Source organism: Hordeum vulgare, chromosome 6H (genome assembly GCF_904849725.1).
Source record: "Hordeum vulgare subsp. vulgare chromosome 6H, MorexV3_pseudomolecules_assembly, whole genome shotgun sequence".
Classification (NCBI taxonomy): Eukaryota; Viridiplantae; Streptophyta; class Magnoliopsida; order Poales; family Poaceae; genus Hordeum; species Hordeum vulgare.
This window is the reverse complement of record NC_058523.1, coordinates 44,637,602-44,709,690: the sequence shown is the minus strand read 5'-3', so window position 1 is coordinate 44,709,690 and position 72,089 is coordinate 44,637,602. Positions and strand designations below refer to the sequence as shown.

General features: G+C 43.1%; 2 protein-coding genes across 2 annotated transcripts; one reads left to right on the top strand and one right to left on the bottom strand.

Moving 5' to 3' along the window:
* Positions 1-16,343: 16,343 nt before the first annotated feature.
* Positions 16,344-20,084, top strand: LOC123405042 (EEF1A lysine methyltransferase 4-like). The gene is made up of 7 exons (XM_045098903.1): positions 16,344-16,554; positions 17,317-17,430; positions 17,509-17,577; positions 17,677-17,695; positions 17,775-17,828; positions 17,939-17,969; positions 20,055-20,084. Exons 1-7 carry the CDS (start codon positions 16,344-16,346, stop codon positions 20,082-20,084), a joined length of 528 nt encoding a protein of 175 aa, XP_044954838.1.
* A 33,008-nt stretch (positions 20,085-53,092) lies between these two features.
* On the bottom strand, positions 53,093-55,164 carry LOC123405041. Its single transcript, XM_045098902.1, is given in 5 exon segments — positions 53,093-53,097; positions 53,825-53,900; positions 54,694-54,926; positions 54,929-55,062; positions 55,139-55,164. Coding segments are annotated over 5 exon segments (474 nt in total).
* Positions 55,165-72,089: the final 16,925 nt, after the last annotated feature.

The window sequence follows — 72,089 nt, the reverse complement described above, 5'->3', positions numbered from 1 at the left end:
ACTAGTGATGTCTCTCTCCCAAAAGACGATAAACAACTATGCTGTGTAAAAAAATTACAACTGGGCAAATGACAGAATTGTAAACGCACCGCAATGCTAATCATGCTACTAGAAAGTTAGAGGCTCAAAAGTAATGGGCAGTACACCAAGACAAGTAGACCGTTTATCAATCAACATCTACTCTCTAATCATCCACCTTGAGATATCTATCTAGAACATCTCGCTGGTATTAAGTTGCGAGCCCCACCAAAAGTGTAAACTCAAAGCAACAGACAACTGCATTAACGAACTTTGCGTAAGGTAAACAATCCTTGCAACTGTGGTCACAAGCACCGTTGTTTTCTCCCTGATGGCAAGAGCACATCCCCTAGACTCATGTTTCTGTCACTCAAGCTAGACATCAGGGGGCATGAACCCACAATCATGCATCACGTTCCCTCTTGGAGTTACAATCTTCTACTCGGCCAAAGCAATAAAAAGCAACGGAGAACATGCATGAATTACTCAAGAACATAATATAAAAGGAGAACCAAATATATAACTGATCCGAATCTGAACATAATCTCATAATCCATCGGATCCCAGCAAACTCAGCATAGCAACAGCAGGTAAATTACATAGATGCCTTGATCATGTAGGGCAGCTCACAAGGACTAAGCATTGAAGCACAAGATTGGAGAGAAGACATCACATCGCTAATGGTCATCGACTCATGGTCCAAGGAGGAATACTCACGACACATTCGGGAAGCGTTCATGGTGGTGGAGAAGCACCCGGAGGCCAATCCTCCCTCTGGTAGGGTGCCGGGAAGAGGTCTTCTCGCGCTCCCGATCTCGGAAGTGCTACGGGGGGGGGGGGTGCAGAAATTCGCGATTCTGGATATATCTTTAGGGTTTTCCGTCCTAGGGGTAAATATAGGCCAAAGGAGGGCTCCAGGGGGTGGACCAGCCGCCCAGGCGACCTGGTGGCACGGCCAGGAGGGGCCCGCGCCAGGTAGCCGCCTGGGTGAGGCCTGGCTCCCCTCTGGCCCACCTTGGTGGTTCGTGAATCTTCCGTCATGCTGATTTTATATATTTTTCTCGGGATTTTTGGGGCTCTGAAAATTGGGGTAAAGTCCGTGCAATTAGAAGACATCAGCAGACAGAAACTGGCACTCGGTGCACTGAGTTAGTAGGTTAGTCCAAATATGTGTAAAAAGGTATAAAAGTGTAGCAAAACATATACCACCAAAAGAGCATGGAACAAACATAAATTATAGATACGTTTGAGACGTATCAATATGCCTCTGGATTGTCTTGCCTCAACTTCTCCATATTCTGCTCAAATACAGTAGGTGTGGTGGATTTTGCAAAAATCCAGAGTTGTTGCGTGATAGTTTCTCCCTTGTGGACTGCATGGAGGTTTTGGTACAAGTGTCTAACACAAAACCTATGCTCAGAGTCATGAAAATTCTCCTGCACTTGATGATGCCCTTCTGCTTATCACTCATAATAGTGAATGTGCTGGTGTTCATAATTTCAGATCATGCTTTAATGTAGACAAGAACCAAGCCCATGATGCATGGTACTCTATTTCCACCACTGCCATTGCAATTGGATATATAGAATCATTCCCATCTACACCTACTAAAGTAAGTAGTTGCCCACCATATTTTGTCTTTATAAAAGTACCATCAAGACATATAATGGGCTTGCAACCCTTTAACCACCCTATCTTGCATGTTGCAAGACTGAAGTAGCATGTGCTAAACAATCCATTTTCTAGGTTTAGATAGAAAGAAGATCCCGGGTTGCTTGTTCTCAATTCGTGTGCATACTTCCAAAGAAGTGTATATTGCTTCACCTCATTCCCATGCACCACAACAAATGTTGCTTTCCTAGCTCTCCCAAGTTTATGCCTGCTTACTTCCATGTGTTATTTCTTCCTCACTTTCCTTACAAATGTAGACAAATACATCTTGTCATTGTCCCTGAACATCTCCACATATTTTTTTGGCTAGAAAAGGGGTTGTAAGTTCTTTCACATCCCATACTTTCTCACAATTATGCTCTCCAACAAATGTTTTCTACAAGAAAAGATTGAGCCATGTTATTTTCCACAGCTACAAGTTTCCAAGGGCAACCCTCTATACATACTGCGTCAAACCTCTGTTTGTTATTTTTTTCTTGATCTCCACTGTGTTCTTAACTACATAATGTGCTACTACCTTTCTCAACAACTCCACTGAATCAAAAACCACACCTAGTTTGAATTAAGGATTTTCCATGTCAACTAGTGGGGTAAATGTTTTGAACCTGTATATGGGTTTCTTTTTCTTTTTCTTCTTCTTGTACTCCTCATCATCAGAGCCACTCTTGTGCATCTTCTCACAATTATCTTTTTCTGGTAGCTACAGTTCCTCATAAGTGACATCATATGCGCCTGGAACTTGTCTGTACTTAGCTCCTACTTTCTTCCCCTTCTCAACCAATCCATCCTGCACAACATCATCTACATTTTTATCATACAAATCATCATCTCCATCCACTGCATAATCATTGTCATACCATGTTGGATCAGCCTCTGAATCACATTCCCATTCCTCTTCTGCATCTGATGACTTGTCTGAACTTTCTGCATCCTGGACATTACATGCATCTGGTATTTTCATAGAATTTTTAGCACTCTGTGCACTAGCTTTGTTGCTCTCTGATTTCAAATGTCTCATTTTCTCCTTGCTTATAGGTCTAAGTATTACTGGAGGCAATTCAGGCCCAACCCTATAAGCAGTGTCATCTTCCTCCTCCAATTTTTTCATCTTTGTTTTTTCACATGTTTCACAAACAAAATAAGAACCTTTGAATTAACAAAAGCTTCTGCCATCTTCAAATAATCCACCTCAAAATCAATTGGCACCATTTCTGCAACTATTTTACAAGGTGGGCACCAGAAAGCAATATCCAACTCACTAGGTGGGTATTTCTACTGACACAACATATAGTCAATCATATCATTGCGGAAAGTGTTCCTATCAAGGTTATCAAACAATGATACTTTTTCATCCAAATATGCCAAATTAATTCCTTTTCCCATGAATAACTCACCATGATGCATCTCTATACTAAACTTTACTGAATCCGAACCTACATTGCAAAAATCATGATAAATTAACCCTAGCTATTAGGGCAGGGGATGGGGAGGAGATAGAGAACTAACTGTAGATTGGTCAGCCCCCTCTTCTGTCCCCTCTTCTCTCCTCAACTTAGACAACATCTCTGTCGCCTCCCCCGGTACACTTGCCGCCGACAAGCTCGATGCACCCGCACCGCTACCGCCACTCGCCTCCCCCATAGAAAAAGCAGAGAAAAGATGATCAACTAAGGGATGGACGTCCCCAAGTGATTAGCACAGGGACCACGGACTTCTGTGCAAAGAAACAACCCCACCGTGCACCTCGCGTGACCGCGAATAGATAAAACCGGGCGGCAGACCGGTCCAGGTGACGATTGTGATCTAGATGCACCCGCAACGCAATCTCTGTGATGGGTTTTTCCGGTTTGCAAGTAGTGTGACTTAAGTGCACCCGCAAAACAAGTTCTCAGACTGCCAGCGCCTTTTACTCAGACTCACATCTTCTTCAAAGTCCCAGTTTGGAAATGAAGCCTCGAGCACGTCTTCAGTGGACCTAGGTTTTGATTCAGCTTGTCTTGATATGTATGCTGGGTTTGATTTTCACCGTGTACTGCCTATTGGATTATTGAATTACTAATCGATTATGGGAATTACGTGCATACATCACAATATGCATCGCCATGTTGGCGGCGATATTATTTTATTCCATTTTCACTTTCCCCTGCTCCATAGTGAGATTAGTCGTGTTTCCAGAGAACCATTTTCATGCTTCGTACTTTGCACACTTTTGTTTGACCATGGTGTATCCTCAACTTGTTCTTAGCTTAGGTTTCTTTTGCAATGTTGAAGTATATATTCAGATATATAGCAACTGATATTGTAGTATCTAAGTTTAAATCTGTTCAGTGTATTGTTATATAAATTGATAACTACGTTGATTTCATCTCTTTGTACACTATCTTTTATGCATGCTCACACAACTCCCAATTTGGTTTTATGAAATTTGTTAGCGTGTCACAAATTTTTGCACCCATCTTTGGTGCAAACATGCTATTTTGCATTTTTCAAATTTCTATGCTTCCAATAAGTATCATATATGTTGTTGTACTAACAAATTTTTCTTCAAAGCACCATGCTTTCTAGGTCTCACATGTGTTTTTCTTATGTAATGATACAATGCGACACCACAACTGTGCTCCTTGATTTAGTATTTTTCTTCGAGAGCATATATGGACTTTCGAATTCGAATTAGCCCACTTCGTATTTTTCTCATTTTATGCAAAGGATGCATGTCGTGATGAATGTGAATATCCTCTAGATGGATGGATGGAGTAGTAATGTATATATTCACTCTGGAGGTCATGATACGAAGTGCTTGCATATTTATTTTAGGTTGAAGATCCTCTCCTCGCACTCTCTCCATGGTTGTATGCATTTATGTAAGTTTATGATTCTATTATTTATGTTTTTCATGCTCCTTCCATTATATACTCTCGTGCTTCCTAACAAAATTAAGCCAGACAGGTTTTCCAAGCCATCTGCTAGTTGATGTAATTCTATGCTACCATGCGACTTCATAATTTCTTCTAAAATGTCAGTTTTTTTTCATTTGACCATACATATGTTTTCCATATTTTTTCATCAAACATACCTGTGCTTCTACGCTACCAACCAAACCTGTTATTGCCTTCATACATAATCTTGTTTATGCTTCAAGCCGATTGCTAGTAATTTGGTTGCTCTTATGGTGAACTTATGTTGGAAATATGCCCTAGAGGCAATAATAAATTGGTTATTATTATATTTCCTTGTTCATGATAATCGTTTATTATCCATGCTAGAATTGTACCGACTGAAAACTCAAATACATGTGTGGATACATAGACAACACACTGTACCTAGTGAGCCTCTAGTTGACTAGCTCGTTGATCAAAGATGGTCAAGGTTTCCTGGTCATAGACAAGTGTTGTCACTTGATAACAGGGTCACATCGTTAGGAGAATGATGTGATGGACAAGACCCAAACTACGAACATAGCATATGATCGTGTCAGTTTATTGCTACTGTCTTCTGCATGTCAATGTATTTGTTCCTATGACCATGAGATCATGCAACTCCCGGACACCGAAGGAATACCTTGTGTGTATCAAACATCGCAACGTAACTGGGTGACTATAAAGGTGCTCTGCAGGTATCTCCGAAGGTGTCTGTTGGGTTGGCGTGAATCAAGACTGGGATTTGTCATTCCGTATGATGGAGATGTATCTCGGGGCCCACTCGGTAATACAACATCACAATAAGCCTTGGAAGCAATGTGACTAAGGAGTTAGTCAGGGGATCTTGTGTTACGTAATGAGTAAAGAGACTTGCCGATAACAATATTGAACTATGTATGGAGATACCGATGATCGAATCTCGGGCAAGTAACATACCGATGGACAAAGGGAACAACATACGAGATTAACTGAATCCTTGACATAGAGGTTCAACCGATAAAGATCTTCGTAGAATATGTAGGAGGCAATATGTGCATCTAGGTCCCGCTATTGGTTATTGACCAGAGAGTGTCTCAGGTCATGTCTACATAGTTCTCGAACCGGCAGGGTCTGCACACCTAAGGTTCGGTGACGTTTCGGTATTATTGAATTATGTGTGTTTGGTAACCAGAAGTTGTTCGGAGTCCCGGATGAGATCCCAGACGTCACGAGGTGCTTCGGAATGGTCCGGAGGTAAAAATTGTACATAGGGAAGTTGCATTTGGCTTTCGGAAAGTTTACGGGCATTACCGGTAAAGTACCGGGAGTGACGAATAGGTTCCGTAGTTTTACCGGGAGGTGCCACCCGCCCGGGAGAGAACCTAATAGGGTGCACCCGTTCTTAGTGGGCTGGTGCGACCAGCCCAAGATTGCCTATTTTGTCCAAGGAGCAAAGAGGGAAAAATCCCAAAAGGGACAAGAGGAATATTCCAAGTGGGAGGAGTTCTACTTGGAGTAGGATTGGAGTAGGAGTCCTCCACCTCCAATTTCGGCCAAACCTTGAGGGTTTGAGGCTGCTCCTCCCCTCCCTCCCTCATATATATACTAGAGAAATTAGAGGCAGCCCTAACCCTAATTAGCCACGTGCTGCCTTCTCTCTCTAGACCGATTTCTCCTCTAGATTAGTTCCGCAGCGCTTGGCAAAGCGCTACTGGATTGTCCACCACCACCACCACGCCGTCGTGTTGGAGAACTCATCTACCTCTCCGCCCCTCTTGCTAGATCAAGAAGGAGGGGATCGTCTTCGAGTTGTACGTGTGCTGAACGCGGAGGAGCCGTCCGTTCGACACTAGATCGGGATGGATCGTGATTGGATCGCCGGACGGTTCGTGATAAGATCGCAGGACGGGCCGTGATTTGGATCGCAAAGATGTTCCACTACATCAACCACGTTATATACGCTTCCGCTTAGCGATCTACAAGTGTATGTAGATTCACTCTCACCTCTCGTAGATGATCATCACCATGGATAGGTATTTCCACTACACTAAAATAGACATTAAGTAACACAATCATGTAACACATTAAAAATGATCATCACCATGGATAGGTATTTAACCAAGCATGAGCAAATGAGGTGACCTTGTGCATTAGACTTCGATGTCGGGTCCATTTTCTTTTCTTTTTTGGGCACCTATACTGGGCTGACATTAAAAAGCCTCATATTGTTCATGCAAAATATAGTATCATGATCATTCAATGCTAATATTCATAATATAGCTTCATTCCAAAGTAGTTTTAAAGACTTCAATATACCTAACAAGCGGAATGTTGCGTATGATACTATTCGGAGTATTGATCCAAGAACTAAGGCTGGTGGTATTGATTTAGGTGCTGAATTTTCCCTTATGTGCATTGATCAACCTGTTCTTGATAATGAGGAGTTGATAAGGGAAGTTTCTGATTGCAAGACAATTGATGATACTTTCTCTTCAGGATACTTGATTGCCAGGCCTTTAGTTGTTTGTAAGTTAAAATCTTCTCTTCTACATTTTGAAAATATATTCGTGCATATTTAGTCACATATATATATCTAAGGTGCATTTTTTACAGATTCAAGAGAAGGACAATTGAGTTGCAGCCGAATTCTTGGATCAAGAAGCAAATAAAATTTGAAGATTTAAGCTACCAATTATAGTCACAGTTTTACCTTGATAGACTGAAAATGTAATGGCATCCAGAATATCTTTTTCTTTGTTCCAATTGATGCACCTACTATGTTGTACTATTCTCCATATTTGTGTTTTCTATCCTCAAAAATATATGAATGGTATATTTGTTGTAATGCATATGTATCATACACACTTGTATATTTGTAATAAGTATCTTCATAATTTGAATTTATGTATGCCTTGTGCTTCAAGTTTTATATTATTTTGATGCTCCAAATAATAATAATATGATTAACTATTAGCATAATTACATTTAATTTCTTAAATAAAATTATATTTCATAGATTGGGTATCAAATTTTATGGTTAATAATAAAAATATACTAATTATGTTACCCTATTGATATATTAGTGTTACCAACGGTGTTACTATATTTACAAAATTTGTTACTAGAGAATTTGATTAACTACAAATTATAGTGTTACGATATTTGGATATTATGTTACTAGTTGTGTTTTGATGCTAAAAATATATGTTATAATTTGTGTTACTGTAGTTACAAAAACATGTTACCATCAATGTTCTATGTCTATGAACACATGCTACTATGATGTTACTGTAATTACAAAAATGTGTTACGAGTGTGTTTGGTAACACACAATACACATGTTACTAGCACCAGTAGAAAAGGGCCTTTAGCCCCGGTTCGGTTGGGCCATTAGTCCCGGTTCGCGAACCGGGGCTAATCAAACGGGACTAATGCTAGACCCGGTTCGGCCCCGAACCGGGGCTTATGGCCTTCCACGTGGCAGGGCTGGGAGCGAGGGGGCGGGGAGGGGTATTAGTCCCGGTTCGTATTACGAACCGGGGCTATTTCTTCGCTCTTTTTTTTCAGCAATTTTTGAGTTTAGGGTTTTGCACTTAATTGGATGGGGCTATTTTGCTGCCCCCTATTTTCCCATTTGTTTGTTTTGGACATTTATTAATTTTTGATTTGCACTAAATTAAATTGTACATACACAGCAATAAAGGAACAACTATATTGCACACCGTCACGAATATATTACACCATCTCATCCGTCGTGCTTTGTCGAACGTACTTACAAAATATAGACACGATTTACATGCACATATATGCATCTTTTTTACGCTATATCATTTCATATCTTTTCCATCGAATGGCAATAGTATCCTCCCTTGGGATTTAGGACCTCTGCATCAAAGAATCCGGCAATTTCCTATTGAATTGCTTGTACACGTTCCTGTGGTAGAAGACCCTTCCACAACCGTTCAATCTAATTTAAAGAATGGGTCAATATATATATCAATGAAACCAAACACAATTCACGGTAATAAAATAAAGGTGTGACTATTGTTTATCGTACTTTGATTGTTTTGATGTCCCGGGTTTTGCCCTTGTCATGGGTCGTGTAGCGAATGAACTCGCAAACATAGTATCCACATAAATTGTTCCCGTGTTCCTGCCTCAAGCACTTTACGAGAACAGAGTTCAATCACCTCGAGCCCTGGCGGTGAACCGTTTCCAAGCCTGCCAAGAAAAGGAAATGAATAAAGGAGTTCTATATTAATTCCTTTCCTATCAGGAAATGAACGAGAAGTTGCCGATATAGTGCCATAATGATTGAAATTACCTCTGGAGGCATTCCTACATGTTCGTCCATTCAGCGAGGGGTGTGCGTTTCGGGTCCATGACTATTACTTGTCCATCGTCAGGTACAATGATTACCAAAAAAGTGGAACCTGCGTGCGCATAATGAGTCAATTATACGTACACTTATAATAACATCGAGTAAGCGAAAATAGAATGTGTGTATAGTAATGCTACCTCTTGAGCTTGCGTTGGTTTTTCCCTTGAAGAGGAAAGGGTGATGCAACACAGCAGCAGTAAGTATTTCCCTCAGTTTGAGAACCAAGGTATCACTCCAGTAGGAGTATCAAGGCATGTCTCCAAAGTACCTGTGCAAAAACAAACAAACTTGCACCCAACGCTATAAAGGGGTTGTCAATCCCTTCACGATTAAATGCAAGGTGAGATCTGAAGGCGGAAAGTGCAACAAAGTGAAAGTGTAGAGCTGAAAATATGAAGTGAAGTAGACCCGGGGGCCATAGTGTTCACTAGAGTCTTCTCTCATGATAGAAAATATTACGGTGGATGAACGAATTACTGCTGAGCAATTGATATAATCGTGGAAAGTCATGATGATATCTAAGGCAATGATCATATATATAGGCATCACGTCCGAGACAAGTAGACCGATATAGTCTGCATCTACTACTATTACTCCACACATCGACCGCTATCCAGCATGCGTCTGTGTATTCAGTTCATAACAAACATAGTAACGCCTTAAGCAAGATGACATGATGTAGAGGGATAAATTCATGCAATAGATATAAACCCCATCTTTTTACCCTTGATGGCAACAACATGATGCGTGCCTCGCTCCCCTCATGTCACTGGGTGAGGACACCGCACGGAATGAACCCAAAACCAAGCACTTCTCCCATTGCAAGAATTATAGATCAAGTTGGCCAAACGAAACCCACAACTCGAACAGAATTACAAGGATACGAAATCATGCATATAAGAGATCAGAGGAGACTCAAATAATATTCATAGATAATCTGATCATAAATCCACAATTCATCGGATCTCGACAAACACACCGCAAAAGAAGATTACATTGGATAGATCTCCATGAAGATCATGGAGAACTTTGTATTGAAGATCCAAGAGAGAGAAGAAGCCATCTAGCTACTAGCTATGGACCCGAAGGTCTGTGGTGAACTACTCATGCATCATCGGAGAGGCAATGGTGTTGATGAAGAAGCCCTCCGTGTCCGAATCCCCCTCCAACAGGGCACCCGAACGTGCCCTAGATGGGATCTTGCGGAGACAGAAGCTTGCGGCGGCGGGAAAGTATTTTCGTGGCTCTCTCTCGTGGTTTCATATTTTTAGGGAATTTATAGGCGGAAGAAGTAGGGCAAAGGAGCCACGAGGGGCCCACAAGCCTGGTAGGCGTGACCCCCCAGGCCGCGGCTAGGGGGCTTGTGTCCTCCTCCGGGATCCTTTGCCTTGGTTCTCAAGTTCCCTGTGTATCTTTTGTTACGAAAAAATCATTCCGAAGATTTTATTCCGTTTGCACTCCGTTTAATATTCTTCTCTGAAAAGGGTGAAAAACACGGAAAAAACAGGAACTGGCACTTGGCACTGAGTTAATAGGTTAGTCCCAAAAAAGATATAAAATGCATATAAAACATCCAAAGTTGACAAGATAATAGCATGGAACCATCAAAAATTATAGATACGTTGGAGACGTATCAAGTAACACTCACTTGAAGTTGTAAGGAAATAGTATTTCCCTTTTGGTATTGCAAAAGCTTAACCGTTGTACCAAATTATTCTCTGTCTTGCGAGGATTCATTTCGACACTTTGGTGATGATTGTAGTATGGGTCAATGAACCCAATGTCATAGGTTTGTCCTCTTTTGCATTCAAGAATCTTCATTCTGCAAATTAATATAGTGATGGGTAAGATTATATATGCAAGAACGAGCTGAGTAAGACTTAATGACATAAATTAATAATACTTACAAACAATAGGCAGTGATGATAGATTTGTCGAGGGCGTTTTATTTGTATAACTGAAATAATTCGTCGAATTCAATCATAATCACGCCTCGTCCAGTCCCGAAATGCTTGTCTTCATATGCAACGTAGATCCAGTTTTTCTGTTTATCACATGCTTGGATGTACGAGTCATGCAATCTTCGAATTTTTGTTGGTAGCTCGTTGGCTAACTCATGTTTGACCAGAGGATGCTCGTACCACTACGTGTATTCTACGTTAGTGAATACCTCCAAATGGTTTAAGTACTCATCAATAGAAATGCCTTGAGCCTTGGCCGGTTCTCCGTATTGTGCAAGAAATTCCGGATCGGTGTCACCTGTTTCATCATTCCTCTGCTGGACGGCAGATCCGCTCGAGCACACATTTGTATCGGAATACACTTTGAGCGAGGGGCACGATTGGTTTTTCTGTTGTTCGAGTTGGGCAACTGATTTCCCGCTGGACGTACTACTCTTCAACCGCTGCTTTTTGTTTGAGCGGAGTTGATAATAGAGTGTTCATAGTCTGCTGGCAACGGTGGTGGGGGATCTGTAAGGTTTTTCCAGCATTTTCACGCACGCGGCGTGATCTCCTGGGGTGGACGGGTACTCTGGCTCTTTCGTTTTATTCTTGTTAGGCACATGAGCCTTCCACTGTTCATGATGGGCGACTGCCCTCTTAATATTGTCCTCTCCAGTATAGTCCCAAGGTCTCTTCACCATATTCTTATGAGGTACTTTTGGGAGGGGCGACAACTTACGTTTTGGTGATCGGATCCCCTTTCTGCCGCCACTACTAGCGGGGGTATGTTTCCGCTTTTTGCTCTGATCCTGAGTGGATGGAGACGGCTAACGGGGTGGTGGAGACGGTTGACGGGGCGGTGGAGACGGCTGACGGGGCGGTGGAGACGGCTGATGCGGCGGTGGAGACGGATGTGTTGGAGAATGGTGAGGCGACAAAGACGACGGCTGCGCTGGAGATTGGTGAGGCGGCAAAGATGACGGTTGAACTAGAGACTGGTGAGGTGGAGGCGAAGAAGGATTGCTATTATGAGGAGTCAGTGGCCTTGGCGTCCAATTTGGAAGGAAGATGTCCTCCTTTGGCCATACAACGGTTTGTTTCTTGACTTCTTCAAGCTGAGTAAAATCCCTATCTTCACCTACAGGGCGGTCGAGCTTCAACTCCTCATAATCTTTCATCACTTCATTCACCGCGACGACAGCGTACCCTTGTGGAACCGGAGAGCAATGCCAAGTTGGATTACGTCCACTTGGTATGGCCATGCCGACCGCCACCATCAACCTTAAGTTAGCAAGTTTCACCTTTAGCTGATAAGGTGTGCTCTCTGTGATATCATCCACTTGGTAGCGACGAGGAGGATCCGTCGTCAGTGCATCATCACCCTCATCCTGGAGCTGCATGGAAGCGACACTGCTTTTCTGATTCGATGTAGCTTCTATCATGAGCCGCTGAGATTGGCCGCTACCTTGTTGTCTGTCGATTTGATCCTGCTGCAGCCTCTTTACTGCTTCTTCTAGATTATGCAGCCGGTCTGCCTCAGCCGTTTTATCACGTGCCTCCTTTTCCTTTCTCCTATGATGGCTTCTATCAGGAAATTTCTTCCTTTTCTCGGAGAACGCAAGAATCCACGGCGGGGAGCCTGGTAAGCCTCGTGCTCGCCCTTTGTGTTCCTTATTCCCAAGGGCGCGTGTGAGCTCGTCGTTCTCTCTATCGGGTAAGAACCGTCCCTCTTCAACATCCTGTACTGCACGTCTAATCTCCTCAGTAGGTAGGGGATTATCTTTGTGTCTTTTGCTATATATTGCCTTCCCTTCTGCGTCCAACAAGACCCCATGCCCGCAAAACCAGTTTATTGCCCGTTCGAGCCATTTTACGGGCTGTGGAGTGATATTTTTGTCCAGAAATGATGCCTCAAGTGCTTCCCACTTAGCCATCTTAGTGTCGTAGCCACCAGGGCCCATAATATGGTGGTACTTCTTCTTACCTTCATTCATCCTATTTGTTGCAGACTTTTTCATGGCGTCCTCCGATTTCTTGTACGCCACAAATTCGGCCCAGTAGTCTTTAATCTTCTCATAGCCATGATCGAAATCTAGAGTCTTATCTTTCAAGATAAAATCCCGATGCAATCTTCTTTTCCAGCCCCCGAATAGATCGGCCATCTTCTTAAGAGTCCACTCCTTGACTTTTTTCTCTAGGGCCTCTTTTCGCCTATTCATTTCCTCCTCATTTGGCTCCTCCTCATCTGGATCCATCTCTGGTGCCGGCAGAGTGAAATGAAGCATGAGCTTTCTCCAAAGGTTTTCTTTGGCTCCTGTGCCAACATATGAGACTCCTTCCTCCCTTGACTTAATCCATTCTCGAGTGGTGATAGGGATGTGGTCCCTAACAACAACTTCGCATGCCTTCACAAACTTACGCTTTACATCTGTGGGAGCATTTGGTTGCCCAACATTTGAGACTGTTTCGGTCCTGTATCTCTCACTGTCATCCAGTTTCTTGGTTGGGCGTCCTTTCGTCCGTACTGAAGATTTTCTCGATCTGGAGGACTAAAAGAAAGAGCGTATGTATATAGACAACAGAGGAATAATTTTTATATATGCACCTCGTCGGAGCGGTCGGCTTCTCCCTCATTGGCTTCTTCCTCATTGGAGCCGCCGATTCCTCCCTTGCCGAGGCGTGGGCGTCTACCTCACCGGAGCTTCTACCTTGTGAGTTGAGAGACTCATCTCCCTCACCGGACTCGTTCAGAAACTGATTGGTGACATCGACATCGCGAACTAAAATATCATCCCCGCGGATGACACCATGCATCACGTCTTCCTGATATTCGTCTCTACCGTGTATTGGATCCATAGTATCTACAAATTAATTAAACATAAAAAACTAAATTAACTAACAACTAAAACTATATGCATCGAATAATGCACTTAATTGATGCATCATCAAATAATCCACTTAATATTATCGAATATATAATCTGGAATACATAAATAATTATACATCTCTCAACTACAGTAATACATAGAATAATATATAACTGATCAGTCAACAAAGAGCCGTCGTACTATTGAGGCACGGGCGGTGGACACCCAAAGAGCAGGGACCATCACCGGATCATAGCTCGGGTGAGATCCCTGAAGAACCTCCCAGGTCCTGTCGAACGTGGCATCCAACGCCTCCATGTAGCAAGGGACGTGCTCGTCCTCCTCCCTGACACAACGACGTACATCCTCCTCGGGGGGCGGCAACCTCTGCACCCTCAGTGGCCCCCGCGACCACCACCAAAGAAGCTCCGGCTCGACGACGGGAGCCTCGTTCCTCACCAAGCTGCGCGCCTCGGAAAGTTACTCCTCACAGTGCCAGCCCGACGGAGCACATTCCCTCACACGCTGGCGCCTATCAAGCAGGTGGCCGCCACTAAGTCGACGACGAGGATGCTGGTCGGGCATCGTATGTCCTACTATTTAAATTTCTACTGTTTAATAAACTACAAACGGAGCAAAACGCGTGAACCTATACTGTAAAACATGTCTAACGGATTCTCTTAACCTTTAGTTGCAAATACATAACACTATGAATACTTAATTAACTAAACAAGTAAAACAAATAAAACATAAAACAACTAAATTAACTAAACAACTAAAACAACTAAATTAACAATATGAATACTTAATTAACTATAAACAACTATAACAACTAAATTAACTAAACAACTAAAACAACAAAATTAACAATATGAATACTTAATTAACTAAACAACTAAAACATAAAACAACAATTTTCTTAACACAATTTCCATAACACAATGTGTGTGTGTGTCCGTGTACGTGTGTGTGTGTGTGTGTATCTGTGGACGTCTGTGTGTGTGTGTGTTTGTGGCACCGGCGGGGCTCCAACGTCGGAGATGGACGGGGCGGCGGGGCTCTGATAACCACAAGTATAAGGGATCACAACAGTTTTCGAGGGTAGAGTATTCAACCCAAATTTATTGATTCGACTCAAGGGGAAGCCAAAGAATATTCTCAAGTATTAGCAGTTGAGTTGTCAATTCAACCACACCTGAATGATTTAGTATCTGCAGCAAAGTATCAGTAGCAAGGTAGTATGATAGCAGCAGTAGCAACAGTAAACAGTAGGAGCAAAGTAACAACAGTAATGGCAAAGTAACGTACACTACAAGAAAAATGCTCAATTATGACCAAAAACAATGACGGTGGTTTAATTGGTCATTGATCCATGACCAAAATTCTAAAATTAGTCATGGCAAGTCTAAGAGGGTCCAAAGCCCATAATGTTATGACCTTTTGTGTCCATTAGGTCATGATACTATTTGCATAAATTGGTCATTAAGGCCCTGTTTGGTAACAAAGTAGTAAAAAAACTAAAGTATTAAAAACTACAGTAATTTTATCTATAGGTAGAAAATACCATGGTTTTAATATAACAACATTTTATACAGTATTGACAATGCAGAGAACCTGTTTGGTTACCCCACATATTGTTGTAAAATTTACCAGCTAGCCGTTGATGGTGCATGCATTTGTAGCTAGCTAGCTAGCCGTTGCTAGCGGTCAATGCGTATATGGAGCTACGTAGCTGGCTAGATCTTGCCCGTAGCGTGCATAGAACAGAACCATCCACAAGCAGACTCCACTTTGCATGTTAAGCAGAAGGACACCCACAACATGGTATCAGCGAGCTAGCATAGACGGAGTGATTTCGCCTTCTTCGGCATCACCGTCGGGACACGTCGAAGCTGCACGTGGAGGTGTCGAAATACCTCTCTGTCATCGATCGAGTACACATGATGAAGACAACGACGTCCCACCCCTTCTTTTCACCTTCTCTGTTTTTTAAAAAGAGGTCTGGGGTTCTTTTTGTTTATGTAGAGAAAAAACCACAGTTTTTCCAATACTGCAGTTTTAAAATCACAATTCTTATAGGCAACCAAACACCTCATTGTAAATAAAACTATGATAATCTCAAAAACTGCAGTATTCTAAAAATACTTCAAAAATTCTTTGTTATCAAACAGGGCCTAAGTGCTACCGATTGAAAAAAGAAGAAGAGAAAAAGTGATAGAAGTGTGTTGGATGAGGGGAGGATTTTAAAGCGTTGGATGTAGAAGGAGTGGATGGACAGGATTTGTTTGAGGGAAGTGATCCGTGGCCTCCCATGTGATAGGCTGGCCTCGCATAGGATGGCGAGGATCTGCTCTCTTTCCCCCACGACCACATCTCTCTTGCGATCCCCATCTCTCTCTCGCCCACGACCTATGGCGGCCGATCCTCCCCTCGGCCCAGATCCACCTCCGCCTCCCTCGACCCGCTCGCTCGCTCGCCCGCGCCCCCCACAGTCCCCGGGCGATGTCGTCGTCGTCGCTGCCGCTGTCGCCTCACGGGGCGGAGGAGGAGGGGGACACAAGGAGCGATGGCACCGGGAGCGGCAGCGGCGCGGTGCTACGCGGAGGAGGAGGGGGACACCAGGAGCGACGGCACCAGGAGCTACGGGGAGGCGCGCTATGTGGAGGAGGGCGGCGCGTCCTACGGCTGGTACCAGCGCTACGCCGCGCTACGCCCCTTCGTTTGCCGATTGGTGCCTCCGGCCTCCCGCCTCCTCATGATCGGCTGCGGCTCCGTGCGTACGTCCTCCCCCTTCGCCTCTTCCTCTCTCCTCTCATGAAATAGGTGCTTGATTGTGATTTGTGAAGGGCTGGGGGTGATTGGCACGGACCAGCGAGCGAGTGATCTTTTGGATTAGCTGCTTGCACACAGCACAGTCACCGTGTGTTGGGGTCGAAATTGCTGTCACGGCAATGGTTTATGGATAGCTCCTCGGCTAGGTGGTGATTTAGCTCCAGTGCTTCCTGTATCTGTTCTGTATATAACGACATGGCAATCAGATAATGCCATTCTATCAGTCCACATGCTGACATATATCACTTCCAATAATCTGATAATTATACTCTAGATGAGGTAATGTGCTATGCTGCTACAGTTTGGCAATGTGTGCGTTGACAGGGTTGTGATGTTGATGCCACACAAAAGCAGTCATTGCGAACTGGCATGGCCAAATGGGGTAAGGACAGTAATATGGAAGCACACATCTGAAACCAGCACAACTCTGTTTGATAATAATCCAAACAAAAACCAACCTTGATCTGACTTGTTCCCGAGTAACCCAAAGTTGCTCTGGGAAGTAGTATTATGGTGCAGGCCATCAATACTGCATCGACACGTTAAACACATGACAACACATCAGATTTTCACTACTTGTGTTTTGCACCCTCGATGGGCTGTTCTGGTATTCTGGATAGAATTTAGGATGCGCTTCTAAACCTAGGCTCGATGATTACGCTCCCTGTGCTAATTTAAATTTTCTACCCATGCTCTGCTGTTTGCAGTTATGTCAGAGGATATGGTTGCTGATGGCTACATGGAGATAATAAACATTGACATTTCTTTGGTTTTAATTGAGATGATGAGAAAGAAGTACTTCGATCTTCCACAGCTACAATGTATCCTTAAATATTTTAAATTCCCTCTTTGTTCGGGAAGTGAAATCTAGTGTCTGTTGAATTCCTTATGAGCTGTAGACATGCAAATGGATGTTAGGGATATGAGTAAATTCTCTGAGGAATCATTTGATTGTGCAATCGTTAAAGGTGTGAGTTTCTTCATGCTACAGTGGCTTTCTAATAAGTATCTAGTCTATTGACACACTTTGCTTAATGCCGCTTGTTCTTTTTGTGCATTTCTTGAAGGTACTTTGGACTCTTTGATGGGAAGTAGTAACATTTGGTCATTGTGTCTTTTGATTATTTTGGTACTTCTTCAACATCGCGGTCTTGTTACTTCCACAGTGTGGTGTGGAGGCTCCTCTCAGCGCAGCGCAGATGGTTCTAGAAGTGGATAGGTTCTTAATACTTTGACCCCATTGAAGCATCACTTACAGTCTCATGTGCACCAATATATTGTTAAGTTCAGTATTCCTGCATTCTTATGAGTGGTATGTTCTGATTGTAGGCTACTCAAACCAGGGGGAGTCTTTATGTTGGTACGCAGTTTGAATAAGTTTCTACATAGTGCACCCTTAATATGTCATTTCCTGCCACTGATTATAATGATCAATTTTTGTTTCTGAACTGCTAGATAACCATCACTTCCTCCCACTACGGTTTCTGTGGTGGGGTGGACCTTGTCGCCGGCGACTCCCCCCGCGCCAGCGATGTCCTCTTCTTCTCCTACTATGGCGTAGGTAAGCCACCTGCTTCCTTTCCTGTGCTTTCTCTTCTGCTCTATGTGGTGTCCGTAGCAATCGTGCTACTGTAAGTTGTATGCTGGCCATTGACGCCATGGATATTTTTAGGTTGGCACTACAATAAAAAGAACCTATAGGGACGTCAAATTTCATAAGTACAAACATTTTATTTCATCTCTAGGCAATGGTAGAGGCGTCTTAGTAAAACGTCCCTCGAGCGTCTCCGCATGGACCGTCTCAAAAAAATTAGCCACGCTATGTAAGCGTGTGTACATGGTATGAGACGCTTTATAAGGCCGCTCAAAATCGTGTCTATGTAGATCGAGGTGTTCTGCTAGACATGCTTATTTAGCATCTCTAATTACATGTACTCCTTTCATTTGCATCTCAAGAAACACAAATGTGCTTCCGTATTACGATAAATTAACAAAAAATATGTTACCCTGCTACCACAAATCAAAAAACAGGTAGAAATTTGTAACTTTTGCATTGAAAAATAAATTATATTACTCGCATTGATAGTTTAGATTGAACTATACTTTCATATACAACAATGCAACACATCAATGCATAAGAAATTACTAATTTTAACTATCTAAAACCAATCTAAAAAATTATAGAGCTCATTGGGATCTATCTAAAGCTCTCTAGCTACTTTGTACACCAGCTTCCAAACATTTGCACCTTATGCGCTTATTGCTTCTAGAACAATCTGACGACTTCCCTTGAACATTCTTCTTCTTGACTATTTTATTTAGGAAACCTGATACAACATGTATTGATAGTTGATTGTCCTCTAAATCCTTCTGTAAAACCACATAAAGATCAGAAAAGGTGAGGTAAATAAAGAGAAGCGGGGCTAGCTAATTTTGAATAAATGTACACTGATGATATAAAGCACTTAACGTTTTGATCATTACATACATTTCTGCTCTATAAAAATAACATTTTTTGCAAAAGACTGATTGACTAGTTATGCTTGTTGAGACTAGTAATCTTCAGTCCAATAAAAACTGTACACAAGTGGGGACGACAAAACAAAGTCTAAATCGACTAACATAAAGATAGTGCAATTTATGGCCAACCAGTTGATGACTGCCTTGCTATCAACTACCTTTATGAGGAAAATGGGTTGGACCGTGAAAAATCACACAACTAGTAGATTCCACATTGTTTTCTTGATATAAACATGTATTTTTTCAGTTGGAAAGGACGACCTGCCAAACATTTCCATAATATTGATTGTCCAATATCTGCAAGCGGCACCAAAGATTACTTCTTATAGTAGTACCAATCCGATACATAATTAAGAAAATAATGTGCTGGTAGAAAGAAATTAAAATGTGGTTTAGTTATATCCCACATCAATCTGAGATAATTATAATCTTGTTAACATGTCTAAAGGAAACACAGAGAAACATCTGTCAACTGAGCTTACTACTGGATCTACAGTATTTCTATGCATTTTAGGTAATATCCAAAGTGTATTATACTCCTATTACGTAGCTAGCATGGTGTCAATATAAATGTGCCATGTTGGCTATTTGGACTATAGATATGAACCATGCTGTGGAAGTTGAGCTGTTAATGTTCCCATACTAGTTCTCCCTGAACCGTATAAAATCCCAACCTTTATTCTCATCATAGATAAAAGGTTGGATTCGACTAGAATTTGACCTCCCACATACCGAATGACTCATAGTAGTTGTATGGCCTGAAGGAGGTGCAAAATAATCTGTGGCAAAGACGAGTAGACAATAAAGATATTTCTAGTGGAAATGGAGGCCGTGGGGTACCAGGTGCCTTCCGTGTGAGGGGATGGATGCACGGCTGCAGATCCGTCGATTCCTTCAACACATAGCCTGCTGGTGCAGGAGGGAGTTGACGTTTGGCTGCAAGCCTGCAAGATAATAGCAACTAGCATCAGCCACATCGGGCAACAGAACTTTAATTTTAGAAAAAGAATTGTAGTGTTACCTTACAATGTATAAACTTAATAGGAAACTGCCTATCAAATATTATTTCTGGCGTATATGTTCTTGTTATTGACCTGGATAGCTAACTGTTAAAATACTTGCATTTGGCAACTTCCATTAAGTATTGTGCTAATCTGGACAGTGTAACTTCTAGGTGGCGCCCCAGCCTCTAGTACATGAAAACATTCGCATAGTGAGAACTCAATACATTACCATTTTTGGAGGATGAAATACTTCTAGTTTATTTATTACTTGTACATTATAATATTTGATTATTTTGTATGCTTCCTTATGTTTGATTATTTGAATTACCAGGATGATCTGAAGCACCCAGAAGAAGTAGAGGACAGGCCAAGAGGAGGGAACAAGAAACTTCGTTTATCATTGATGTTATGTGTGATCAACAAAAACTTGTGCTTCTCATTCAATCTTTGTCGAACTATGTTGATGTGTGATTATGCACTTGTTGGGCCCTTTTGCTGTGCACCTGCACTTGTAGAACTATTCTGTTGTGCATTTGTTGGGCCTTGAACCTTTATGTGTAGAGGAGTCGATTGATGATGTATTGTAATTCATGTGATGTGCTACTGAAATGAAATATATACAACTAATTCGTAATCTTTTATTCTTTTGTACTTGTGTTTAATGGGTGTATCCTTTGATATACATGTTTTTGGAAAAATAATGCATCAGCCTAAACAATTTAGACATTTTTAATAATAAAATAGTATTGGTAGAGGTCGATGTAGACAAGATTATTGAATTGGGTTGTGAAATTTATAATGATTCCATTTGGTCACTAGCAATGCCATGTCAGCACAGCCACGTCACATCCTACGTGGCTCACACAATGACCAAACCAAAATTTTGGTCAATAGAGCTCTATGACCAAAATTTTAGAAAAGGTCAAGTTTGTTCATTCTTGACGGCCAACTGTTGACCTTGTAAATTTGGTCAAAAAAAGGTCAACAAACAACAACAATGACGAATCAATGACCAATATAGGGAGTCATAATTGACCTTATTTCTTGTAGTGGTAGAAAGGACCAGCAGGAAAAATTCGTAGGCATTGGATTGGTGATGGATGATTATGCCGGATGCTATTCATCATGCAACAGTTATAACACGGAGAGATATGTAACTAGCTCCAGTTCGTCAATCTAATGTAGGCATGTATTCCGTATGTAGTCATACGTGCTTAGGGAAAAGAACTTGCATGACATCTATTGTCCATCCCTCCCGTGGCAGCGGGGTCCTAATGGAAACTACGGGATATTAAGATTCTCCTTTAATAAAGAACCGGACAAATGCATTAACACTTGGTGAATACATGAACTCCTCATACTATGGTCATCTCCGGGAGTGGTTCCGGCTATTGTCACTCCGGGGTTGCCGGGTCAGAACACATAGTAGGTGACTACAACTTGCAAGATAGGATCAAGAACACACATATATTTGCAACAACATATTAGGTTCAGATCTGAAATCATGGCACTCAGGCCCTAGTGACACACATTAAGCATGGCAAAGTAGTAGCAACATCAATCTCAGAACATAGTGGATACTAGGGATCAATCTAACTCATCACCGTCTAGCAAGCCTACGATGAGATTACTCACGAACGGTGAAGAGCATCATGGAATTAGCATTGAAGGAAGGTTGATGATGACGATGGCGACGATCTCCCCTCATCGGAGCCCAGAACGGACTCCAGATCTGTCCTCCACATGAAGAACAGGAGGTGGCGTAGCCTCCGTATCGTAAAACGCTATGAACTCTTCTCCTTGATTTTTTCCGGACGAAACGGGCTAAATAGAGCTGGATTTGGAGGCGATGGAGCGTTGTGGGCCCCACAAGCCTTCCAGGCGCGGCCCGCGCATGGTGGGCTTGTGGGCTCACAGCTCCACTTCCTCCGCTGATTCTTGCGCCAGTATTTTTCATAAATTCCACAGAAATTCTTGATAAATTTTCAGGTCATTCCGAGAACTTTTATTTCTATGCAAAAACAACACCATGGCAATTCTGCTGAAAACAGCATTAGTCCGGGTTAGTTCCATTCAAATCATGCCAATTAGATTCCAAAACAAGGGCAAAATAGTTCGGAAAAGTAGATATGATGGAGACGTATCAGCTCCCCCAAACTTAAAGCCTTGCTTGTCCTCAAGAAATTCAGTTGACAAACTGGAAGAGACAAAAGAAAACCTTTTACGAACTCTTTTGATCTTGTTGTTGCATTTATGTCTAACTCATATCCAGAATTTCAGCAAGATCATAAGCTAACCACATAAGCAAATGACATGTAGATCTCACGGTAAACTCATATCAATAGCATAATCAACTAGCGAGCAAATAATAATAAGTCTCAAACGTCAACACTTCAATCAAAACAAAATGAAGCTGTATGAACAGATGGTATCTCGCTAGCTCTTTCTGAGACCGCAGAACATAAATGCAGAGCACCTTCAAAGACCAAGGGCTGACTAAACATTGTAATTTATGACAAAGAAGATCCAGTCACAGTTATACTTGATACGTCTCCATCGTATCTACTTTTCCAAACTCTTTTGCCCTTGTTTTGGACTCTAATTTGCATGATTTGAATGGAACTAACCCGGACTGACGTTGTTTTCAGTGGAATTGCCATGGTGTTGTTTTTGTGCAGAAATGAAAGTTCTCGGAACATCCGGAAAATTTACGGAGAATTTTTCTGGAAAATATGAAAAATACCTACGCAAAGATCCACCACAGGGGGTGGGCCAGTGGGCCACAAGCCCTGTTGCCGTGGCCATCCACCTCGCCGCGGCAACCAAGTTTGTGGGGCCCACGTGGCTCTGCCGCTCCCAATCTCAGCTCTATAAATTCACTTTCGCCTAGAAAAAAATCATAAGAGAAGATTTCGTGACGTTTGCGATACGGAGGCGCCACCACATCCTGTTCTTCATCTGGAGGACAGATCTGGAGTCCGTTTTGGGCTCCGGAGAGGGGAAATCGTCGCCATCATCATCAACAACCTACTTCCCTCTCCAATTCCATGAAGCTCTTCGTCGTTCATGAGTAATCTATTCGTAGGCTCGCTGGGCGGTGAGGAGTAGGATGAGATCTATCATGTAATCGAGTTAGTTTTGATGGGGATTGATCCCTAGTATCCACTATGTTCTGAGAATGATGTTGCTACTACTTTGCCATGCTTAATGCTTGTCACTAGGGCCCGAGTGCCATGATTTCAGATCTGAAATTATTATGTTGTCACCAATGTATGTGTGTTTTAGATCCGATCTTGCAAGTTGTAGTTACCTACTATGTGTTATGACCCGGCAACTCCGGAGTAACAATAACCGGAACCACACCCGTTGATGATCATAGTTTGAGGAGTTCATGTGTTCACCAAGTGCTAATGCGTTGTACTGGTTCTTTATTAAAAGGAGAACCTTAATATCCCGTAGTATCCTTTTGGACCCCGCTGCCACGGGAGGGATGGACAATAGATGTCATGCAAGTTCTTTTCCCTAAGGACGTATGACTACACATGGAATGCATGCCTACATCACATTGTCGAACGGGAGCTAGCCACATATCTCTCCGTGTTATAACTGTTGCATGATGAATATCATCCAAACGAATCATCGAACCATTGCCTACGAGTTTGTCCCACTACTGTTGTTACTTGTTTTGCTCTGCTGCTGTTACTACTGTTGCTACTTGCTACTGCTGTTACTACTGTCGCTTGCTACTGTTGCTACTTGCTACTGCTGTCACTACTGCTGTTTCTTGCCACTGCTATTACTCGTTACGCTGCTGCTACAATTTTGATTCGCTGGTCGTTGACGGGAACAGACAATTTCAGTCAACGGGCAACTTGGCGCCATTGATACGACAGTTAGGAATAGTCTGCCGTCAACAGATCGTTTCTGACATCGTTGTTATCATACTACTTTGCTGCTGACTCTTTGCTTGCAGATACTAATCTTTCAGGTGTGGTTGAATATGATAAATTCAGCTCCTAATACTCGAGAGTATCCTCTCACCTCCTTTTGGCGTATCAACAAATTTGGGTCGAATACTCTACCCTCAAAAATTGCTGCGATCCCACGCGCTGGTGGGTCGTCAACAACATTCTTCTAGTTTCGTTGCTGGGGAGTGCTAGCAGCATTCTTGTGGTGCCGTTGTAGGGGAAGGTCTGTTGTCACGGAGTCAACATTTTTTTGGCGCCGTTGCTGGGGAGGTATTGCTATATTCTCTGAGTCACTTGGGATTTATATCTGCTGATCACTATGAAGAATCTGAATGATCCAAAAACCAAAGTCTTGCCCTCAACTACGAGGGGAGGTAAGGAACTGCCATCTAGCTCTGCACTTGATTCACCTTCAGTTATGAGTAAGTTTGCGACATCACCTCCTTCTAGAAATCTTGACCTGTCGCATGTGCTTGATGATGCTTATGATGCTACTGCTAGAGATGCTATGCTTGATACTATGCCTGATGATGCTATGCTTGATACTGATAGAGATGCTATGATTGATACTACTAGAGATGCTATGCTTGATACTATGCCTGATGATGCTATGCTTGATACTGCTAGAGATGCTATGCTTGATACTTCTGGAGATACTACTTTGCCTGATGTGCCACTAGGGGTAATCCTTGATGCTCACATTGCTAGAGTTACTGCCAATGCTCGTGATGCTTCTGAAACAGCCGATACTATTGAGATAGAACCTGCTTTTGCTCCTGCTAGATCTAGCTCTCCTAGATATGAATTGCCTGATATACCTGAGGGTTACGTTATGGAGGGAGAGATAGCTGAGGATTTTCTTGCGTGTAAGGATGCCTATGACGCTGAGAAATTACTTCTCAAGTGGAAGGAAAAATATCTGAAAGCTAGGATGAAATACGACCCGAAGTTTGCCCCTTCACCTATCTTTATCACCGATAAGGATTATGAATTCTCTGTCAATCCTCAGATAATCTCTCTAGTCGAATCTGATCCTTTCCACGGTTATGAATCTGAGACAGTCGTAGCCTATCTTACCAAACTACACGATATAGCCACCCTTTTCACTAGTGAGGAGAAGATCTGCCACTACTATATCCTTAAGCTGTTTCCTTTCTCTCTAAAGGAAGACGCTAAAGCCTGGTTCACTTCTCTTGCTCCTGGATGTGTGAGTAGTCCCCAGGATATGGTCTATTACTTCTGTGAGAAATATTTCCCTGCCCATAAGAAGCAAGCTGCCTTGCAGGAAATATACAACTTTGCTCAACTCAAAGAAGAGAGTCTCCCACAAGCTTGGGGGAGGCTCGTCCAGCTACAGAATGCTTTGCCTGATCACCCTCTTAAGAAGAACAAGATACTTGATATCTTCTATAACGGACTTACTGATGCTTCTAGAGACCACCTAGATAGTTGTGCCGGTTGTGTTTTTAGGGAACAAACTGTAGAACAAGCTGATACTCTACTGAATAACATCTTATTCAATGATAGTGCTTGGACTATTCCCGAACCACCTCCTAAGCCAACTCCAAAGAAAAGAGGTATTCTATTCCTCAGCCCCGAAGATATGCAAGAAGCCAAGAAAACTATGCAAGAGAAAGGCATTAGATCTGAAGATGTCAAAAATCTACCACCTATCGAAGAGATCCATGGTCTCGATAACCCGATACAGGTAGTAGAAGTAAATTCTCTGCGTAGGTTTGATGAGAGTGATATTCCTTTTGATAAACCTGCTAGCCTATGCTTTGATGAATTTGACAACTTTGTTGCCAAACAACAGAGTTTCAATGATTATGTTAGCAGACATTTGGAACAAAGCACTCGTATGCTTAGCCATTTAAGTGCTTGTGTAGACAGAAATGTGAATGATCTGAAGCTTCTGAGTAAACATGCCTCTATGATTACTACTCAGGTAGAACAAGTACTTAAAGCTCAGAATGACCCGCTCAATGAATTAACTGACAACTCTGTCAGAGTCATTACTAGAGGAGGCAAAATGACTCAGGAACATTTGTATCCTGAATGTCATCCTAAGAAAATCGATCAAGATTCTCAAGGAATTAATGCAGATGCACCCAGTCATCCTAAGGAGAAGAAGAAGGATGATAGAAACCTGCTTGTTAGTTCACCAAATACCGTCACACCTGAAGAACCAAATGATATTTCTGCGTCTGATGCTGAAACACAATCTGGTGATGAACATGAACCGGGTGACAATATGGACAGCGATGTTCATAATGATGCTCAACCTAGCAATCATCAGGATGTGGAGATTGAACCTATGGTTAATCCTGATAACCCACAACCTAAGAGATACGATAAGAATGACTTCACTGCTAGGAAGCATGGTAAATAAAGAGAGCCATGGGTTCACAGACCTATGCCTTTTCCTCCCAAACCATCCAAGAAAAAGGATGATGAGGATTTTGAGCGCTTTATTGAAATGATAAGACCCGTATTTCTGCGGATGCAGTTAGTTGATATGCTCAAAATGTCTCCATATGCCAAGTACATGAAAGATATCATGACTAATAAACGGAAGTTACCAGATCTTGAGATCTCCACCATGCTTGCCAATTACACTTTCAAGGGTGGAACACCTAAGAAACTTTGTGATCCCGGAGTGCCCACTATACCTTGCTCCATTAAAGGAAACTACGTAAGAACTACCTTATGTGACCTTGGATCCGGAGTTAGTGTTATGCCTCTCTGTCTTTATCGTAGACTTGAACTGGATAAGTTGACACCCACTGAAATTTCAGTGCAAATGGGCGACAAATCAACTGCTTTCCGTGTCGGCATTTGCGAGGATGTGCCTGTTGTGGTTGCTAACACCACTATCTTAACATACTTTGTTATCTTGGATATTCTCGAGGACGATGCCATGGCGGTCATCCTCGGAAGACCCTTTTTAAACACTTCAGGGGCTGTTATAGATTGCAACAAAGGCAGTGTCACTTTCCACATCAACGGTAATGAGCATACTGTGCACTTTCTGAAGAAACGATATCATGTACATTGCATCAATGCTATCGAAAAAACTTCATCGATTCTTATTGGGAGCTTTGAATGCCCTATTCCTCGTGTCAAGATGAAGTATGAATTGCTTGTTGGGGAGATACATATCCCCATTGAGGTGACTTAGTGGCTATTTGAAAATTCTCCGTTCTCTCTTGGGATTCGAGAAAGTTTTGTCATAAGGATTTGATCAACCCCATCTACGGATTTCTTTCGATGACCATGAAATGGATGAATCAAAGAGTCACATACCTCTGTTTTAAGCTTTCACTTTCTGTTGCTTAGAAGAAAATTGATAAGTTTAGTTTAGTTTTTCCTATTTTCTGTTTTAGCGTCCGGGAGAAAAATACCCCAAAAATAAAAGTTCTCCGATGGTCCTGAAAATCTAGTATGGTTTTTTCTGGAATATTTGAAAAATACTGGGATAGAGAGCTGGCCTGGGGGCCACCCCAGTGGGCCACAAGCCCTGTCACCGCGGGCTACCCCCTGGCCGCGGGGAGCAGGCTTGTGGGGCCCACAGGGGGCCCCTCCACTCATTCCAGCTCCTATCCTCTTCTTCTTCCTCCAGAAAAAATGTTTCGTAGCTCAAACCCGTGTTCTTGCTCATTTGGCTGTGATTTTCGATCTCCTTGCTCAAAGCACCATTCTCCGAACCGTTTTGGGGAAATTGCTCCTTGGTAAGTGACTCCTCCATTGGTCCAATTAGTTTTTGCTCTAGTGCTTTGTCCTTCGCGTATTCTTGCTACCTTTGTGACCATGTTCTTGAGCTTGAAGTGTTGATTTTAGCTGGTCCCAAGTAGTTTTAGCGCGTGATACGGTCTCTAGGCACTAGTAGGAGTAGTTGCAACTAGTTGGGTTAATCTTTATTCACTTTTCTTTCGAAGTCTATAAAAATTTCAGAATTTTTCAGAGCTAGAAAAGGAAAAATATGAGGAGGTTCTTGAGAGGATCTTCAAGCCGTAACCCCAAGGAGGATGAGAAGAACCTCCCCAAGTACATGGTTCCTCGAGTCACAGAAGTTCGACCTTGCGAGTGGCCAAGTGATGAATTTTTGCGCGCCGTCGGACTTTATGAAGACTTTTATCACTTGGTGGAGAACGCATGTCTTACCGCGTTCGTTGAAGATAAGTGCTCACAATACCTCCTCCTCACCAATATTTTCGTTCAAAGCTTCAACTTTTATCCGAGGAAGAATCCTCCCATGGTTGAGTTCATGTTGTACGATATCCCCTAGAGCATGACACTACAGGATTTTTGCAATGCATGCAAATTACCTTATGTTGAGGATATTCATGATCCTCGTCCACGGGACTTGGAGGATTTCATAGTTACTATTGCTGTTGGAGAGGAGAGAGGAGTGTCTCGCGCCAGAATTGCTATCATACATTTTCCTGTGCTTCGGTACATCTCATTATTTGTGGGAAAATGTCTGATTGGCCGTGGGGAGGCTGGATCACTTAGCTCTCCAGACCTTGCGGTTTTGTGAGAAGGCCTTTATAGCACTAAGACTTATAGCCTAGGTTCTATAGTAGCTCAGCGGTTGAACACAAACCGTTCCAAAGGTGTCGTCTATGGAGGTATATATGCTACTCGTCTCGCTAGACACTTTCAGATACCCATTAGACTTCGTGAGGAAGAAGAGATGCTTCTTCCTGAGAAATATCTGGATTATGACAGCATGGTTCGCCATGATTTTCTGGATAGAGATGCTAGTAGACGGATATTTTATAACCTGGTATTTAGTCAGGGTACTCGAGAGACTATTACTTTGCTTGCTCCTTCTTTGTTCGATCTTCATGCAGGCAGGTACACTATTATGCCTTCAGACATCTACGCATATTGGGGCTTAGCCCAACCACAGGTGCCCGAGCCCGAGCCGCCAGTCGAGTACCAGACGCCAGTTTATTAGTGGGAGCCAGAGGAGCTCACACAACAGTGGCATCCACAGTCCGCTCTGGAGTACCCCGGAGCTGGTTATTTCCCGCCTTGGGAGTAGACCAAGCTAGGCCAAAAGCCTAAGCTTGGGGGAGTACGTGTTCTCACCGACTTTACATTCATGCTTATGCTTTAACTTTGTTAGCCGGTGTTTACACTTTGCCACTGTATTATCCATGCTAGTTTATTTTCGTTTTCTTGTTTTCTTGTTTTTTGTGTCCTTTTGAGAAAACCCAAAAAGATTTTCCTTTTTTCTTTTGGTTGTTGGGAGCTTTCCCATGTAAATAGTTTTCTTTTTCTTTCAGTCAAGGTAGAAGATATTGGTTACAATGTTTAGTGGCTCTTGCATGCATACCTGTTTAGTTTTCAAAGAGCCATATTACTTTGTCTTCTCCTTTGTGTTTGCCCGCAGATTTCAGCTTAGTCCAATGCACGAGCACACTTATTATTGTTCACATCGTTCGATTGTGCAAGTGAAAGGCAATAATGATGATATATGATGAAGTGACTGAGACTGAAAAGCTGGTATATACTCTATCTACTTTGTTTTTTAAATATGACTAACTTCTCATCCTAGATTCAGCTTTGTTATGAGAGAACCATGTTTGCAATGACCACTTAGAGATCATAGTTTCTGATGCCATGCTTATTTAGCTAGGAGCTTATAATGGTTTGTCTTGAATGCCAACATAGATTTTGAGATGACTATGATGTAGTATGATAGGATGGTATTCTCCTTTGAATGTTTCAAGTGGCTTGACTTGGCGCATGTTCATGCATGTAGTTGAAACAAAATCAACATAGCCTCTATGATGTTCGTGTTCATGGTGATTTATATCCTGTTCATGCTTGCACTCAATGTTAGTCAAACTCATTGCATCTTGATGACTGTTGTCGCTCTCTAGTTGGTCGCTTCCCAGTCTTTTGCTGGCCTTCACTTGTACCAAGCGGAATACTGCTTGTGCATCCACTTCCATAAACCCAATTTTTTTCCATGAGAGTCCACCATACCTACCTATTTGCGGTATTTACCTGCCGTTCCAAGTAAATTTGCATGTGCCATTCTCTAAACCTTCAAGAAATATTCTGTTTTGCATGCTCGAACCGCTCATGTGGTGACAGGGGGCTATTGGTATCTTCCATGTTAGGCGTGTTATCCTCGACATGTGTTTAATCACTGTCATTCACAAGAAGGGGGCCGGTATCTGGAATGTCCAGTTCCACGCTTAAATCGAAAACATAACTGTAAAACAAGACTCCCCCTGGATTGAGGTTAGTATGGACGGTACCCGAGGATTCGGCTAGCCGTGGAGTGTGATTGATTGGTGGTGGGAGAGTTAAAACTTTACTTTTCTGTTTGGGAACCGCCTATAGCATGAGTAGCATGGAAGATATTGAGAACTCTTGGTCATTGCGTTGACAATGAAAGCATGCCACCCAAAATTATTATCTCTATTTTCAAAGCTTGAGCTCTGGCACCTCTGCAAATCAATGCTTCCCTCTGCGAAGGGTCTATCTATTTATTTTCCTGTTGAGTCATCCTCTTCTTATAAGCACCAATTAGAGAGCACCTCTGTCATTTTTATGCTTTGCTTTTGATTGATATTGAGTATGACTGTGACTGGATCTTCGTTGCTACGAATTACAATGTTTAGTCAGCCCATAATCTTTAAAAGTGCTCTGCATTTATGTTTTGCGGTCTCAGAAAGAGCTAGCGAGATACCACCTATTCATATTGCTTCATGCTTGTTTTGATTGAATTGTTGGTATCTGAAACTCAATATTATTTGCTCGCTAGCTGATTATGCCATTGATATTAGTTTACCGTGAGACCTTTGTGTCACTTGCTTATGTGGTTAACTTGTGATCTTGCTGATATTCTGGTTAAGAGTTAGACATAGTTGCAACAACAAGATAAAACAGAGTTTGTCAAAGTTTTTCTTTCTCTTTCAGTTTGTCAACTGAGTTGATTGAGGACAAGCAAGGTTTTAAGCTTGGGGGAGTTTGATACTTCTCCATCGTATCTACTTTTCCAAACTCTTTTTCCCTTGTTTTGGACTCTAATTTGCATGATTTGAATGGAACTAACCCGGACCGACGTTGTTTTCAGCAGAATTGCCATGGTGTTTTTTTTGTGCAGAAATGAAATTTCTCGGAACGTCCTGAAAATTTACGGAGAATTTTTTTGGAAAATATGAAAAATAACTGCGCAAAGATCCACCAGAGGGGGTGGGCCAGTGGGCCACAAGCCCTGTTGCCGCGGCCACCCCCCTGGTCGCGGCAACCAAGCTTGTGGGGCCCACATGGCTCTGCCGCCCCCCATCTCAGATCTATAAATTCACTTTCGCCCAGAAAAAAAATCAGAAGAGAAGATTTCGTCGAGTTTGCGATACGGAGGCGCCGCCACATCCTGTTCTTCATCTGGAGGACAGATTGGAGTCCGTTTTGGGCTCCGGAGAGGGGAAATCGTCGCCATCACCAACAACAACCTTCTTCCCTCTCCAATTTCATGAAGTTCTTCATCGTTCGTGAGTAAGCTATTCGTAGGCTCACTGGGCGGTGATGAGTAGGATGAGATCTATCATGTAATCGAGTTAGTTTTGACGGGGATTCATCCCTAGTATCCACTATGTTCTGAGATTGATGTTGCTACTACTTTGCCATGCTTAATGCTTGTCACTAGGGCCCGAGTGCCATGATTTCAGATCTGAAATTATTATGTTGTCACCAGTATATGTGTGTTTTAGATCCGATTTTGCAAGTTGTAGTTACCTACTATGTGTTATGACCCGGCAACCCCGGAGTGACAATAACCGGAACCACTCCCGGTGATGATCATAGTTTGAGGAGTTCATGTGTTCACCAAGTGCTAATGCATTTTTCCGGTTCTTTATTAAAAGGAGAACGTTAATATCCCATAGTATCCTTTTGGACCCCGCTGCCACGGGAGGGATGGACAATAGATGTCACGCAAGTTCTTTTCCCTAAGCATGTATGACGACACACGGAATGCATGCCTACATCACATTGACGAACGGGAGCTAGCCACATATCTCTCCGTGTTATAACTGTTGCATGATGAATATCATCCAAACGAATCACCAACCCATTGCCTACGAGTTTGTCCCACTACTATTGTTACTTGTTTTGCTCTGCTGCTGTTACTACTGTTGCTACTTGCTACTGCTGTTACTACTGTCGCTTGCTACTGTTGCTACTTGCTACTACTGTCACTAGTGTTGTTCCTTGCCACTGCTATTACTCGTTACGCTGCTGCTACAATTTTGATTCGCTGGTCATTGATGGGAATAGACAATTTCCGTTAATGGGCAACTTGGCGCCATGGATACGACAGTTAGGAATAGTCTGCCGTCAACATATCATTTCGTACACCGTTATTATCATACTACTTTGCTGCTGACTCTTTGCTTGCAGATACTAATCTTTTAGGTGTGGTTGAATCTGATAAATTCAGCTGCTAATACTCGAGAGTATCCTCTCACCTCCTTTTGCCGTATCAACAAATTTGAGTCGAATACTCTACCCTCGAAAACTGCTGCGATCCCACGCGCTGGTGTGCCGTCAACAACATTCTTCTAGTTTCGTTGCTGGGGAGTGCTAGCAGCATTCTTCTGGTGCCGTTGCAGGGGAAGGTCTGTTCTCACGGAGTCAATACTCAACACAGTTAAAAGCAAAGCATAAAAATGACAGAGGTGCTCTCTAATTGGTGCTTTCATAAGAAGAGGATGACTCAACAGGAACATAAATAGACTGGCCCTTTGCAGAGGGAAGCATTGATTTGCAGAGGTGCCAGAGCTCAAGCTTTGAAAACAGAGATAATAATTTTGGGTGGCATGCTTTCATTGTCAACGCAATGACCAAGAGTTCTCACCTTCTTCCACGCTACACATGCTATAGGCGGTTCCCAAATAGAACAGTAAAGTTTTGACTCCCCCGCCACCGATCAATTAAACTCCACGACTAGCCGAATACTCGGGTGCCGTCCATACCAACATCAATCCAGGGGAAGTTTTGTTTGCAATTATCTTTTCGATTTGCGCATGGAACTGGGCATTCCAATTACCGGCCCCTTTCTCGTGAATGATAGTGAATAAACACATATCAAGGATAACACGCCAAGCATGGAAGATACTGATAGCCCCCTGTCACCACATGAGCGGTTCGGGCATGCAAAATAGATTATTTCTTGAAGATTTAGAGAGTGGCACATGAAAAATTACTTGGAACGACAGGTAGATACCGCATATAGGTAGGTATGGTGGACTCATATCGAACAACTTTGGGTTTATGGAAGTGGATGCACAACCAGTATTGCCGCTTAGTACAAGTGAAGGCTAGGAAAAGACTGTGAAGCGACCAACTAGAGAGCGACAACAGTCATCAAAATGCATTGAGATTAACTAACATTGAGTGCAAGCATGAGTAGGACATAAATCACCATGAACATGAAGATCATAGAGGCTATGTTGATTTTTGTTTCAACTACATGTGTGAACATGCGCCAAGTCAAGCCACTTGAATCATTCAAAGGAGGATACCATCCTATCATACTACATCATAGTCATCTCAAAATTCATGTCGGCATTCAAGACAAACCATTATAAGCTCCTAGTTAACTAAGCATGGCATCACAAACTATGATCTCTAAGTTGTCATTGCAAACATGTTTCTCCCAGAACAAAGCTGAATCAGGAACGATAAGCTAGTCATATTTAAAAAAACAAAATAGATCGAGTTCATACCAGCTTTTCCGGCCTCAGTCACTTCATCATATATCGTCATTATTGCCTTTCACTTGCACGACTGAATGATGTGAACAATAATAAGCGTGCTCGTGCATTGCACTAAGCTGGAATCTGCAAGCAAACACAAAGGAGAAGACAAAGTAATATGGCTTTTTAAGAGACAAACAAATATGCAAGCGAGAGCCACTAAACATTGTAACCATGGTCTTCTACCTTGACCCAAAGAAAAAGAAAAATATTTACGCGGGAAAGCTCCCAACAAGCAAAAGAAGAACAAGAAAATCTTTTTAGGTTTTCTCAAACTAGACGGACACACGAAAAGAAAACGAGAAAAATAAATAAACTAGCATGGATGATACAGTGGCAAAGTGTGAACACCGACAAACGAACTGAAAGCATAAGCAAGAATATAAAGTCGGTGAGAAAAACATACTCCCCCAAGCTTAGGCTTTTGGCCTAAGTTGGTCTACTCCCAAGGATGGTCCGGGCGATACCCAAAATCATAATGGGTGTTGTACGGGAGCGCTGCAGCCACTGCCTGAATAGCTGCCTCACGGAGATGAGCAGCCATTGCCTCCCTCTCATACTCCTTTGCATCTCCTCTGGTTATGTAATATCTCCGTTTTACCTGAAAGTCAAAGAAGGCAGGAGCAGGAAGGGTAATATGGAAAACACGTTGCCGGTTAAATATTAAACGGTATAGGAGGGATTCATCATCCCTCTCAAGGAACTGGTAGCGTGTCAAAGCGACGCGGTCAAGGAAAGTTGTATGGAGCGGGGGATCTCCTTCGCGGATGGGTACTCCAAGAAAATTTGCTATGCGAGTGGCATTGATCCCACGAAAGAAATCCCCTTCATTAGCATTATTATTCAGCCTCCTTGCTATTATAGCTCCCAAGTTGAAACTTCTATCACCCGTAACTGCGCTCTTAAGAATACTAAGGTCGGGTGCGCAGAGGTGACAATGTTCAATCTTCCCATTAATGCATCTGCCTATGAAGAGGGCAAAGTAATGCAAGGCAGGAAAATGAATGCTCCGCATGGTAGCCTGCGTAATATCTCTAGTTTCTCCAACAGTTATACCAGAGAAAAAAAATCTCTAACCGAAGATTTAGGAGGATCATTGAGACTACCCCAAATAGGTATCTTGTAAATTCTATTGAAATACTCTAAATCCATGGTATACGATTTGTCATAGAGATCAAACAGTATAGATGTATCACGGCCAACTGAAATTTTGAATCTATGAACAAAAGAGGAAGTGAGAGCTACATACTGTTCACATTTATCGGAGATGAATTCTTCGAGTCCGACATTGTGAACAAGTGTATCGAACTCGTCTTTGAAACCTGCCTCAATCATGAATTCATCAGAAGGCCATTCACATGGTTGTACTGTTGGAATTATGCCCTAGAGGCAATGATAAATGTAATTATTATTATAATTCCTATATCAAGATAATCGTTTATTATCCATGCTATAATTGTATTGAATGAAGACTCATTTACATGTGTGGATACATAGACAAAACACCGTCCCTAGTATGCCTCTAGTTGGCCAGCCAGTTGATCAATGATATTCAGTGTCTTCTGATTATGAACAAGGTGTTGTTGCTTGATAACTGGATCACGTCATTGGGAGAATCACGTGATGGACTAGACCCAAACTAATAGACGTAGCATGTTGATCGTGTCATTTTGTTGCTACTGTTTTCTGCGTGTCAAGTATTTATTCCTATGACCATGAGATCATATGACTCACTGACACCGGAGGAATGCTTTGTGTGTATCAAACGTCGCAACGTAACTGGGTGACTATAAAGATGCTCTACAGGTATCTCCGAAGGTGTTAGTTGAGTTAGTATGGATCAAGACTGGGATTTGTCACTCCGTGTGACGGAGAGGTATCTCGGGGCCCACTCGGTAATACAACATCACACACAACCCTTGCAAGCAATGTAACTTAGTGTAAGTTGCGGGATCTTGTATTACGGAACGAGTAAAGAGACTTGCCGGTAAACGAGATTGAAATAGGTATGCGGATACTGACGATCGAATCTCGGGCAAGTAACATACCGAAGGACAAAGGGAATGACATACGGGATTATACGAATCCTTGGCACTGAGGTTCAAACGATAAGATCTTCGTAGAATATGTAGGATCCAATATGGGCATCCAGGTCCCGCTATTGGATATTGACCAAGGAGTCTCTCGGGTCATGTCTACATAGTTCTCAAACCCGCAGGGTCTGCACACTTAAGGTTCGACGTTGTTTTTTGTGTATTTGAGTTATATGGTTGGTTACCGAATGTTGTTCGGAGTCCCGGATGAGATCACGGACGTCACGAGGGTTTCCGGAATGGTCCGGAAACGAAGATTGATATATAGGATGACCTCATTTTATTACCGGAAGGTTTTCGGAGTTATTGGGAATGTACCGGGAATGACGAATGGGTTCCGGGAGTTCATCGGGGGGGGGGGGGGGCAACCCACCCCGGGGAAGCCCATAGGCCTTGAGGGTGGCACACCAGCCCTTAGTGGGCTGGTGGGACAGCCAAAAAGGCTCTATGCGCCAAGGAGAAGAAAATCATGAGAGAAAAAAAAAGGAGGAGGTGGGAAGGAAGGGGGACTCCCTCCCACCAAACCAAGTCCAACTCAGTTTGGGGGGGGAGAGTCCTCCCCCTTGGACTCGGCCGACCCCCTTGGGGCTCCTTGAGCCCCAAGGCAAGGTCCCCTCCCTCCCACCTATATATACGGAGGTTTTAGGGCTGATTTGAGACGACTTTTCCACGGCAGCCCGACCACATACCTCCACGGTTTTTCCTCCAGATCGCGTTTCTGCGGAGCTCGGGCGGAGCCCTGCTGAGACAAGGTCATCACCAACCTCCGTAGCGCCGTCACGCTGCCGGAGAACTCTTCTACCTCTCCGTCTCTCTTGCTGGATCAAGAAGGCCGAGATCATCGTCGAGCTGTACGTGTGCTGAACGCGGAGGTGCCGTCCGTTCGGTACTAGATCGTGGGACTGATCGCGGGATTGTTCGCGGGGCGGATCGAGGGACGTGAGGACGTTCCACTACATCAACCGCGTTCTCTAACGCTTCTGTTGTACGATCTACAAGGGTACGTAGATCACTCATCCCCTCTCGTAGATGGACATCACCATCATAGGTCTTCGTGCGCGTAGGAAAACTTTTGTTTCCCATGCGACGTTCGCCAACATGTACCTGTGCGTTCCTCGGTTGGTAAGGATCGGGCTCCCGAATCGCAAGACGGGGACCTCTCTTGCTTGAGGAACCACCATGATAGTTTCTCCTGAACATCTTCCTTTTCTGAAATTTTCAGTGACTCTAAGGAAAAGTGAACAAGGCTCAACTAAACTTGTAGCAACTGCTCCTACAAGTGCCTAGAGGCCATATTACGCATCCAAACTACTTGGGACCAGCTAAAATTAGCATGCAAAGCTCAAGAACATGGTCACCAAGGCAGCAAAAATACGCGAATTAGTATAAGGCACTAGAGCAAAAACTAATTGGACCAATGGAGGAGTCACTTACCAAGGAGTAATTTTCCCAAAACAGTTCGGAGAATGGTGCTTTGAGCAAGGAGATCGAAAATCCCAGCAAGAAGAGCAAGAACACGGGTTTGAGCTGCGAAACAATTTTTCTGTAGGTAGGAGAAGAAGATGGGAGCTAGAATGAGTGGAGGGGGTGCACGTGGGCCCCACAAGCCTGGTAGGCGCGACCAGGGGGTGTCCGCGCCTCCACGGCTTGTGGCTGACTGGTGCAGCTCCCAGACTAGCTCTTCGTCTTAGTATTTTTCAAAAATTCCAGAAAAAATCATACTTGATTTTAACGGCATTCGGAGAACTTTTATTTTCGGGGTACTTTTCTACGGGACGCAAAAACAGAAAACAGGAAAAACTAAACTAAATCTATCATTTTTCTTCTAAGCAACCGAAGGTGAAAGCTTGAAACAGAGGTTTGTGACTTCACGATTCATCCGTCTCATGGTCATTGAAAGAAATTCGTCAATGAGGTTGATCAAGTCTCTTTGATAAACTTATTCGAATCGCAAAAGAGAACGGAGAATTTTCGAATAGTCACTAGGTTACCTCAATGGGGATGTGTATTTCCCCAACAAGAAAATCATACTTCATCTTAACAGGAGGTATAGGGCATTCAAAGCTCCCAATAAGAATCGATGAAGTTTTTTCGATAGCATTGATGCGAATCGATGAAGTTTTTTCGATAGCATTGATGCAATGTACTCGATATTGTTTCTTCGGAAAGTGCACTGTATGCTCATTACCGTTGACATGGAAAGTGATATTGCCTTTGTTGCAATCTATAACAGCCCTTGCAGTGTTTAAAAAGGGTCTTCCGAGGATGACTGCCATGGCATCGTCCTCGGGAATATCCATCATAACAAAGTGTGTTAAGATAGTGACATTCGCAAGCACAACTGGCACATCCTCGCAAATGCCGATAGGAAAAGCAGTTGATTTGTCGGCCATTTGCAGAGAGATTTCAGTGGGTGTCAACTTATCCAGTTCAAGTCTAGGATAAAGAGAGAGAGAGGCATAACACTAACACTGCCTCCAAGGTCGCCTAAAGCAGTTCTAACTTAGTTATCTTTAATGGAGCAAGGTATAGTGGGCACTCCGGGATCACCTAGTTTCTTGGGAGTTCCACCCTTGAAGGTATAGTTAGCGAGCATGGTGGAAATCTCAACTTCAGGTATCCTTCTCGTATTAGTCACAATATCCTTCATGTACTTAGCATACAGAGACATTTTGAGCATATCTGTCAAATGCATTTGTAGAAAGACAGGTCTAATCATTTCAACAAAGCGCTGAAAATCCTCATCATCCTTTTTCTTGGATGGTTTAGGAGGAAAGGGCATGGGTTTCTGAACCCACGGTTCCCTTTCTTTACCGTGCTTCCTAGCAATGAAGTCATTCTTATCATATCTTCTATTCTTAGGCTGTGGGTTATCAATATCAACAGGTTCAATCTCCACATCCTTATCATTGCTAGGTTGAGCATCAACATGAACATCACTATTGATATTATCATTAGGCTCATGTTCATCACCAGATTGTGTTTCAGCATCACAAACAGAGGCATCGTTTGGACTCTCGGGTGTATTAGCAACAGGGTTGCTAGCGTGCAAATCCCTATCATCTTTCTTCTTATTTCTAGGATGACTAGGTGCATCAGTGCTAACTCCTTGAGAATCTTGTTCAATTCTCTTAGGATGACCCTCAGGATACAAAGGTATCTGAGTCATTCTACCGCCTCTAGTGACGACTCTAACAGAATTGTCATTCAACTCATTGAGCAAGTCATTCTAAGCCTTAAGTATTTGTTCTACTTGAGTAGTAACCATAGAGGCATGTTTACTCAGAAGCTTAAGATCATTGACATTTCTGTCCACACAAGCACTTAAATGCCTAAGCATACGAGCATTCTGTTCCAATTGTCTGCTAACATAATCATTGAAACTTTGTTGTTTGGCAGCAAAGTTATCAAATTCATCCAGGCATAGGCTAGCAACTTTATCAAAAGGAATATCACTCTCATCAAACCTGCACAGAGAATTTACTTCTACTACCTGTATCAGGTTATCAAGACCATGGATATCTTCGATAGGTGGTAGATTTTTGACATCTTCAGATTTAATGCCTTTCTCTTGCATAGATTTCTTAGCTTCTTGCATATCTTCAGGACTGAGGAATAGAATACCTATTTTCTTAGGAGTTGTCTTAGGAGGTGGTTCGGGAATAGTCCAAGCATTCTCATTGCACAAGATATTATTCAATAGAATCTTAGCTTGTTCTACAGTTTTCCCTAAAAACACAACCAGCAAAACTATCTAGGTGGTCTCTAGAAGCATCGGTAAGTCCATTATAGAAGATATCAAGTATTTCATTCTTCTCAAGAGGGTGATCAGTCAAAGCATTCAATAGCTGGACGAGCCTCCCCCAAGCTTGTGGGAGACTCTCTTCTTCAGCTTGTGCAAAGTTGTATATTTCCTGCAAGGCAGCTTGATTCTTATGGGCAGGGAAATATTTTTCAAAGAAGTAATAGACCATATCATGGGGGCTACGCACACAACCAGGAGCAAGAGAAGTGAACCATGTCTTAGCATCATCCTTTAGCGAGAAAGGAAACAGCTTGAGGATATAGTGGTGGCGAATCTTTTCCTCACTAGTGAATTGGGTGGCTATATCGTGCAGTTTGGTAAGATGGGCTACAACCATTTCAGACTCATTACCCTGAAAAGGATCAGATTCGACCAGAGTAATTAACTCAGGGTCGACAGAGAATTCATAATCCGTATCGGTCACAAAGATTGGCGAAGTAGCAAACTTCGGGTGGTATTTCATCCTAGCGTTCAAAGTTTTTTCTTTCCACTTCAGCACTAATTTCTCAACATCATAGCTATCCTTACAAGCAAGAAAGTCCTTAGCTATCTCTCCATCCATAACATAACACTCAGGCATATCAGGCAATTCATGTCTAGGAGAGCTAGTTCTAGTAGGAAAAATAGCAGCTTCTTCTTCAATAGTATCAGCAGTTTCAGAAGTATCATCACATCTAGCAGAAACTCTAGCAATTTGTGCATCAAGGGCAACTAGTGGCAAAGCAGTATCAAGCATAGTATCATCATAAGCATCATGGGAAGCAGAAGTAGCATCATCAAGCACATGCAACATATCAAGATTTCTAGCAGGAGGTGGTGTCGCAAACTTACTCATAACTGAAGGTGAATCAAGTGCAGAGCTAGATGGCAGTTCCTTACCTGTCCTCGTAGTGGAGGGCAAGACTTTAGTTATTGGATCTACCGGATTCCTCATAGTGATCAGCAGACGTAAATCCCAAGTGACTCAGAGAATATAGTTGTGCCTCGCCGCCAAGGTGCCAGAAAAAGGTCTTGATAACCCACAAGTATAGGGGATCACAACAGTTTTCGAGGGTAGAGTATTCAACCCAAATTTATTGATTCGACTCAAGGGGAAGCCAAAGAATATTCTCAAGTATTAGCAGTTGAGTTGTCAATTTAACCACACCTGAAAGATTTAGTATCTGCAGCAAAGTATCGGTAGCAAGGTAGTATGATAGCAGCAATAGCAACAGTAACCAGTAGCAGCAAAGTAACAACAGTAGCAACAAAGTAACAACAGTAACGGCAAAGTAACGTAGCAAGGACCAGTAGGAAAAACTCGTAGGCATTGGATCGGTGATGGATGATTATGACGGATGCTATTATCATGCAACAGTTATAACACGGAGAGATATGTAACTAGCTCCAGTTCGTCAATCTAATGTAGGCATGTATTCCGTATGTAGTCATACGTGCTTAGGGAAAAGAACTTGCATGACATCTATTGTCCATCCCTCCCGTGGCAGTGGGGTCCTAATCGAAACTACGGGATATTAAGGTTCTCCTTTTAATAAAGAACCAGACCAACGCATTAACACTTGGTGAATACATGAACTCCTAATACTATGGTCATCTCCGGGAGTGGTTCCGGCTATTGTCACTCCGGGGTTGTCGGGTCAAAAAACATAGTAGTTGACTACAACTTGCAAGATAGGATCAAGAACACACATATATTGGCGACAACATAATAGGTTTAGATCTGAAATCATGGCACTCGGGCTCTAGTGACAAGCATTAAGCATGGCAAAGTAGTAGCAACATCAATCTCAGAACATAGTGGATACTAGGAATCAATCCCCGTCAAAACTAACTCGATTACATGATAGATCTCATCCAACCCATCACCGTCCAGCAAGCCTACGATGAGATTACTCACGAACGGTGAAGAGCATCATGGAATTGGCAATGAAGGAAGGTTGACGATGATGATGGCGACGATCTCCCATCTCCGGAGCCTAGAACAGAGTCCAGATATATCCTCGAGATGAAGAACAGGAGGTGGCGGCGCCTCTGTATCGTAAAACGCGATGAAATCTTCTCCTTGATTTTTTCGGACGAAACAGACTAAATAGAGCTGTATTTGGAGGCGGTGGAGCGTTGTGGGCCCCCCAAGCCTACCAAGCGTGGCCAGGGGGGCCCGCGCCTGGTGGGCTTGTTGGCTCACGGCTCCACTTCCTCTTCTGATTCTTGTGCCTATATTTTTCATAAATTCCAAAAAAATTCTCTGTAAATTTCCAAGTCATTCCGAGAACTTTTATTTCTGCGCAAAAACAACACCATGGTAATTCTGCTGAAAACAGCGTTAGTCCGGGTTAGTTCCATTCAAATCATGCAAATTAGAATCCAAAACAAGGGCAAAAGGGTTCGGAAAAGTAGATACGATGGAGACGTATTAGGCTCCTACGCCGGAGATGGATCGGGCATCTCCGGTGGTGGCTAGGTGGGGGATGGGCTCGAGGAGGGGCGGCAATCGCGGATGTACAGGCTGGCGGAGGGGGCCGGGCTTGACGAGGAGAGGGAGAGGAGAGAGTGGCTCACCTCGGGAGAGAAGAGGGGCCCGCGCGTAGATCCGGTGCCGGCAAGGAGGATGACGGGCGTCAGTGACGGCGAGAGCGAGGCGGAGGTCCGGCAGCTTGGCGGCATCGAGCGCGTCGTCATCCTGTGCGCAAGCGAGAGCCGGAGGAGGAAGAAAACGAGAGGAGAGAGGTTGGAACTTCGAACTGCTGCTTATATAGGAGGACCTTTAGCCCTGGGTCGAGGCTAGAATCGGGACTAAAGGGGGGGGGTCTTTAGTCCCGGTTCTATCCTTGACCCGAGGCTAAAGACCCCTTTTCGGCACGCGAGGAGGCGAGAAACGAGGGGCTTTAGCCCCGGGTCGTGGCTCGACCCGGTACTAAAGGGGGTCTTTAGTCCCGGTTCGAGCCACGACCTGGGACTAAAGAGTTGGGCTGGCTCCGACGCGGTGCAGCGCAACCTTTAGTCCCACCACGCCTAGCGAGGAGTCCTAGCAATGCTTTATAAGCACCGCTGCGCGTGCTCTTTCAAGCTCCTCTCTAAAGCAGGCTTACGGGCCTAAATGTACTCTCTCTGCCTAAATTACAAAATTAAAAATATCTGTGAATTTAAAGAAAAAATTCAACCTAAATTCAAAGTGAGTTAGGCCACTTTAAATTTAGGTTGAATTTTCTCTATAAATTCTCGTATATTTTCAAAAAATAAATCTCTTCTATTTTAGTTCTCTATTAAAGATTTTAACCAAAAAACATTATGAAAAATCTTTTGATTTTATCTTTTTTTTTCCTTTTTAGTTAATGTTTTACTTGATTCTTTTTAACAAATGAGCACCTTGATAATTTTAGTTGATTATTTTTAATTCATTCGTTTTAGTTAATGTTTTAGTTGATTCTTTTGAGTTGGATCTTTTTTTGTTTTCTATGAAATATTTTAACAAATTATCAACAATTTCTGACTTCATTTGATATTTTTCGTGCATTTTCTTATTTATTTTTTTGAGCTAGTTGACCCTGAAATTGAAAAGTACTACAAATGAACTCTGAAAATGTTGAAAATTGACATGGTATTATCATTTCACCGACATATCATGTGCTAAAAAGTTGAGAGGGTTACGGCAAAAACTGGATGCACTTTGTGTACAAAACGGACAATCTCTCTCGAAGTATGAGGGTTTCGAACGAGAACTCATCTGTTACAAAGGGATTTCATTTTTTTGAACTTATTTGAACTCCATACTTTTTGTGTGTTCAAAATGCACCATTCAAAGGCACATCACAAATTTTCAACAACTTCTAACTTCATTTGGTATTTTTCGTGCATTTACTTATTTTTTGGAGCTAGTTGACCCTGAAATTAAACAACACTACAAATGAACTGTGAAAATGTTGAAAGTTGGCATGATATCATCATTTCAGTCATGTAGCATGTGCTAAACAGTTGAGAGGGTTACGGCAAAAACTGGATGCACTTCGTGTACAAACGGACAATCTCTCTTGAAGTATGAGGGTTTCGAACGAGAACTCATTATTACAAAGGGATTTCATTTTTTTGAACTTATTTGAACTCCATACTTTTTGTGTGTTCAAAATGCACCATTCAAAGGCACATCACAAATTTTCAACAATTTGTGACTTCATTTGATATTTTTCGTGCATTTACTTATTTTTATGAGCTAGTTGGCCCTAAAATTGAAAAGCTCTACAAATGAACTCTCAAAATGTTGAAAGTTGGCATGGTATCATCATTTGACCCACATAGCATGTGCTAGAAAGTTGAGAGGGTTACGGCAAAAAGTGTATGCACTTCGTGTACAAAACGGACAATCTCTCTCCAAGTATCAGGGTTTCGAATGAGAACTCATCTGTTACAAAGGGATTTCATTTTTTGAACTTATTTGAACTCTATACTTTTTGTGTGTTCAAAATGCACCATTCAAAGGCACATCACAAATTTTCAACAATTTCTGACTTCATTTGATATTTTTCATGCATTTACTTTTTTAAGCTAGTTGACCCTCAAATTGAAAAGCACTACAAATGAACTCTGAAAATGTTGAAAGTTGGCATGGTATCACCATTTCACCCATATAGCATGTGCTAAAAAGTTGAGAGAGTTATGGCAAAAACTGCATGGACTTCGTTGTACACATCGCATAAAGTTTAATGCATCACATAAAGTTTAATCAATTAGTACACATCACATAAAGTTTAATACATTACATAGATTTATATTTCGACCCCTTGCCTATGATCGCTTTGGCCGTAACCATGGAGCATCTTCATTATTTAACGGGATGCTTTGGTCAATTCTCACTATGAAGGGCGGAATTTCATCAAACTTATTATAACCTGCTAACATGTCTATCTTGTCCTCGATCCCACGATGTTTTTTCCTAAAAGAACTATGTGACGCTTTGGCTCATCGTCCATTGTATTCATTTGCTTATTTTTTTTTCTTTTTTCGGTCTGGAGAACATGTCTTTCACGTAGAAAACCTGAGCCACATCATTGGCTAGGACGAATGGCTCGTCTGTGTAACCAAGATTCTTGAGATCAACTGTTGTCATTCCGTACAAATGGTTTACATTTACCCCTTCTCCATTCATGTTCACCCAACTACACCGAAACAAAGGGACCTTAAAAGTAGGTCCGTAGTCAAGTTCCCATATCTCCTCTATGTAACCATAGTATGTGTCCTTTTTCCCATTCTCGTCTGTTGCATCATAGCGGACACCACTGTTTTGGTTGATGCTCTTTTTATCTTGGGCGGTCGTGTAAAATGTATTTCCGTTTATCTCATACCCTTGGAAATGTAATACAGTCGAAGAAGGTGACACGGCCAACAAGTAGAGTTGATCTCCAACAGTGTTGTTATTCATGAGACGTGCTCGCAACCAACTGTAGAAAGTATCCATGTGTTTTTCTTCAATCCAGGAGATAGCCTTCCCCGAGAACTCGGAGCGTACAAAATTCTTGTGCTCCTCGATATACGAACCACGATGGCGGAACTTTTTAGAACTGTGTAGTGTGTTTGAGTGAAAGGATGTACGTCCCTACATATCATTTATTTCCTTCCTAGTGTGCCTTTTCCACTTAGTCTCCCCTCATGTCGCGATTTAGGGACACCAATCGACTTAAGGTCAGGAAGAAAGTCTACACAGAACCCAATGACCTCTTCTGTTCCATAGCCCTTGGAGATGCTTCCTTCTGGCCTAGCACGGTTATGCACATATTTCTTTAAGACTCCCATGAACCTCTCGAAGGGGAATATATTGTGTCAAAATACAGGAATGAGAATGGAAATCTCGTCGACTAGGTGAACAAGGAGATGCGTCATAATATTGAAGAAGGACGGGGGGAACACCAACTCAAAACTGACAAGACATTGGACCACATCCTTCTGTAGCCTTTCCAGACGTTCTCGATCGATTACCTTCTGCAATATTGCATTGAGGAATGCACATAGCTTCAGAATGGGTAATCGAACATTTTCGGGTAGAAGCCCCCTCAATGCAACCAGAAGCAACTGCGTCATAATCACGTGGCAATCATGGTTCTGGAATTTTTTTCTCTGCCATATTTAATATTCCCTTTATATTAGATGAGAAGCCAGCGGGGACCTTCATACTGCTCACGCATTCAAAAAAGATTTCCTTCTCTGCTTTGGTTAGAGCATAGCTGCTTAAGTATTGACGCACTTTATCAGTCTTCTTGTCGTATGTGTCTTTCATACATTTCTGCTCCTCCTGTGCTTCTGTTGTATCTTTTGTCTTTCCATACACTCCCAGGAAGCCTAGCAGGTTCACGCAAAGATTCTTCGTCACGTGCATTATGTCGATTGAAGACCGGACCTCTAGGTGTTTCCAATAGGGTAGCACCCAAAATAAAGATTTCTTTTTCCACATGGGCACGTGTCCGGTAACGTCGTCTTTCGGAATAGATTGACCGTCAGGACCCTTTCCAATAATTACTATTTGATCCAAATCCTTGATCATAGACAATAACTCATCACCAGTTGGGAGGTTAGGCTTCTTCCGGTGATCTGCCTCACCGTTGAAATGCTTGCCTTTCTTTCTTACGGTATGATTGGTCGGAAGAAATTGACGACACCCCAGGTAGAAAACCTTCTTAGATTTTTCCAAATATGTACCTTTAGTCTTATCTAAACAGTGCGTGCATGCATTGTATCCCTTGTTTGATTGTCCTGAAATATTACTAAGAGCAGACCAATCATTGATGGTTACGAACAACAATGCTCGTAGGTCAAATTCCTGCTATTTGTGCTCATCCCACACACTTACACCTGGTGTCGCCCACAAATGCAAAATTTCATCAACAAATGGCCATTGGTACACATCAATGTCGTTGCCGGGTTGCTTTGGTCCTTGGATGAGCACTGGCATCATAATGAACTTCCGCTTCATGCACAACCAAGGAGGAAAGTTGTAGATACATAGAGTCATAGGCCAGGTGCTGTGACTGCAGCTCTACTCCCCAAAAGGATTCATGTCGTCTTTACTTAGACCAAGCCATAAGTTCCTTGGGTCATCTGCAAAGTCCGGCCACTCCCTCCCGATTTTCCTCCACTGCCCATCTGCGAGGTGTCTCAACTTTTTCCCGTCTTTCTTACGCTCGTCTTTGTGCCATCGCATCAACTTGCGATGCTCATTGTTTCTGAACAAACGTTTCAACCGTGGTATTATAGGAGCATACCACATAACCTTAGAAGGAACCTTCTTCCTGGGGGGCTCGTCATTGCCTTCAAGATCACCAGGGTCATCCTGTATGATCTTGTACCAAGATGCAGTGCATACTGGGCATTTATCCATATTCTCGTACTTCTCACCGCGGTACATGATGCAGTCACTAATGCATGCATGTATCTTCTGCACATCTAATCCAAGAGGGTAGATAGCCTTCTTTGCTTCGTACGTAGTCTCGGTCAATTCGTTATCCTTTGGAAGCTTCGGCTTCAATATTTTCAGTAACTTCTCAAATCCCTTATCAGATAAACCAGTTTCTTCCTTCCATTCCAATAGTTCCAGTGTGGTACCAAGCTTTGTGCTGCCATCTTCGCAATTTGGGTACAACAACTTTTTATGATCCTTTAGCATGGCCTCCAATTTCAGCTTCTCCTTTTCTATATCGCATTCTCTCTTTGCATCAGAAATGACCCGACCAAGACCATAAGCGGGCTCATCTGATGCTGGTTGTTCTTCACCTCCTTCTCCATCATTGTCTTCCATTGTAGTATCATTGTTTTCTTCAGTGAACATAGGATAGTTTTCATCATCATCTTCTTCTTTATTGTCTTCCGTCCTAACCCCTCTTTCTCCGTGCATGGTCCAACAATAATATGTGGGCATGAAACCTCTCTGAAGCAAGTGGAGATGAATGTTTTTCGAGTTAGAGTACTCCTTCATGTTTCGACAGACAACACATGGACAAGGCATAAAATTATCCACTTTGTTTGCCTCAGCCACATCGGTAAATTTATGAAGGCCTTTTATAAATCCGGAACCGCGTCGTTCGCCGTACATCCATCGCTTCCGTGCATCGATCTGGCATCATACATGAATAGTGAAATGACCACCGTGCATTGACACATGCAATATTTTTGTATCAATTACACATGCAAAGGATAAGGTTGCTAACCTCGGTCGAGGACCATTTTATGTGAACTTAAGTGTGACTCGGACATTAGTCTCAGTTCGTAATGTACTCGGAAATGCGTCGGTCACCGTACATCCATTGACGGTTCATCTCTATTATGAAATTACGTATATCAAAAAACCATTGCAGAACATATGAACAAATTAATACAGGTTCATCATCACAATAAAACAACATACAACTATGTAAAACATTTAAATGCAACAACAAATGCGATTAAAATCGCAACTAAGGTAAAAATTGACCCAACAACATAATGATCCCAAGCCTCTTTATCAATGACATATTTTCTAATGTTCCTAATCTTCAAGCGCATTTCATCCATTTTCAAGCACATTTCATCCATCTTCAAGCGCATTGCATCCATCTTCATCTGCATCGCATCGATCGTCATATTACGATCATCGATGACATCGGCGACATGCAACTCCAGTTCCATATTCTTATCCTCAATTATTTTCAATTTTTCCTTAAAGTATTTGTTTTCTTTTTAAACCAAATTTAACTTCTCGATAAGAATTTCTAGGTGGGTTGGAATTTCCGCTTCACATACCTCCTAGATTAAAAAATATATGTCATGTTGGTCGTCATAATTGTCATAAACACTAAATAAAACAAATAGTTATAAAAGATAATATATACCACATCCGAATCATAGACATGACGAGGGTCGACGGAGGTGGATACCAAAACCATCGCACTATATAATAACAAAAAATAATGAAAGGAAGTAATTTATACAAGTATGTATCTAAATTGTACAAGTAAGATTTTTTTTTCTTTTAAAAAGAAGATAAGAACAAGAGGCTCACCACGGTGGTGCTCGCGACGAAATCGGCGCGGGGCGATCGACAACGGTGAGGACGGGCACGGGACGATACCCTACACATGTGCAGACTCTAAGAAGTTAATTTGAGCATTTGAAATGAGCTAAACTAGCAGTGACAGATGAAATGATGAAGTAACTAACCTTTTAAAACACTTGTGTAGTTGGTGCACGGTCAAACCTAGACAAATATTGAGGAAAATGGACTTTGGAGGTCGAGTTTGGAGAGGAGAAAGCTTAAGTAGTGTGGCTTGGGCATTTCATCGAACACGTCATGTGCATGAACTAGAGTGGCAAGGGCATGGCATGGGCACACTTCAACAAATAAAAAACAGATGAGAGGATGGGCAGGAGCGACGGTATATATAGGCACAACTTTAGTCCCGGTTTTTATCTAAAACCGAGACTAATAGCCTACACTTTAGTCCCGGTGCGTGTCACAAACCGGGACTAGTGCTCTGCGGCACGCCACGTGGCAGTCGCTGGATCTTTAGTCCCGGGTGTTGCCCCGAACCGGGACTAATGAGGTGAAACGAACCGGACCAATGCCCCGTCAAACCGAACCGGGACCAATGCCTGGCATTGGTCCCGATTTTCGTTTGAACCGGGACTAATGGTCTTTCGGCCCTCGGCCGAAAGACCCTTTTTCTACTAGTGTAGAATGTAATTGCAACATGTTTTTTAATATGTCGTAACAATTACTATCTGTGATAGTTGACACCATTTAGTAACACGGTCTAACGTAACACATTTCAAACTGTGTTACTGTATGGGCTCGTAACACACTTTTGGGCCTATAGTAACACAAGGCGGTGTTACCAAAGCTCTGTTCTGTTGTAGTGTGCGTGTGCGCATGAAATTTGTTGTTTCCCATGCAACATTCCCCAACGGTAGTATCAGAGTTAGGTTCATGCGTAGATGATATCTCGAGAAGAACACAAAAGAGTTTGTGGGTGTTGACACTACACGAATCAACTTCTTTGCCGTCTGCCAAAGCAGAAGGCAAAGGGGTGTTCCACTGTCGGCAAAGGCCTTTGCCGCCAGCCTCCTGTTAGCAAAACTTCTACGACTATTATTGTCGTCGGTAAAGGCCCTTCTTTGCCGTCTACCTGGACAAAGCGGATGACAAATGGGTTTGCCGCCAGCCAGAGATGCGAGAAAACAACAAAGGTGTTTATACGGCAGGCGACAGGCAACTACTCCGTTAGGTGGCTAACAAAGTATTTGCCGTCTGCCTTGTTTAAGTTCTTTGCCATATGCCTTCTTTAAAACCTTGGCCGTCTGCCGGGGGCCCTTTCCCGTCTGCGGACTAGTGGCAAAGGGCTTTGCCATGTGCTGGCAGATGGCAAAGAGCCTGTATTGCTTCTTTTTTGTCTGCTTTCTTTTATTTCCCTGCATTTTCATGTCACGCGAGCGTGCGTGCGCGCGCGCGCACACACACACACACATATATATATACATATATAGTTTCAGACATCTTCAACACATATATTCCATAGTATATATATTTCCAACATCATCATAAAATATTTAACAAGCTAGAGAACACATAGGCTAGCACAATACATAGTTTCACATAGTTTATCTATATATACATACATAAGTTTTACATTGTTCGTCAATACAAATGAAAAATAAATAAACACTAGCAGTCCATCAATGACAACTTCCATGAAATGAATAAAATCTGCAAATAAGGAAGTAATTAAGAAAGTTAAAAGAAGAAAAAAAAGACTAATTATGATCACAATTCGATTTAAAACTTTCAGTAAAAAATACTAACATTCGCGTTCTGATTTTTTATGAAGCACATTTAACAATCGATACTACAAAATCTTCCATGTGCACGAAATGATTAATGCACAACCTTTCTCCATATAAAGCTAAGACATTTTCTGCATCCATTTTAGTCTACCAAGAACGGGAGCACTAACCAGGGGAATCAATTTAATTTGGTAGTGGTTTTAAGTAGTTGAAGGTTAGTAGTTATGTTAACCACTTAGACCACTAACTAAATTAGGGACCAATACAAGAGCGTCACTTCCAGGAGTAGAATCCTAACTACAAGAGCATGACTTCCAGAAGTAGAATCCTAACTACAAGAGCATCAAACAGGAGCAGGTTATAGGAACCACACCATTTACCATACAAGCATCACTTAGGCCATACCATGTCCAGGAAGGAAAAAAACATGGTACAAGGACATTATAAACAGAAGTGTAGCTTCAAGTATGTTTGAAATTTTTTTTGGCCCCGAAATCTTATCAAATAGACCAACCAACCATGTCTTAATACCAAAAAATAAACAGAAGTGTTGCGGCAAGTAGTGCAGCATGACTATTGAGTTCAACATGATTTTAGTAGCTGAAACATAGAAGTTTAGTTAACCACTTAGAGCACTAACTGAAGTAGGAATCATATCAATAACAGATCATCAATTGAGTAGTAGAATTCTAATTGACCATAAGATCATCTAACAGCAACAAACATGTCTATATATAACTACCCCAGATCATTTACTCTACAAGCAAGCACCATATAATAAACCGTAACGGAGCAGGGCGAGGAGTTCAACGTTGGGGTTTTGTAGCCAATGTCGCCGTCCAACATTGTCACACAGCGTCGGAGGATACCTCAGGAAGCGACCATTCCATCGCAAACTCTGATGCATCAAAGCAATAGTCAGTTAGTCACTCTGGCAGGCGTGAGTAGCAAACCAATTGATAGCGTGATTCATTCGTATAAAAATTCACTGAGCAAAATAAATCTCAAACCAGACAAAATTACGGATTCATTGGAAGTTTTGCAACACATAAATCCATTAATCCGGAGTGGGTTTTAGAAGCTGAAGCTTAGAAGTTAAATTAACCGCTTAGACCACTAACTAAACAAGGGATCAATAATACATCGTTCAGGAGTAAAATCTTAACCACAAGAATATCAATCAGCAGCAGGTACTTAGCTATCTATTTTATTATTAAAACAATAAAAATGTTAGACTCGGATATGAGAATAGAAAAACAGCTCAAAAGAACGGTGATTATTTGTTGGAAAAAGTAATTATGCATGTCTCTGTATATACGTTTCCAGCCAGCCTACCGAAGCAACCAAGTCGTGAATTAGAGTCCAAGTTCTATACGATTATGTAGCTATTAAAATAATATGGGAATCCAGTCAAGAAAAAAAAAGTTGAGAGTCCAACTCCAATACAGCTACGCTAAATACTAAGTCAACAATCCATGTTAAACTACGAAAGAACTCTGCTCCAAGGAAGCATGCCAAAGAACTCTGCTCCAAGGAAGCATGCCCAAACAACACCAAATGGTTTGCTCACGTACGTCATGTATTAAACTAGATGAAGTGAATCATGTGAAAAACAATTACGTGCACTCAAATAAACATGTCAATTAATCATGTACAGAGTCTAGCCCGTTGGAGGGAAATAAAAAGGTAAATACTTTCCTCGGCGCTTCGGCCGAATCGTTCTGCTACCACGTATAATTTTGATGTAAATGTTTTTCATTTTGCTACATATTGTTCATTCAAAAAGCTGCATCCATGGTTGGTTGCAAATCGAGTTCGTTGGATTTTTGTTACAACCGGTTTTTAACTTTTGCTATAACCGGTATCATTTTTTGTTGCAACCGTTCACTAAAAATTGCATACACGTTCACGTAGATATTTGCTACAACCGGCGTTTGACTTTTGATACCACACACCATCAGCTTTGTTTTTTGCTACGATCACGTAGATATTTTTTTTTCTACAATTATTTTTTTGTTACAACCGTTGACGAAAATTGCTGCATCACGTCAAAATTTGTTGCATCGAGAAAAAATTGCTGCATGGAGATCTAACGACGCGGCCCGCGCGCGGCCAGCCAGATCGTTTGGTCGACGCGCCGGCGCAGATTATCGCCCAAACAAAAAAAATCTTGGGTATTGGACATAAACATGTGTACACGCATTCGACACGAACATTAATCCTGTCAGCAAGACCAACAACTCAAAACATTTGTTGCAGGTCAACGCCACCAGCTGGACATATTTGTCCATTTAGCTAGAGTCAACATCTGCATTTCTTTTTTAGTTTAATCTAAAAATAAAACTAGATTTGTATGTTCCATAATAATAAATATTTTTACCAATAACCTTGATTTGTACTCCTTCTGTAAAAGAGAAATATTAGACTTTTTAGATCACTAAAATAGTGATTTGAAAAGTCTTATATTTCTTTATACAGGGAGTATGTGTCACTGCGAACAACAATATTAAGATTTTAACCTGCAAAGCTCGATGTAAAATGAAAGTACAAATAATCAAGCAATATATTGCCATTGGATTAAAATATATGTTGACATGAAACAACATCGAGAGAAATTGAGCGAGAGAAAAATTTGAGGAACGACTTCTTCTCAGTCGTCTCAGAAATAGTTATTTTCAATTGATATTCATAGTCATCTTTGTTTCCCTTTGTATTCAGAAAAATATCAATGAAATAATCAAATGGTTTTTAACATCAACATACATATAGTTATTGCATGGTCACTAGAGAGATAGAAAAAAAAATATTCATACATATTTTATATGAATAATTTTCAATCATAGAGTAAAATAGCCGGTGGTGGTTTTGGATTGTGGTTCTTTGACCTCAACGCAATCAGTTAACTAATACACTATTAATTAATGGTTCAAAATGGGCCTGCACGGTGCTGTTCAATCAAAGGAGACGATGATTGTACAACTCAAACCTGAGACCAAACCAACCCGGACCTACCTCCAAACTGGAACATCCATCGAGCAAATAATAAAATGCCTTGGTGAAAAGATGTGGGGCTATAAATTACACATATACCAGCGAGTAGATCTCGGTACAAATAATAATTTGTACCTTCAAAGTATTTGCTACATTAGGTACCTAAGCATAGCTTTCAAACTGACTTGCCGAACACTACTGTGTGTCTACTTAAGAAAAAGTTTCAGAGATGTTGTTGGTGCTCTGCTCACTTACCTTCCATCATGGCGAGGTGCTTCTTCACCTTGCCGGCGCACGCCTTGCAGTGCAGGGACACCTTCAGCACCACTACCTGCAACCATGGCCGGCAAACTAATTAAGGAAAGAGCTACTTCCTCTGTCCCGGTGATTAAGTCACCTTACGAGTAGCAGCGCAACCTAGGTGAAAAAAGATTGGACGAGGAGAAGCACCGCAAGCATCCGTGGAACCAATCACAACCTGTTACAAATCAACATTTAATCCCAACATTTAATCCCTAGTTACTCCATGCGGACCCACGTTTTAATGGCATGCAAAACGCCCACCCGCACCCGCTGATGCATGCAGACAGTCGCTGTTCTCCTGTTGGCATGCAAAATGGAAAACGAAGCACCAGCGCATGAAACGAGTTTAAACGGAGAATGAAGCACCAGCACCAGCACCAGCGAAGCAATTTAATGTTTCATGTCTTATCTTTTGGTAATATCTGATTTTCGTAAAGTGACCTAATCACCGGGACGGAGGGAGTAATTACTTCAGAGCAACCACCTTTGAACCACTCATTATGGAGTAAAACGAAGCAATCTGTTTCGAAATACGTGTCCAACAAATTAACCAATTATTTGCACACGAAACATACATTGAGACACACAAAAAAAGAAACTCAGATGTGAATAGTCTACACAGAACCATTCGCGAACTATTCACATCGGAGTTTCTTTTTTTTTGTGTGTCTCAATGTATGTTTTGAATTTTGATCTGAATTTTTTAGGGGTGATCCTAATATGTGCTGTGAACATGCATGATTTTTTTCAGATTTTTTCGCAATGTTTAAATTTAAATTTAGGCTGCAAGGCACACAGTGACATGCAAACGTGCATGTCACCTGATCTCTGTCCATCTGCTCCTGCGTAGAGTTCGTGCTCTTGACATCAGCAGGAGCAGCCGGCTCCTCCCTTCTCACATCACCACCGGGGGCAGCAGCCTGAGGCGCCGCCGGTGCCGTGGCCACCTCCTGGATCTCATCGACGGCGGCACACCTGCTGAACAGGAACCTGGACGAGCCGACCGGGCTAACGAGCTCGCCACTAGCAGCACCAACCCGGTCGTGGTGGTGACTTTCTTGTCGTCCTACCCGTGGGCTCTGGGCGCGCCGGTCTTCTCCGGGCGGAAGATGGGCTGCCGCTCCAAGCTGGGGCATATGGCGGTGGACGCCGGGGACGAGCACGAAGTTGTCCATGGTCTCGCACATCCTCTAGAGGTTGTCGGTGGCGAGGGCGGAGTCAAGCGACTTGATGATGTTGCCCATGGACTTGAGGTCGAAGATCTACGCCATGAGCTTCTCCGGGTTGCGCATGGCCGTCGCTGCCGCTCGCTAGGATTTCATTGGGGGTCGGGGTGGGGGAGATCCAGAATTAGGGGATGCGATGGTTTGATTCGGTTGCCGAGGGTGAAACGGCGGCCACATGTGATTTCGTTGTGACACGGCTAAGCAAATGTGCCGCTGCGTGTGGGGCTCTTCCGTCTGACGCGTGCGGGTCATGGACTCAGGGCGCTAGCTGTTACAAGCTGACGACAAAGGGATCGAGGCAGACGGCAAAGAGGCTCTGGGCTGATGGCAAAGAGGCCCCTGACGGCAAAAAGGACGGCTTCAGCTGCGGTGACTCTTTGTCGTCTGCCTCGACCATCTTTGCCATCAACCATGTCTTTGTCGTCTCCCTATTTCATCTTTGTCGTTTGTCAGCAGACAGTAAAGAACACACTGATGGCAAAGATAGCCAACTCTTTGTCGTCTGTTTTTTGGCAGCTGACGACAAAGAGCTTCTTTGCCATCTACCAGCAGATGGCAAAGATCAAGCAGATGGCAAATTCTCTGATTCCTGTAGTGATCGTAGGTTCTTACATGATGCCCACCCCTTTAGTTCTAATACCCATTCTTTTGATGGCATTGCTGGGTATAGGACATCACCTATTCCTCTCTAGACCAGAAATTGTTGCTCAGGCAAAATACATGCATACGGTTTTTGCGAAGGATCCATTCGGGAAGAAGAAAACCAAGCAAAAGTGCAAGGACGATGAGCCGTTAATAGTTTGAAAAAGGAAGTCTATTTTCTTTAGCCTGCCATATTGGGAGAGTTTGTTGTTCTGTCACAACTTAGACTTAGACGTCGTGCACATAGAGAAAAATGTATCCAGAAAATAATCAACACATTGTTGTGCATTGATGGGAATTCTAAGGATAATCTGAACTGTGGCTTGGACCTTCAGGCTCTAAACATTAGAAGTGACCTTCATCCTGTTGAACTTGAAGTAGAAGATAATGTTTTTACCTCCAGCAATATGAAATGAATGTTGCCCAGCAGAACCTATTTTCTGGAGTATTTAAAGGGTCTAGGTTCCGTTACCAGTTAGCAAGTGATATACTTGGTAATGTGCATGTCAAGGAAAGGAAAATAATCAGGCTAAATAGCCATGACAACCACATCTTAATGCAACATTTGCTAACACTTGCTGTGAGAAAGCTATTGCCCGAAAAAGTTAGTGCAACACTGTATAGTGTTAGCAAATTTTTCCAGCAAACTTACTCACGTGTTATTTATGTTAGTGATATGGAAAAACTAGTGGCTGAAATAGCTGAGACCTTGAGCATTCTTGAGACAATATTCCCACCATCCTTTTTTGATGTCATGGTACACTTGATGGTGCATCTTCCAACCCAAGCAAAAATAGTTGGCCCTGTGCATTTTCGCAATATGTTCCTTATAGAGAGGTAATTGTCAGCGTCCACATTTATAGCATCAAAATTATAGTCCTGCAAATAGCCAGATACATATGATATGTTTATCCCTCTGTAGGTATTTGTGTCGGTGTAAGGGTTTTGTTCATACCAGAAGTCATCAAGAGGGATCTATTGTTGAGAGATATTTATTTGATGAGACTCTTACATAGTGTTCTCGATATTTACAAGGTGAAACTTAGTTTACTCGACAAATTAGAAATGATCAAGGTTTGGCTATGGAAACCAGTAGTATCACACCTTTCTTCAGCAACTTTGGTCGAGGATTAGTTGGAAAACATTGTGTGTCACTGTACAACAAGACTTGGCTTCAAGCTCATAGATATGTCTTGTTCAACTATGACCACATAGAACCTTATTTGAAGTAAGATATTCATTTTTATTTTACAATTTCCAATTTATTTATGTTTGTTGCTGAGGTGTTGAATACTTTGCAGAAAGCATAAGGAATATCTTTCCTCAAGTGGTCTTAAAAATAATCAATAAATTAGTCTTGCACAACACGAGTCCGTTCATGAGTGGTTTAAGAGACATGTAAGTTGTCATATGTCTATGTTTTCTTGTGGTGTATATATATGTAGAGAGTTCCATCCAATTTTACAAATGCTATATTCCATATTCACAGGTTGAAGAAATGGATGACAAAGTTCCAGAGGAGATAAGTGTGTTAGCTCAGGGGCCATCCAAAGTTGCCCAACAGTTTAGTAGCTATACTAGAAATGGGGTATATTTTCATACGCAGTCCTATGATGATGGTACGTCAGTGCAAAATAGTGGTGTATCTCTAGTTGCACAGACTACTCGTTATGAAAAAGGAAACGATGCTAATATTATAATAGGAAACCAAACATTTTATGGTATCATAAAGGAAATTTTTGAGTTGAACTATCAAAATGAAGGAAAAACAGTTATCTTCAAATGTGATTGGGTTGACAACCACGGGAAAGACAAGTGGGTGAAATGTAATCGCCTTATGGTAACTTCTTTGAATTTCAAGAATTTGATCAATACTAGCAAATATGCCAGTGCGTTGCAACGGAGACAAAATATATTATATGATATAGCCATATAAGTGTTTTTAGGATTGATTAAAGGGCATCACTAGGCATCATACTGGTGCTGCTTTGCATTTGTCAGACTAGTCTAATACCATTGGATTGGATTAATCTCCAACGCACGATGAGGCCTAATAAAAAAGTGTACGGCTAGTTAGTATGGATAATTGTGATTTATTTCCATTACTACTACCTTAAATTATGCCTAATTAAATGCAAGATTCCATTTGCTGTTGGCTTGGACGATAGGTGGTTTGTTCCATATTTCGCTATCTTGATTTCAGTATTATTTAAAATTGCTTCCAAACAATATATTTCTCTTAAAAATAAAATTTCTTCGAAAGTGAGGTTTCTGAACCATGCGGACATGTGACTTATTGTTTTTTTAGGTTAAATTAAAAATGCTTTTTCCTACTAATGAATTTGCATCCACGGGGTAACCAACGTGCTACAATTTAATAAAATTTGTTTCTTACTTAATGGAAAATTTTGCTTAGAAACATAAAAATCTTGTTTCCCGCGACTAGATAATTGCTTCTAAGAAAATTAGACCTTCACTATAAAAAATAAATCATTATCATATGTACACATGTTTCAAGCACATTAGGACGTGTACGAAAAAATACAAATGTTCACAATTTTCTTTCATTGATTAAAAGTAATGCTTCCAAATACAAATCGTGTTCCTAACCATAGTTCCCCGCTATGCTCCATCCAACTGTGTCCGACCTAGTCTTGGTGACCACCAGTTCTTCCACAAATCTGTGGGTGTCAGTGTTGGCGAGCGTCGACACCATTAAGGGGCCGACGATCTTGGCATGTGACCACCCAGGGTGTGCCAGGCTAGCTAGTTTGCTTCCAAACAAATATCCCATTGTGCACCTGCCCTGTATCAACTATCATGTTATTCTCACTCTCGGTAGGCATGTTCTTCTGTTGTTGTTGACTCTGCAAAAATTTAAGAAGAAAGAGTCGTATGAAGCATTAAGAAGCATGCAAAGGAATCAAGTTACATTCAAACACAATGCCTACAAAATATTATGAAGCATTCGAAGGAAGCAAGTTGAACACAATATCGAAGTGCATGTATGGAACATATGAAGAAAACTATACAATATGAAGAAGTACAACTATGTGATGTTTGGAGCGAATTGTATGCCCGGAAGAATCACAAATATGACATGTGGAAATTTTAAAGCATATAACCATACAAATCAAAATAGTATGTGCATGGACGCAACGAGCACACTGAAAGAACTCACCCAAAAGGGATGCTCGCTTATTCCCATGGTTTCACTTCCTCCGGCCATCTAGTGATCCTCCGGCAGCATGGTTAGGCAACAACACCAGCGGACTACGGACACCCGGTTGGAGATGGGCATGGCGCAACGTGTGGAGGAGTGGTGCTCTTGCACGGAGGAAGGGAAGGAACTGGCCATGCTACTCGAGGAGAGGAGACAGGCGCATGAGAGGCCATGGGAGAAGGGAATCTGGGCGCTGCGTGCCAGGTGGAAGAGATTGGAATCAACGGGAATATCGGGAGAGTAATTAGGGAGATGTTTATGGGCATAGTATTGTTTCTGGACGAAGTGGTGTTCTTTTCTATTTTTTAACGTACATGCACAATTTGTGGTCGTCCGATCCCAACTGAATCAAGGTCAGTCCATTGGTCTGACGTTGCTCTCCTATCAGTCTATAGATAGGAAGTGTTTCCCTTGATTAAATACCCTCACATATGAGCATCCTCTCTTTTAACATGGTGGCTCATCATGTTGCCACTTAACTTTCTCTCCCACCCTCATTGATGATGGTCACGTTGTTCACGTGATCACGATACATTCAACATGCTAAATTCTAACGTAATGAGCTTGCCACTGCACGCCACACTTGTCATTATGTTGCGTAATAAAGAATTTAAAAGTTCAAAAACAAATCTCATCGACCACGAACTACTCCCACGTCTATACATATAAAGACTTTCGAAAATCTAATCAATTCCTAGACATAAAAGATTTTGAATTCGTGAATAGCTTTTAAATCGTCGTTTTTTGAAATTTTGGATTTTCACAAAAAAAATCACGAACATTAGTTTTGTTTACGAAGATTTTCTGAAATTCATAATTGTTTTTCAAGTTCGTGAGCATTTTTTGACTCAACAAACATTTTTTTAGATCACTCAACCTTTTTAAAATCAGGGAACAAATTTTAAATTTTTTGTTTTTTACTTTTTGTGTAAATTTTTGTCACATCCCTAACGCTTAAGCAAGATGGCATTGTGCTCATGTCTTCTTTGCATTTGCATCTAAGAAGTTTCAACAAAAACAACAAAGTGGCAAAGGAAAAACTCAAAACCCTAGCCACCATCTCAATTAAAGGAAATCCCAAACTAGTTCAAAATCAATGAACCCAAAATGGCCACAAGAAATGTTCAAACCTTCTGGTAAATTATGAAAGTAAATGAGCATTGGAGAAAACTATTTTCTTGACACTTTAATCATTTTAAATAAATGCAAAAGCCATTGGTTTCAAATTTAAAAATTGAAATCAGAAACTATAATTTTCCAAAAATGTTGAAAACCTTGGAAATGAGTGGGGATATTATAACAAATATTTCAGGAGGTCTAAAATAGTTTTTACTTTTTGTTTTGGAGCTGAATTAATTAGCAAAACAATAATTAGCAAAACAGAAAAACAAAAACAGAGAAAATGGAAAAAAACTTACCTGTCGCCCAAGCCTGGCCCGACCCATCTCCCCGCTCGTCCCCTCCCTCGCGCCAGTAGGCAGCAGGAGGTGGCCGCCGCCCCCTCCGGCGCGGCCACGCACGTGCGTGCCTGCCTGGCCACCGTCTCGCGCTGGCGACGACGGGGATAAGCTCCCTAGAGCCTCCCCTATCCATTCTCCGCCTCGGTTCTCCTCCTCCGCCCGGATCTCCTCCCCCTCCTTGCTGCCACCATTAGAGCCGAGCTCGAGCTCGAGCTGCCCGTGCCCCTGGCCATAGGATCCCCTCCCAGAGCACGCCATTAGCTCCGCCTCGTCGCCCTGGTCGTCTCTGCAGAAGCCGAAGCTTCCTCGAGCCCTGCAACGCCCGCAACGCCGTCGTCTTCCACCTCCGGCCGACGGACCTCTCCCGTCGATTCGTCGCCCCCAGGCCTTCCCCGAGCCGTCTAAGCTCTGCTCTGCACTCCCCGTGAGCATGCGGTCGTTTCCCCTAAGTTTCCCCCGTCGATCCCCTCCTCTAGCTCTAGTTTCACCGGAGCCCGACGAGGACCGCCGCTGCCGCTCGTCGCCGGTAGCCCTCCGATGTTCAGCTGGTCCTTCCGAGGGCACCAACAGCTCTAGGACGACGCGCAGATGCCGTAGCAGCTAAGAACCGAGCGTAGATCCCCCTGATTCAAAGACCCCGATGACGCCCGAGCTTCGGCCGCCGCTAACGGCTCGTCGCCGACGCCTCTTCCGGCGACCCTAGCCTCCCCAGTTGGTCCTGCCAGATCGGCCACTTCGCGAGCATGCTGTAGCTGCCAACCGCGCGCGTTTTGGTGCTGTGCAGCGCCGTCTAGGTCGCCTCCGGCGAGCCCTCCGCCGCGGGTCTGGTCGCCGGCGACCACCCTCCGGTGGCCGTCGACGTGGCCGACCATTAGGGCGTAATCGCCCTCCCCTTAGTCGCTGCCAGAGGGCCCCACGCCTGGTCAAACCCCAATTAGGGGCTGGTCAGCGCGGGATTAGCCCCGAAGAGGCTGACCAGTGGGGCCCCCCTGTCAGGTTTGACCTGTCAAGGTCGGCTGACCTGCTGACGTCAGCCTGATGCAATAAATAGAATTTCCAGTTTAAAACTAATTCAAGAAATTGCTAAAATTTGTAAAAATCATAGAAATTAATCTGTAACTCCAATGAAAATAATTTATGTATGAAAAAGTATCAGAAAAATTCAAGGATTCTGATTATGCTATTTTCAACTATGTTTGAAAAAGTTACATAACCCTAAATTGTGAAATAAGGAATAATTCAATTCTTTTAATCACCTTATAAATGGAATTTGCAAAAATATTCAAATTTCATTATATATGCAATGATCACACACTGCCCTAAGTACAAATTAGTATCATAACATGACAATTCATGCATGTTAACATCAAGATGAACCGAGCATCAGGTCGAAACAATTAAACCGGTATCCGAGAATACCCGTTTGAATTGCTATTCGAATGTGATTCAAATCAACTCTAAACCTATTACATGTTGAAAATAATAACTTATCACCTTGCATTCTCATGCCATGCTCATGCATCATTTTGAGTGCATATGATTGTTATTGAATGTTGCCATTCATTTCGGTAGGCTCCGCACCCCCGGATTCCACCGAATATCCGTCTGACGGATATCGTTCCTCCTCTGAGCAACAAGGCAAGCAACCCTTTTGATCATCCCGATAACTCCCATGTTCTTGCTCCTGCACCTATTTATTGCATTAGGATCAAATGCGTCAACTGCTTTTTCCACGATAGTTGGACCCACTTCCTTTGCATGACTTAACCTTGTCACAGTAAATAGCCGAACCTTGAAACCTAGCATACCAGGTAGTTGCTTGAGCTATGATGTGCCTTATCCTGCTATGCATGCTATGCTTAGAGTTGTGTCTGGTCTGTCATCTGGGAGATGAACAGAAATGTGGAATGTGTTCGGTGAGCAAAGGTTGTGTGTTGAACTTGATTTGGTAAAGGTACCGATGAAAGGCTATGTAGGAGTACATGGCGGGTTGTTTCATTGGAACCGTCCTTAGGAACTGAGTTCCGTGTATGTAATCCAAGACTAGATACTACCACATGCTGGGCCCTGAAATATGACCCCGCTCGGCCTATTAATCGCGTAGTACTCGGTCCAGGAGTTGCAAGTAGTTTCTGGTGTTTATAGTAATGCTGGAGGCCGTGCATGGTGCTGACCTGAGAGGTGGGCCGTGATGCGGTAGGCAGTGGCACGGTGTGCCAAGTGGCACCCGGATGGTGGGCTTGGGAACCCTGCGCACATCGTTTGAGGCCGTGGCGGAAACCCCGGCCGGACTTCCGTACGGGTTACTCTCAGATAGGCGATAAACATGGACTAGGTACTAGTGTGGTTAACGGTCGTGGCCGACTCCCTCGCTGGGCTTCCGCTTGAAGGTTGCCGAGGTGCATGACGTGCACATGGCGATAAGTGGCGAGAGCGTGTGTGACGAAGTACACCCCTGCAGGGTTATGATCTATTCGAATAGCCGCGTCCGCGGATATGGACTACTTGGAGACATATGTTGTTCATAGATAACTTCAATGGCTACTCATAAAATTTGTCAAGATAAGCGTGAGTGTCGTGGACGGCATTTCCGTACGGAGACGGAATGATTCCACGATAGTGTATTGTTGTGGTGTTAGTGGACTCGTTTGCGAGAAATCAAGTCGTCAAAATTATTTAAAAATGCAAGTTGTCTAGCCACGAGTCAAATGCTGGCTTTCCGCCTGAAACCCCACAATACCTTTTGATACCTTGCATGAGTAGTTAGTCATCCTAAAGTCTTGCTGAGTACCTTCGTACTCATGTTTGCTTAATAAATGTTGCAGAGGTTGCTAATGACCCTAACGGAGGGTTCTTCGTAGACATCGACGACGACGAGTAGCTGGTATCCCAGCTACGATCTGGCCCTACGTCGGCTCTATAGTATAGTCAGGCCTTGTGCCTTCTAGTTGCACTGTCTGTACCCAGACAGTTTATAACTCTTCCGCTGGCTTGTATTGTATGACTGCTATTATGGGTCGTGAGACCCTTAATGTGTAATATTATGTGTGTGGCTCTTCCGAGCCTCTTAAATAAAGCTTGTATGTTTATGGTTATGTTGTGATGCCATCGATGTATCTATACATTTTGGTATGCCATGCGTACGTGTGTCTTACTTGGTATGTATGGGGTTCGAATACCTAGTCGTGAACTTTAGTAGCACTCCTTACAAGGAAATGCCCTTTGTGATCCAACGAGCCTTGGTAGCTCGCTACTGCTCCGGACACATTGGTTGACCGGCATGTGTCCTTCTTAGCTGCTGTGTCTGTCCCCTTTGGGGAAATGTCACGCGATGTAATTTGAGTCCTTGTAGCTTGCTACGACTCGTCTACATTCGCCGATGACCGACACCTTCTTTGTTGGGTCATGTATGCCTGTCCTTGTGCGGTACTACCACTTTGGTTTATGACTAGACATGTCGATCCGGGTTCTTTGACATTGGATTGCTAGCGACACTATCGCATCGTGAGTCAAAAGACGCAAACGGTCCCGGCTAAGGTAAGGCTGCAGCCGTGGAGTTAACCGTGCGTGAGACCACAAAGGGATGCGATGTGTTACAGGCTAGACTCCTATGGCTTAGGATCGGGGTCCCGACAGCGTTGGTATCAGAGCCTGACTGACTGTAGGATTACTAAGCCAAACTGGTCGAAGTTGAGTCTAGAATTTCTTAGTTATATATAAGGGAATTGTTTGTGGAAGGGAACGTAACACTCTTGTTCTCTTCTGAAGATATTCTATCCTGGTCATCCTCGTCTTTTCCGCGGGAATTAAGGACTAGATTTCTCATCTTCTCCTAGGCTCGTGTTTCCGATCGGTAGCTTATAGGACTACGGGTCGAGAGATATTGGGTTTCTTTTATCCCTAGGAAGCAGGAAGTAAGTTTGATGGTCAGAGAGTTGAACTTGATAGTTGAGTGGTGACGCTATTTCATTTTGGGTTGTCTCAAAATTTGTTTTGAGCATTTACAGCCGTTATGCTGCCCAATTTTGCATTCAGAGCTCTAATGCTTTTGCATTATTCTCTATTTACAAATGCCTGGCCGTCCTTCTCGTCAGGTGGTACGTCTGACCAGGTGCATAGATGTGCCGGGTCATACGGCCATGCTGGTCAGGGTGATGTCGGTATGCGGTTACCGCTGGTACCCCGAGTACACGGTAGAGGAACAGTACCGAGACTTCAACCAGAGCCAGTACATCTGCACTGTTAGGGTATTTCCAGACTACCCTGGAGCGGAGAAGCCAATCCATTGGTCCTATGGGTTGGGGGTCACCGTTGACATGGCAGTACAAGATGCTGCCTATTCAATGCTGACTATTATGAGAGCGAGACATGCACTGCTGCAGAATTCAGAGTTCTGTTATGTTCTGGCCTCTCAGTCTGGTGAAGAGGGATACCTCAGTGGAGTCTATTTTGATTCTTCTATGGAGGATCCACTTCTGCAGTCCACTGTTGAGATGCTAGAGAACAGAGACAAGGATGCTCGTGCTCTCCGCATGGAGCTTTATGCTACCCGTGCCCGTCTGTGGACAGCTTTGACGCAGCTGGCACCGGTAGTCCAGACAGGGTATGGAGAGATGGAGATGTTGAACCCTGTTAGGACCCATCTTCCGGCTCACATTGACTGGCCAGCTATAGGAGGAGTCACACCTCTTCGGGGACCCCTCTTACCACCAGTCAGGGGACCAAGGCCACATCCGTGTCCTTATGGATCCCAGGGATCTCAGGCTAGGGTGTTTCCTGATCCGCAGGTTGAGCTTCCAGGTCATGGAGGTAATCTCTATGAGATGTTCTATGCGGATGCCTGAGCTGAGAGCGGAAGGATAGTATGGTAGTAGCCGTACATTCACAGTCCTGCGTGACTTGTGAAGTATGGTAGTAATGTGAAATGAATTCCGGAGGCCTAGATAAATAATGTATAGGAAGCTTGTAAGCCTGTGATGAGTAGTTCCACCATTTCAGTAGTTTGCTCTTCGGTTAAGTTTGTACTGAACTATGTAAGGGTGTGTATGAACCATGGTGTATATATAGTAGTGGCTTGTTACCATGTTGTTCGGATATTCAGTTCCGCATTCCGTGTGTTCAGTACATTCTTAATCCATAGCTAGTATTGATATGATATTGGTCTAAGCTATGAGTTTGTTTGTCAGGATGGTGTTCACCAGGTTGAACCGTGCCCCTGCTCATGAGCAAGGCGAGGGTAGTCAAGCGTCGCAGGAAGACCTGCCTCACCCACCTTCTCTGGTAGAAGTGATGCTTGAGGCAGAAAGAAACAAAAGGGAGACCAACCAACTGCTAGAGCGTATTGAGCAGAATACGGCTCGACAGCCTAGGAATGCTGCAGTGTCCCTCAATGACTTTGTGAAGCTGAATCCTCCAAAGTTTCATCATTCCGTCGATCCCCTCGACGCTGATGACTGGCTGTGCAGCATCTCACGCAAGATTCGCTCGGCGAATGTGTCTGAGGCCGACAAGGTGACCTTCGCGACGTATTTCCTGGAAGGACCCGCCAATCTGTGGTGGGAGAATTTTGAAGCTATGCGTCCCGCTAAACCAGTGGCCACATGGGCAGACTTCATGCAGCTTTTCGTCTGCACCATATTCCAGAGGGCCTGATGGACAGAAAGAGAGAGGAGTTCTGTGCCTTCACTCAGGGCAAGTTGTCTGTGGATGCCTATAGCCGCGAGTTCGGTAACCTCGCCCGCTATGCAACAGAGGAGGTTTCTACTGACGCCAAGAAGCAAGCAAGATTCCGTAAGGGTCTGAGCCATGAGCTCTGTCGAGACCTGCGCCTCCATGAGTGTGCAAGTTTTCAAGCCGTGGTCAACAAAGCGATCAGTGCGGAGACTGGTCATTCTGACTTCGAAGCCGCAAGGAAGCACTCCCGTGACTTCGGCTCGTCTTCTGGTTCCGCCTTTCCAAAACGCAGGCTATGGGTTCCAAACAGTTCTCTACCGCCAAGATACACTCCGGGGCCATCCTACGTGGCGCCTCAGACGAATCAGGCCAACCCTCCAGCAAAAGCTTATGGTGGTCCAGCTAGCAATGCTGCACCACGTGCCAACCAGGTGATATGCTACAAGTGTGGAGAACCAGGGCATTATTCCCGTGAGTGTCCTCAGAATGTGGGTGCCAAGCAACCCGGAAAGTCCGTCGGGCAAGCCAAGTCGGGCAAAGCGTTTTACGTGAAGCCAACTCCTGCACATGGCCGTGTGAACTATGTGTCAGCAGAAGAAGCTGCAGAGGATCCCGACGTCATGCTGGGTATGCTTCTTGTTAATCATCACCCAACGTCCGTTCTCTTTGACACTGGGTCTTCTCATTCCTTCATTTCAGAAAGTTATGCACAGTTGCATAACATGTCTTTTTGTGATATGCCAATCCCATTGGTTGTCCAAACCCCTGGTAGTAAATGGCAAACCTCTAAGGATAACCTATGATAACGAAATTCTAGTAGACAGGCTAGTTTTTCTAGCCTCATTGATAGCATTGAAATCTTCGGATATTAATATCATCTTGGGCATGGACTGGATGTCAGCTCACTATGCCAAGATTGATACTCAATCTAGAAATGTCCAGCTTACCCATCCCTCGGGTGAGATAGTAAATGTCTCTACTCGAGTTGCCAAATGCCAGCTCTATTCCTTAAATGCCAACCCTCTTCCGGAACTTGAAGACATTCCGGTATTCCGTGACTTCCCGGATGTTTTTCCAGAGGAACTGCCAGGAATTCCACCTGACAGAGATGTAGAGTTTGTGATAGATCTTGTTCCGGGAACTGTCCCAATAGCCAGAAGACCTTATAAGATGGCACCCCTAGAGCTAGCCGAACTTAAGAAGCAATTAGATGAGGCCTTGAGCAAGGGTTTCATTCGTCCTAGCTCTTCTCCTTGGGCTTGTCCCGTCCTCTTCGTCAAGAAGAAAGACGGAACGGATCGGATGGTTGTAGATTACCGACCAGTTAATCTGGTCACCAGTAAGAACAAGTATCCGCTCCCCAGGATCAACGATCTGTACGATCAGCTCGCTGGATCCTCAGTCTTCTCCAAAATGGATTTGAGGTTGGGATACCATCAAATCAAGATTAAGAACGGGGACATTCCAAAAACGGCTGTTGTTACTCGTTATGGCCAATATGAGTACACCGTTATGTCCTTCGGTTTAACCAATACCCCAGCCACCTTCTCTCGGCTGATGAATTCAATCTTTATGGAGTATTTGGATAAATTCGTCGCAGTATACCTCGATGATATTCTCATCTACTCAAAGAATGAACAAGAACATGCCGAGCATCTAAGGCTGGTATTGATGAAACTTCGAGAGCATCGCCTTTATGCCAAATTTTCAAAATGTGAATTCTGGTTACCAGAAGTGACCTATCTAGGCCACGTAATCTCTGGTAAGGGTATTGCTGTCAATCCCGAGAGAGTTCAAGTTGTCCTTGATTGGACTCCACCTGAATCGGTTAAGCAAGTTAGGAGTTTTCTTGGTCTAGCGAGCTATTGTCGCCGCTTCGTCGAGAATTTCTCCAAGGTTGCAAAGCCTCTAACTGAACTCCTAAAGAAGGATAAAAAGTTTGAGTGGACACCACAGTGTGAGCATAGTTTTCAGGAACTGAAAAGACGCCTGACTTCCGCACCTGTGTTGCTACCACCAGATTTTTCTACGGACTTTGTTATCTATTGCGACGCCTCGCGACAAGGATTAGGTTGCATTCTCATGCAAGATCGTCATGTGATCGCATACGCATCTCGACAGTTGTGTCCACATGAGGATAACTATCCCACACATGTCCTTGAGCTTGCAGCTGTGGTCCATGCACTAAAAACCTGGCGACATTACCTTTTGGGTAATCGTTGCGAAATATTCACTGATCACCAAAGTCTGAAGTATATCTTCACCCAGCCGGATTTGAATCTCAGGCAAAGACGGTGGGTTGAGTTGATCTCGGATTACGACTTAGGGATAACTTACACCCCGGGCAAGGCCAATGTTATGGCCGATGCACTAAGTCGTAAATCTTATTGTAACAATTTGATGCTACAACAAGGTCAACCACATCTCCATGAGGACTTTCGGAAGTTGAATCTTCATATTGTTCCTCAAGGATTCCTTTCTACCCTGGTGGCAAAGCCTACTCTTAAGGATCAAATTATAACTGGCCAAAAGCGTGACAAGGGTATATCACGGATCAAGGAGAATATTTTTAGCGGAAACGCTAAAGAATTTTCCATGAATGATCAAGGTGTTGTGTTCTTCCAGAATCATTTAGTGGTTCCTAAGAACCCACATCTAAGGCAGTTAATCCTTAAGGAGGCTCATTATTCTCCTCTCACCATTCATCCCGGTAGTACTAAGATGTATCAGGACCTACGCCAGAGGTTCTGGTGGACTAGGATGAAGAGAGAAATTGCTGAGTTCGTTGCTAACTGCGACGTTTGTCGTCGAGTTAAGGAAGAACATCAAAGGCCTGCTGGCACCCTTCAACCTTTAGCTATTCCTGAGTGGAAATGGGATAAAGTTAGCATGGATTTCATTACCGGATTTCCCAAGACCAATAAAGGAAATAATGCTATCTTTGTGGTCATTGACCGTCTTTCCAAAGTGGCTCATTTTCTTCCTGTTCGTGAGAGTATAACAGCTAGCCAGCTAGCAGAGTTATATATCTCTCGAATAGTGACTCTTCATGGTGTTCCCCCGGAAATTAACTCGGACCGTGGAAGTATCTTTACTTCTCGCTTCTGGGAAAGTTTTCAGAATGCCATGGGGACTCACTTATCCTTTAGCACTGCTTTCCATCCTCAATCAAGTGGTCAAGTAGAAAGAGTGAATCAAATCTTAGAAGATATGCTCCGAGCCTGTGTTATTTCGTTCGGTATGAATTGCGAGAAATGCCTTCCATTCGCTGAATTCGCTTATAACAATAGTTATCAATCAAGCTTGGGCAAAGCCCCTTTTGAAATTCTCTATGGACGAAGATGTCGAACCCCTCTTAATTGGTCAGAAACCGGAGAGAGGCAACTCTTTGGCCCGGATATGATCCAGGATGTAGAAGAGCAGGTTCGCATTATTCGTGAAAAGTTGAAAACAGCCCAGTCTCGTCAAAAGAGCCAATATGATCGTCATCATAAGGCTGTGACCTTTGAAGTTGACGAGAAGGCTTACCTTCGGGTTACACCTTTGAAGGGTACCCATCGATTCGGTATCAAGGGCAAATTGGCTCCTCGTTACATTGGTCCTTTTCGCATTCTTGCCAAACGAGGAGAAGTTGCCTACCAGTTGGAACTTCCTCCACATCTTTCCAAGGTTCATGATGTTTTCCACGTCTCGCAACTCAGGCGTTGCTTTTCGGATCCTATCCGTGAAGTGGACAACGAAACGCTTGATCTACAAGATAACCTTTCTTACCGAGAATACCCCGTCCGTATTCTTGATCAAGCTGAGCGTACCACTCGACGTCGAAACCTCAAGTTTCTTAAAGTTCAATGGTCAAATCATTCTGAAAAGGAGGCAACTTGGGAAAGAGAGGATCGTCTCCGACTTGAGTATTCTGCGTTATTCCCGACGACTTCTAAATCTCGGGATGAGATTCTTTTGAGTGCGGGCGAGTTGTCACATCCCTAACCCTTAAGCAAGATAGCATTGTGCTCATGTCTTCTTTGCATTTACATCTAAGAAGTTTCAACAAAAACAACAAAGTGGCAAAGGAAAAACTCAAAACCCTAGCCACCATCTCAATTAAAGGAAATCCCAAACTAGTTCAAAATCAATGAACCCAAAATGGCCTCAAGAAATGTTCAAACCTTCTGGTAAATTATGAAAGTAAATGAGCATTGGAGAAAACTATTTTCTTGACACTTTAAGCATTTTAAATAAATGCAAAAGCCACTGGTTTCAAATTTAAAAATTGAAATCAGAAACTATAATTTTCCAAAAATGTTGAAAACCTTGGAAATGAGTGGGGATATTATAACAAATATTTCAGGAGGTCTAAAATAGTTTTTACTTTTTGTTTTGGAGCTGAATTAATTAGCAAAACAATAATTAGCAAAACAGAAAAACAAAAACAGAGAAAATGGAAAAAACACTTACCTGTCGCCCAAGCCTGGCCCGGCCCATCTCCCCGCTCGTCCCCTCCCTCGCGCGAGTAGGCAGCAGGAGGTGGCCGCCGCCCCCTCCGGCGCGGCCACGCACGTGCGTGCCTGCCTGGCCGCCGCCTCGCGCTGGCGACGACGGGGATAAGCTCCCCAGAGCCTCCCCTATCCATTCCCCTCCTCGGTTCTCCTCCTCCGCCCGGATCTCCTCCCCCTCCTTGCTGCCGCCATTAGAGCCGAGCTCGAGCTCGAGCTGCCCGTGCCCCTGGCCATAGGATCCCCTCCCAGAGCACACCATTAGCTCTGCCTCGTCGCCCTGGTCGTCTCTGCAGAAGCCGAAGCTTCCTCGAGCCCTACAACGCCCGCAACACCGTCGTCTTCCACCTCCGGCCGCCGGACCTCTCCCGTCGATTCGTCGCCCCCAGGCCTTCCCCGAGCCGTCTAAGCTCTGCTCTGCACTCCCCGTGAGCATGCGGTCGTTTCCCCTAAGTTTCCCCCGTCGATCCCCTCCTCTAGCTCTAGTTTCACCGCAGCCCGACGAGGACCGCCGCTGCCGCTCGTCGCCGGTAGCCCTCCGATGTTCAGCTCGTCCTTCCGAGGGCACCAGCAGCTCCAGGACGACGCGTAGATGCCGTAGCAGCTAAGAACCGAGCGTAGATCCCCCTGATTCAAAGACCCCGATGACGCCCGAGCTTCGGCCGCCGCTCCGGCTCGTCGCCGACGCCTCTTCCGGCGACCCTAGCCTCCCCAGTTGGTCCTGCCAGATCGGCCATTTCGCGAGCATGCTGTAGCTGCCAACCGCGCGTGTTTTGGTGTTGTGCAGCGCCGTCTAGGTCGCCTCCGGCGAGCCCTCCGCCGCGGGCCTGGTCACCGGCGACCACCCTCCGGTGGCCGTCGACGTGGCCGACCATTTGGGCGTAATCGCCCTCCTCTCAGTCGCTGCCAGAGGGCCCCACGCCTGGTCAAACCCCAATTACGGGCTGGTCAGCGCGGGATTAGCCCCGGAGAGGCTGACCAGTGGGGCCCCCCTATCAGGTTTGACCTGTACAGGTCGGCTAACCTGCTGACGTCAGCCTGATGCAATAAATAGAATTTCCAGTTTAAAACTAATTCAGGAAATTAATCTGTAACTCCAATGAAAATAATTTATATATGAAAAAGTATCAGAAAAATTCAAGGATTCTGATTATGCTATTTTCAACTATGTTTGAAAAATTTACAGAACCCTAAATTGTGAAATAAGGAATAATTCAATTCTTTTAATCACCTTATAAATGGAATTTGCAAAAATATTCAAATTTCATTATATACGCAATGATCACACACTGCCCTAAGTACAAATCAGTATCATAACATGACAATTCATGCATGTTAACATCAAGATGAACCGAGCATCAGGTCGAATCAATTAAACCGGTATCCGAGAATACCCGTTTGAATTGCTATTCAAATGTGATTCAAATCAACTCTAAACCTATTACATGTTGAAAATAATAACTTATCACCTTGCATTCTCATGCCATGCTCATGCATCAT

Coding starts and splice junctions, on each gene's coding strand:
- LOC123405042 (XM_045098903.1), top strand. CDS start 16,344: ATGGCACCGGGAGCGGCAGCGGCGCGGTGCTACGCGGAGGAGGAGGGG. Junction 16,555..17,316: donor GATCGGCTGCGGCTCCGTGC/GTACGTCCTCCC, acceptor TGCTGTTTGCAG/TTATGTCAGAGGATATGGTT. Junction 17,431..17,508: donor CGATCTTCCACAGCTACAAT/GTATCCTTAAAT, acceptor TATGAGCTGTAG/ACATGCAAATGGATGTTAGG.